This window comes from Phocoena sinus, chromosome 21 (genome assembly GCF_008692025.1).
Source record: "Phocoena sinus isolate mPhoSin1 chromosome 21, mPhoSin1.pri, whole genome shotgun sequence".
Classification (NCBI taxonomy): domain Eukaryota; kingdom Metazoa; phylum Chordata; class Mammalia; order Artiodactyla; family Phocoenidae; genus Phocoena; species Phocoena sinus.
Window position 1 is genome coordinate 50654 of NC_045783.1, and position 70908 is coordinate 121561.

The window sequence follows — 70908 nt, forward strand, 5'->3', positions numbered from 1 at the left end:
GTAAGTACTCAAGAAATTCTTCTCTTTCATCTTTAAGATATTATGAAAATTTCCCAACTATTAAGTGTTTTTTCAAAGGTAGTATTCTGTCTGGTTGTTTAGTATTCCATAGTATTTGTGAACTCTATGTCCATCCCTTTTTGATGAGAGCACAATGTAGAAACTAGGACAGCATAGCACAGTGGCAGGCTCCAGAGTCAAACAAAATGCCTGGGTTTGACTCCTGGTTTCACCACTTACTACCTGTGTGACTTTGGAAGAGTTACTTAACTTCTATAATCTCAGTTTTCTAATCTGTGAAATGGGTATCATTTTATTTCTCCCGAGTTGTTACGGTAATTAACTGATGTAATACACATGAATGCTCAGTAAATCTTAGCGGCAATGATGATGATAGCGATGATGATGTTGGTGTTTCCAAACATTTAAGACATTTCCAGAGTATGCCAATTGCATTGCTAGTTTTATAATTTCTAGAAAGTGAGGTTAACCGAGAAGAGTAGCTCTGGTTGGACAGAATATTCTTCAAGATTCTGAAAAGCACAAGTTAAATAAAACTTGTGCAGTGACAACTAATACATCATATTTTTTTAAGTAAGACGAATGAAAGAAACAGATCAACCATCTCAAGAGGACATGCAATTTGATTATAAAGTAATGAGACAGACTCCACGACAGTCAATCGTATTATTTTGAGTTACAGCTAGAATGCTTACTCTCTCCTGGAGATAGGAAGCTTTGGTGAGCCTAGTGATTATGTCACTGGATATCAGTTTATGATAAATAAAAGTACACACATACCTATTAATATTCTCTCTGGCTTCAAGCCTTGATACTAAAAATATGACTTAGCACATGTTGTACTGGCTTTCATGTGATCACTAAACTTATTATTTTCCCCAGGTATAATCCTCTATTTGATGACTCACGTACTAATGAATTCCATGCAATATTTGTTATTGTCGGAGAAAAATCCTGGTAGATTTTCAGTTATTATCTCAGTTGATGATACAGGTCTGAATTCAAAAAAGTAATTCAAATTCTTTTGAAGCTGTGTGAGATCTGTTTGCTTCATCTTCTACTCCACACATGAAGCAATTAACTTGGGTTATATTCATATAATACTTTCCCATACTAAAAGAAAAATTATTCCAACTTTTTTCAAACGAAGCTTTTTCTTAATATTAAAATCATAGCCTTGAGAGTATCAAAAATAACGGAAGGTAGAACCTGCAAGAGCAATACAACAAAAATATTGAAAATTGCTGCCTGCCAGCCAGACACTGTTGCCAAATTAGAGGGAGGAATGTGGGTCGTGACCCCTTCTCACCCTTCCTTTGATCGGTCTTTTGACGGAAACATTGATGGAAAGGATTTGTGCCTAATGATAAAGGCTGTGTCTACAAGAGGCAGGAAGTTGGACTGGCTTTTTCATGTTCTGTAGACGATGGTCTATAAGAATCTAGAGTAGTGAAAATGTCATCTGTAGTGATAGATTACAAAATGACGCTACAACAGCTAAGTTGAGATCAATTACATTCACTGAAGTTAATTTAACTGAAGTACGTTTCCAGGCGGTAGGAGTAGAAAACATAATGAGAGGACTGTGATTATTGGAAGAGCAGCTACTGGCCACAGGATGGAGCCTAAAGAGGTCCAGGGCCCCGGGACCAGTATTTCTACGGGGGCGCCTGGGGAGCCCCTCCCTCGTGACCGTGATTCCTGCATAAGTATGTTTTGTTGACCCTTGGGTCTTTGATTTTCACCTGTGAGTTATTTTTTTCCTGTTTTTCTCTTTTAAAAACATCTCAGTTGTTCCATATTTCTTGGCTTCACCTATTTCTTGTATTGTCACATCCAGAGGCAACTTTACTCCCCTGGTGTGTGGTCTATGGATAGTGCCTTGAATCTGTATAAATATTTGACAGATGTTTGCACATAAAACCCATGGCAGGCCATTTTGTGGGTGTTCAATAACCATATACGGTGCCTCGTGCTTTTCTAGGCACTGTCACATCTTATCTGAGCCTTACAAGAGCCCTGCGAAGAAAGCAGGGCAAGCGTTAAGGCCATTTTGCAAGTGAGAAACTTGGAAAAGAAATTAAGAAATGGGAACAGGTTCCCATAGTTGTTAGGAATAGAACCAGAATTTGACCCTTGTTGAGCTTCTCACTCTGAGGCATTCAAAACAGATCAGCAAATATTTGGAGCACAAGACCCTCTCCCAAAATCCTCCAGTGTCTTACATGCTTCTGAAATGAAATTCATACCGAGCGTGGGCTTTGAGTCTCCACAGCCAGAGGTCCTTAATCGAGAACCCATGGATCCCTGTGAGATTTATGGATGGGTGACTGAGAACTTCCCAAAACTGTGTTCAAACTATGTTTTTGCACCTTTCCAGAGATGCTTCAAGGCTACCAGAAGATTCTCAAAGTGTCCATCACTTGGGTCAATCTTACACCTAAATCTCTTAAGGATTTCCAAACCGCTAGTCTTTTCTTCAGTAGGAGATACAGATTATTAGTCACGTTTCAACTTCATGAGAGGTTTCTTTACACCAGAACCTTATTAAAATAAATACAGAAGAAATTCCTAGTCAACAGGAATTTGGAGATAAACAAAGCCAATGCTTGGTTTCATAGAAGTACAGTGGGAGGATAATGAATCAGAGCTACCTGGGACAGACTCAGGTCAGTCAATATCAGTGATTCCAAACTTTGGCTTGTGTAAGATACTCCTTGAGAGCCCATAATGCTTCAGGTCCTGACCCACTGACTTAGCACCTCTGAGGGAGGCATCCTGTCATTTGCATTTTAAATGATGACTTCGGGTAATCCCGATGCTGGCCAGTCGTCTACACTAGGAGAAAAAGTGCCTTTTCCATTTCCGGCATCTCTTTTCTTATGCATAAAAGAGTTTCATTTTAAAAAAATGTTATTGAAGTAAAAACTGCATACAGAAAAGCACACGGCGTAAATGAACAGCTCCGTGAATTCTCACGTGGGAACACACTTGTGTGATCACCTTCCAGGTTAGCAGACAGAATGTTTTCAGCTTCCCAGGAGCCTCAGTCCCCACCCTCATCCCATCCTCCCAATGATTCCTCTCCCTTCTCTCTAAAGGTGCCAATATTTTACCTGTTTCTGGACTTTATACAAATGCAATCATACAGTATTATTTTGTGTTTGGTAGCATCAGGTTACAGAAGCCACACCAGTCCCTTTAACAGAGACAATTGAATTGAATAGAATGAATTATTAACTGTGTATTGGAGAGCCGAGAAGGCGAAAAGAGACACTAGAGTCGAATCAGGAAGTAGCAATGTCAGGATGCAAAAGGGGAGACGCTGGAATTATTAAAATTGAGGAGACCAACTTTGGGGGGTTCTGTGGAGCTGAAGCTCAGACCTCTGAGGGGATGTAACGACGTTTTTTCTGTGAAGAAGGAAAAACCGAAAATAAGAAATAATTGATGCTACAGGAAGGAGCAGGTCCATTTTCCTCTCCCAGCCTTGCAGTCCCTAGTGCCCCCTATTGGCAGAACCTCTCAGGGAGGCAGCTAACAAAGCAGGAATGTGCTTCACAGAGTCCCAGCCTCAGCGCTGCAAAGCGCAGACTGGAAGGCTGGGCTTGCAGGCGGAAGACAGCAGCTAAATAACTCGCAGAGTTTCTTTAGCTCAATACGTTTGCGAGATTCATCCATGTTAGGTGTGGCAGTAGTTCAGTTTTTTTATTGCGGCATAATATTCGGTTGTATGAATATACTGCAGTTTACCGTTTTACTGTTGATGGGCGTTTGGGATGTTTCCTTCTTTTACTATTATGAATCATAATGAAAATAAATATCCTTAGATATGTTTCTTGGTGCACATGTGTATATTTTCTACAGTATATGCCTAGAAATGTAATTGCTGGGCCATAGGGTTGCATATATTCAGTTGTAGATAAGGCCAAACAGTTGTCCAAAGTGGTTCTACCAATGGACACTCCCACCGGCCAGTGTATGAGAGCTGCCAGTTCCTACGCATTCCAGTCAACTCTTGATGTTGTCAAACTTTTAAGTTTTAGCCAATCTGGCACGAGGATGATGGCATGTCATTACAGTTTTAATTTTCATTTCCCTGAAGACCAACGGCATTGAGCTCGTCTTACGTATATCTATCAGCTATTTCTATATTCTCTTCTGTGAAATGTCTGTTCAAAAAGTCCCTTGTACATTTTTCTATTGGACTATCTTTTTCTTATCGATCTGTAGGAATTCTTTTTTTTGTTTGTCTGTTTGTTTGTTTGTTTTTTGCGGTACGCGGGCCTCTCACTGTTGTGGCCTCTCCCTTTGCGGAGCACAGGCTCCGGACGCGCAGGCCCAGCGGCCATGGCTCACGGGCCCAGCCGCTCCGCGGCACGTGGGATCTTCCCGGACCGGGGCACGAACCCGTGTCCCCTGCATCGGCGGGCGGACTCCCAACCACTGCGCCACCAGGGAAGCCCTGTAGGAATTCTTTGTATATACCAAATGTAAATCTTCTATCAGTTATATAATGTGCTTTTTTCTTAGCTGTAACTTACCTTTTCCACTCTTTTAATGAAGAACAGAAGTTACCAATTTTTTAATTATAGTAAAAAACACATAACATAAGATTTACTATCTTAACTATTTTAAGTGTGTGGTACAGTTGTACAGTTGTAATCTGTTGTGCCACAGATTTCTAGAATCTTTTCATGCTGTAAAACTGAAACTCTGTACCCATTAAACAATCATTTCCCCTGCCCTATGTCCCCAGCCTTTGGCAACCACGTGTCTACTGTCTGTTTTTATGGTTTTGACCACTTTAGATACTTCATATGAGTGGAATTGTAAAGTATTTGTCCTTTTGGGACTGTGACTTATTTCACTTAGCATAATGTCCCAGAAGTTCTGAATTTTCATTAAGTACTCTTCGACGTCTGATTTAAGAAATTTTTTCCTACCACATGGCCGTGAAAGTATTATCTTGAATTATCTTCTAGATCTGTGCCAATACAATAGTAGCCACTGGCCATATATGACTATTTAAGTTTAAATTAACTAAAATTAAATTTAATTTAAGATACAGTTTCTCAGTTGCAGTAGCCACATTTCAAGTGCTCAATAACCACATGAAACTAGTGGCTAATGTATTGGACCGTGCAGAATTATAGAACATTCTACCATCATAGAGATTTCTATTGGACAGCACTGATCTACAGGGTTTATTGTTTACTTCTCACAATTGGATCAGCAGTCCACCTGGAATTAACTTCCATGTACATGTTTGGTAGTGGTCAAGTTTAATTTTGTCCATACGGACCTTCAACTAATCCAGCACTATTTATTTTTTTCCCCACTGCTCTGCAGTTGCTAACTTGGTAATTTATAAAGTTTCCATTCACAAGTAAGCTTGTTTGTAGATTCTCTTTCTGTTCCATTAATCCGTTTCTCTACCTTTGTGCTCACACGTATGATTGGCTTTTACTTAGTTATTTTCAGTATGATTTTAAACCTGAAAAGACCAAGTCTACATTTCTTTTGCTAGACAGCATTAGAGCACAAAGTAAAAGTTAATCTAAATTCTAGAAAGGTAAGAAAATTTACTTTTTTCTTTTTCGTACCTGGGTTTTGTGGCTTGAAATTGTTCAGACTACTTAATGCCTGACACTTTTGGAAGCAGGAAACTTGGGCTCCCTGGAGGTCTGTCTCCTAGAAGCACCTATTGTTATGTGTATTTCCCTCCCACTAAAGGTGATTGGATAGACACACGCAAGTTTTAAAATGTGTGTTGCCATGATTTTCTAATGTGTTCCTTTTATGATACCAAGTGTTTTAAATTCAGGAACTGTGCCTTCCATCTGATTTGGAAACTTCCAAATAACGTCTTATATGGTGGTCTTCCAGGAAGGGCACTGTGCATATTTCTTTTTTTTTTTATTTATTTACTTTATTTATTTATTATTTTGGCTATGTTGGGTCTTTGTTGCTGCACGCCAACTTTCTCTAGTTGCGGCGAGCAGGGGCTACTCTTCGTTGTGGTGTACAGGCTTCTCATTGTGTTGGCTTCTCTTGTTGTGGAGCATGGGCTCTAGGCATGCGGGCTTCAGTAGTTGTGGCTTGCTGGCTCAGTAGTTGTGGCTCACGGACTCTAGAGCGCAGGCTCAGTAGTTGAGGTGCACAGGCTTAATTGCTCTGTGGCATGTGGGATCTTCCCGGACCAGGAATCAAACCCGTGCCCCTGAATTGGCAGGTGGATTCTTAACCACTGCCACCAAGGAAGTCCCTGTGCATATTTCTTAATGCTTAAGTGGCTGCCTTCAATGCTTTTTTTCTTCTTTTCTCTGTCTTTGTCTTGGCTCTTCCTGGAGAAGTTCTCTTTTGAATTTTCTCTTTCTTAAGAAGCAAACACCAAATTTACTCTGGTGCTGATGGCAGGAGGGAGAGGAGGACTGATGTTCTAGAAATGGAGGCGTGACCCACGACACCTAACTCAGCCTGGACCACAGTCAGGCCGGCTTGACTGCTGATGCCACCGCTCTCAGACCTGTGGACTGAGAGTCAGTTTTCTTATCACAGGACTCAGCAAACCCTGGCTGGTGGCCAGTACAGCCACTGCTTCTGTGCGGCTTGGTTACCTATTTTTGTATGGCCCGTGAGATAAGAATGATTTTTACATTTTGAAATGGCTGAAACAAAACCAAAAGAAAAGTATCTTGAGACATGTGAAAATTACATGAATTCCACTTTTCAGTGTCTGTGAGTAAAGTCTTATTGGGATACAGCCACTCCCATTTGTTTACCTATTGTCCTTGACTACGTTCACAGTGTAACCGCAGAGTTGAGTGAATACAGAGATGTGACAGAGGCTGGATGGCCCTCAAAGCCTAAAATATTTACTCTCTGGCCTTTATGGGAAAAGTTTGCCAACCTCTGCCTTATTTGGAAAAAAAAATCCAGATAATGATTCCTCCATCAGAGGCTTTTTCGTGAGGATTAAATGAATACTTGAGATAAAATATGGGGCTGTGCTTGGAATACACAGGTAGTTGAGGAATGATTCCCCTCAGCCAAGCCTAACCCTAACCTTATCACATTCCCTAAACAGTGACTTACGCTTACGCTGCTTTGAAGCACAGTACAGAGCATTCGCACGGACAGATAGACGGTAAAGCTAAAGGTACTCTGTATTCTATTTAGATATAACTTTCACTAATGAACCTCCTACAGATGCACAAGGATTCATTTAAACCTGAACGCTTTCATTGGCAAAGGCAAATTTGCTCATAAAACATTCCCACGGATCCAGGAGATGCCAATTGCGCTAGACAGCATCTCTACCTTGCCTTTCCGAGACATCTAGTTTTGAATCATCCCCGACGTGCTTCCAAGCATCAGATAATTTTATGTTCCTCTGGCCACTAGAGAGCACTTTGAGACTAGCAAACGTGGGTCTGGGCACCCAGGCCTCCGTTTGAACCCTGCTCTCCCCAGGATCATGGGACTGTGCAGTTAGTCACTGCGCCATCTAGCTACCAGCGGCGGCTTGCAAATGGCTAGCAAGGCTGATGGATGCATTTTGTGAAGCTTAGTGACCTGTGGTAGTGATAATGAAGTATTCTGAAGCCCAGATCACATTTTATTCCGTCACTCTGGTTTGCTGCCTGTGGTGACATCACCTCATTTGGACTGCTTTACAGCGTATTTCTAAGGCAAGCATTTTAGCCAGGGTCTGTTTCCTTATGGCTCCTTCTCTTTTCTGTCAGATTGAATTTCTCTCAAAGAGAAAATATCGCTTGATATTGATTCCAGTGCACGAGATAATTCCAGCTTCTCACTCTGCAGTTCAGCCAAAGCCCTGTTTAAAATCTTGAAGAGGTTTTCCGAGGCTAAGAGGCACAGTTCAAAAGAACAGTTCTTAAGTGTGTTTAAAAGACCCTTGGCTACATTTTCTGATGTTTCATCAGCAGTTTGCACTGATACACTTTCCATTGTTATTACAACTGAACCACATCATAGGGAGTTGTACCAGCAAGACCATCAAGTTTTCTAAAAAGCTATAAAGCTTTGATGTTTTCTGGCCTATTTCTTACTGTGCTCTTAAAAATGTTTCGCTTCTGCTGAGCCAAATGTGTACCTCTAAAGGCATATGCAGTGAAAAACTCTCCAAGTGTCTCCGTTACCGCTGCAATCTCTGTATATACAGCGGGAGGATGCGATTCTCTTTGGATGAAGCAAGGGGGGGAGTTCTTTGTGGTATGCACTGTAAATGAATAATACCCACCATCAGCTGGGCTTCAGCCCATCGGCACTGGGGTCTGGCTGTGAGTATAGAAGAATCCACTTTCCCAACCACTGCTTACGAGCATTTCCCAAAGCTATTCCATTCTGTATTATTGTTTGCATCAAAGAGAAATCAAAGGCATCAGTTCTGGCCCTGATTTCTGAACGGATTGAGGCATTTATGAGGATGGTTTGCAGGGGATTTCTTTGATGTTTTCAGAAATCCTAAATAATTTCTCCCTCTTTTGAATGACACTTGACTTTCAAGTAAAGAGTGTGCCTGCATGTGAAATGTCAGTTCTGTCTAATAATAACCGGCTTAATGTGCCACTAAAATCACTAACAGAATTTGCCACCATTTTTAGAAAATGAAGTTCGTTCCTCTGTCCCAGAGCCTGGCGTACAGAATCTGGCTGGAACAAGGGCAGAGGCCGTTACAAACAAACGGATTGCTCCATAAGGAAATTACACTCTAAAATGTAAACTTGCTATCTCACCTCCTGCCAACACGTAGCATTTGCGATATGTGACACGAGTACAGCGAGGGAGTGAATAGGCTATTAACAAAGACTCTCAAGAAAGGGACTCCTCTGGGTTTCACAGGGAGCCATGAATACGAAAACATAAAGGAATGGAAGGCAAAGACAAGGAGTTTACATGGGGGTCTATGCATTACTGTGGAGATATTATCGGTTCCCAGCAGCCAGACTTAGTTTTTAGCTATCGGTCTCTAAGCCAGATCCAGGCATCTTCTCCAGTCCCGAGAGGGTGGACTCCCTGCACACTCTTGATTGATTGATTGATTGATTGATTTCATGTGATGCTTTTTGTGTGAGTGCAAAGATAGTAGATCTCTATCTGAAAGGTAATGTTATCCCTGGGATTTCAACACGCATTGAGTTAAAAGTACAAAGCAGAAAGACCCCATAAGTGTGCGTTATATATTTATTTGCCCGAAACTCCATGGTTCTCAGGGGGCTCTGATTATGTCAAGGACATAGTAACATTTAATATTCAGCGAATACAAAAAGAGGGCACGCACTCCTCCTCGTGTGAGCTTAAGCACAGCTCTAGAGACACAATCCGATTTCTTCAGATGGGATCTTTTCCCCAGGTTATGAAGGGCTACGGTTAGAGCAGCTTCTAATGCTCAAGGTTGAAATGCGTATGATCCTGTATGTCTGTGCAGGCTTTTGTTCTTTGCATCTTGTATATCTTGCACTTCTTCCAAAACAGAAACTGGGTTACAAACAGAATATTGCACTTAATGGCAGCAGTGACAAAGGGAGCAGGGGACCCCTGTGTCTGTAAGCTACCTCCTCGGTGGGCAGAGAGGACTAGTTTTCGGTAGAAGACACACACAACAAATCATGTTCTACGTTGGACAGCTCTTTTAAGTTGATTGTTTTTTTGGTTTTTTGGTTTTTTGGGGTTTTTTTGGCCACGCCGTGTGGCATGCAGGATCCTAGTTTCCCTGACCAGGGATCGAAGCCATGCCCCCCTGCATTGGGAGCGCAGAGTCTTAACCACTGGAGCACCAGGGAATTCCCCTGGACAGCTCTTTTATTGTCATCTTACACCGCGACTTAACTCTTGAGTCAAACTCTTAGGTAGTTTTCTCTCTGGCACAGAACTGGAGGAAGCTGATTCAGCTTTCTTTACGCTCCTGGAAGGCTCCGCAAAGTGCCTTCCATAGAGGCTCCGAATAAACAGTTGTGATTGACTCTAAGACTCGGGATGGGCAGTGTGGTGCCTGGAGGAGATCTCACCAGATCAGCTGTGTGAATGGGAGCAAAGCCAACTCATCTTTCTGGGCCTCTATTTCCTCATCTGTAAAAAGAAGGGGCTGGACTCAGTGATTGCTAAGGTCACTTCCAGCTTTGTAAATTCTGTGCTTTTAAAATATACTTGGATCCTGAAAGAAGAGCATCTTCTTGGGTATCGGACAAAAGAGCCCAGGTTGTATTTGTGCTTCACCTGCCACTACATCCTGACTTGCTGCTCTAATGAATCCGAGTTTGTTCTTCAGTGACATGGCTCAGCTCCAGGACCCCTTGGTGTGATTCTAACACTGTAGAGATACTGATTTTTCTTGCAGGATAGTGGCTACGGGAACCACCAAACTACTAAATCTCTCCCGTTCTCATAAGGATGCTTTCACAGGTATCCTTCCACTCCTTTTCGTTGATATTTAACTCAATCCAGGGCTAATTCGAAGACAGCATTACTAGCTCTGCGGTTGACACCTGGCACCATCTCCGGGTTGTCAGTCAAACACTGCAGCAGACAGAGGTTGGTCCAAAAGGGGCCTTTTGAAGACTTTGACCTTGTCACTGCCATGTTGTTCTCCATCACCTCCTGCATCAAAGCTTAGAATTCCTTACTGTGAACAGTGACAGTAGTTACTCAAATAGGATAGGCTTCCTTCCGTATTTGGTTTGTTTGTGCCTGTAGAAGCTGACTTTTCACCTCACGGCATTGACTGTTGTTGTCATAGCGAGACCACAGATGTTACCCTCAATACACACATACGTAGTGGGCAGCCGTACTAAAATATTCATTTGATTCTTGCTTTCTCATTTTAGACGTTTACCCGCAGTGAGCGCTCCAGTGAGCTGACGGAAGGTACAACATGTCAAGCAGATTATGATAGCCATTAACTTCCCGGTACAGCTTACACAGGGGCTTTCATTTACAGTGGTTCTTGGGCGCTCACCTTGTTACATCAGTGAAAATACACACTACAAAATGAGTGGGGACTTTGATGTCAATAAAGAATTCTCTATCCAGAACCGTAATACCTTGTTCATTACCTTTCCATGGTGACCCCAGAGTAGAGGGGGTAACTTAATGAGATCGTTAATATTTCTATAAAACCAGCAATCTGCTAAATTCTCTTTTGGTAGGCACGTTTGCAGAACTAACGTAAGTGACTGTTCCGCACGAAGCATTATCTTTTCTTGTACAACACTGAAGCCTACGTGCTGCTTGACAAATCTGAATTTTAAAAAGTAAGAATGATTGGCGCGCGGTAACTTACACAGAAATATAAAGTGGTACAAGAAAATTGCCCGTTTCTTTTAGATTTACATTTTATAATTTTTTTTTCTTTTAAGAAGTGATAAGACATGTAATTTCCATCAGCTTCAACCAGTTATGTATGAAAGAGGCTGCGAGTTCAGCCCTGTAGCGGAAAAGCAAACCATGGGGAGAACTGACATACCGCAGACGCCTCCCAGCTGCCTTCCGTTCCGGTCCTGGAGACGGTCGGTTACTTTAGGCCAAGACTCAAATCCAAGGACTGAGATACCGCATGTCTTGAAAACGGCTTAGCTCACCCTCGGCTCCCAACCCAACCAGCTCCAGTGTCTTACTCAAATGTCTTTCCAGGTCCATCAAGTGCAAGGAGAAAAAGGAAGCAGATAGAGAGGTATGATAGAGTTTACACGTGGGATGCTCCAAAAAATTGGGCGTAAAGCAATTATTGCCTATTAATTCTTTTATTTAGTCAGCAACATTTATTGATATACCACTGCAAAGCAGCCAGCTCTGCGCACACGCCGAGTTAACACTTCCTCACTGATCTTCGTTATCATTTTGAAGCTGTGTCACAATAAAGATAATTGGGGGCCTCAACTCATAACCAAAATCCTGTTTAGGAATCCTGACGTTTCCGGGATAGGAATGTTCTGTCAGTCCGCAGTCTGTCTGACTTTCATTAAACATGAATAACTGACTCCTTGCTCTAATACACGTATAAAAATGTATCTATTGACAAGACCATCTTTTTTTTTCTAGAATTTACATTGACTTCTTTTCTGGTCCACTCATCCCCTTACTTAAGGTTTAAACAGTCTAGTTGGGACTGCTGCATGGAAACATAAACAAAGATTTCTTTTTAAAAAAGTGAAAGTGAAAATAAAATAAAATAAAATAAAAATAAAAAAGTGAAAGCGGTCCTTTGCCTCTAAGGGCAGCTGTTGAGCTATGGAAAGAAGGTTTTGGTCTTGACAATCACGGGATTAAGAACAAAGATATTCCAACAGGCGAGTTATCTTATGACAGCATTTATTGCGTCAACTAAGCCAGCAATGAGGCTCTTTGATTCAGCATTTATTTGGGGCGGGGCAGCGGTGGTGCTAAGCTCTAGGAGGGCAAGAACACGGGTTTATCTTGTTCGTCGCTGGGATTCACAGCACGTAGCGCATAGAGAATTGATAAAAAACGATCGAATGCGTGAATGTTGTTGATTTTACAAATGAGGAAACAAAAGACTCTGAAGGTCATTTGGGTAGTAAGAAGTGGACCTGGAGATCAAGATCTGGTTAGACCCCGAGGCCTGTGCCCTTTTTCACATGACAAATTAGATACCCACAGATTGGTGACTTTCCAGACTTCCTGCCTCTGTTTCTGGGTTGCAAATCACATCCTTTCCTGGGTAACAGAGGTGATGGGAGAGGTGGTGAGTGGTATCTTGATAGAGCAGACATCTATGAATACCATCAAAGCCCCATGTGAGGTCACCCTAGAAGACTCTTACTTTGACTTCTGTCTTTTTAACCTGGATCTGCCACCTTCAAGGCACTGAATATATTCCAGGTTGTGCTACAGACCAGACGCAGATAACCTGCGGGCTGGTAAGTAGAGGAGCCGAGCCCAAGCCTGTGGCGTAAATCCTTCACACAGCTGATCGTCTTCACCCCCTGTGAAGTCCCCTCTGCTCACAACTGATGTGGCTGAAAACATAGCAAGCTTCTGTATCTGTGGTGGGTGGAGAAAGATCTTTCATTATAAACCAGAATATGAGGTGTTAACAGGAGGGCTTTAACACCCACAGTTACACTTGGAGTTCCGAGGAAGGCGTTTTTTTCCCCTCCTGGGCTGCCTGGGTTCGCTGTGGGTGCAGAACAATTGAAACCTCAAGTTGTGAGACCATGAATCAGGGGGGTTTCCTGTATTATGAATGATGTCATCTAATAAGATGAGAGACTTTCAGTGAAACGCAGGAACATTCAGGGTAATGTGTTTGCAGCAAGCAGGACCCTGACTTTATGGCAGACGGGAGTGTATGAGTTGACCAAAGTGGAGAATGATGAGAAGTAACTAAATTATGTATGGCAGTCTTTACAGAGCAGAGGAAGGAAGAAAGCTTAACGATGTTGTGCTTGAAGCACCAGCAGCAACTGGTAACGTATAGGTTGGAGGCTGGTAAGAAGAGAAACGGATCTATGAAGGCTCAAAGACCATACATGAGTGTGACCCGGACCAAGCAGTGGATTTGGGAGGGGGAGAGGAACCAGGGGCTCAGCATATAATAAACTTTAGTGGCAACGAGACAGCCAAGTTAACTTGACATTAAAAATCACCATCTTAATCTATGTAGCTCTTTCCAGCCTGAGTCTTATCAAGGCAAAAAAAAGAAAAGAAAAGAAAAGAAAAAATCTATAGTTAATGATGAAGAATTTTTCCGCTTTGCTTTCCCGGCATCCACTGAAGGCAGTGCATAATTTAATTATTGAATCTACAGTATGGACCATGGAGATGAAGAATGATGTACGTGCTGTAGTGAGAAATTAGATAGAACCAACTGTTGATCCTGATCATTCTTCCTCTGTTAGGCTAAAGGAATACAGTTAACAAGCTTTTGTTTGGATTCGAGGCTCAGATCTGGGATGTGCTGATCGGAACTCAGGATTGCTACAGTAGCTATTATTTATGGAGTCCTGACAGTATCCTCAAGCCCCACGTGTGAAACAGAAAGGGGTCCATTCCTCATTCTCTGCCGTGTAACCAATGTTCCAGCGACTGCGGGGCTAGACGTCTAAAGAGAATAAGAAAGTTCAAGAAAATCAGATTTCGTTCCTTGGAGCAGCTGCCTTCAGAAATGTCACCCCAGGTCTTCCCTATTGACCTGCACCCAGTTTCTCGGATCTTTCTAACAATCGTTAACAAAATATGCACAATTGTATAGCCGGGAAGCGTTACGGGGAGCACCAGGAAGGCGTGTGCAGTGGTGGGGCTGGGAAGGGGGAGCAGGCTTCCGTTCAGCACGCGTCTCAGGCTCTTCCCCACGCCTGGCGTAGGAAACGAAGCCGGCCAAGCCCAGCGCTTATGCAAATGCAGCTTCGAGGCATTTGTGCCTCGAGGGCAGCGCCTCCCCGCCCGACCCAGTTCGCTGCCTGCCAACAAACCCCTCCCGCGAGGAACAGTGAACCTGCTCCGGCGACGTCGCAGGCCCGTTCCAGGGGCCCAAGCCGCTTCCCCTTAGTCCTGCCCCGAAAAAAGTGAGAAGGAAAAACCCCAAACCCTCGCCAGCAACCGCTGAAACGACCCTCAGATCCCGAGATCTGAAACTGCAGCGGTTACGAAGAAGTCGGAGGCCTGGGCGCGGCCACGAGCCGTGCCGTCCGAGGACCCGGAGCGGCGGGGCGACCGTGCAGGTGCCCGGCGGCCTCGGCGCGCGTTCGCGGGCGCCAAATGGAAGGCCAAGGGCGAAACCCAAGCGCCGCTACGGCACACTGGGCGGGCGGCCCGGGTGCGGCCGCTCGTGCGCCGGCCCGGAAGGTCGCCGGCCGGCCGGGACAAGGAAGCGCCGGCGACCTGGGCGTGGAGTCCCGCCACCTTCCGGCCACGCGGCGGCCCCGCCTCCTCTGCCGACTTCCTTCCCGGGCGGGACGGCGGGACAGCGGCGGCGGCGGGGACGGGCGCCGGCCTGCAGGTCGCGGGCGGGGAGCGGAGGGGCGGCCGGGGCAGCGGGCGGCCGCGGGGACGCCCCTTCCCGGTCCAACGTGCTGCCGGGGAAGCGGCGCGGGGCCGGCGGCGCTTGGTCAACCTCGCGGGGCGCGCGGCGGCCTCCGGGGCGTCCGAGAGGAGCTGCCACGTGGGCGGCGGGGCCGGTGGCTGCGTCCCGGGGTTGGCCTCGAGGGGCGGGAGGAGCGTGGCTTGCGGCCGGGCCGGTGACCAGCCGTGTCTCCCTGGGTCCGTTCTGCAGCGGGGCTGCAGGGCACCAGCGAGCGCTAATCCTAAGCCGGTAGTAAGTTCCCTTCCCTCGGCTCTCCTTCCTCGCTCTCCTTCCTCGCCTGGCCTCCTGCCTAGCCAGCACCCCTCCGGGCCCCCAGCAGCGGTTTTGGATGCTGCCCCTTAAACCGCGTGGTAAACCAGTTCCGTCCAGCGTCGCTTCGCGTTAAGAGGGTTTACAGGACCCTTAGGATCGGGGAAGCGTACCTAGTGGGTAACCAGGTTCCCAGCAGGCACCGACGTGCTGCACGGTCGCGTCAGCTTCACAGCTAGGTCCCGAAGCCCAGCTGTTGGGAAAGCCTCCCCATCCTTCAGCCCTTGACATTAAAAATCAGACTTTTCCCTGAGAGCCACCGGGTTTCTGCGTTGTTGCCCTCCTTCCTTGCCCTTGATTCATCTCCCTCGAAAGGATCCCCCCACCCGCTTACTGGAAGCGTTAGGTCCCTTCAGGGCTCTCTCCCTGTTGGAGAGACTGCTTGTGCCTGCCCGGGAGTAGAGCGCAGTGTTACCGAAATCTTGCCTTACTCACACGACACTTGGCAGTCTTCATCGTTTCTCCTCTTTTGGTTCAGTACTCACAGTGGATAACGTCTGTCCCACCTGGGGAAACTAAGCGAAAGGGAAGGCACACATGAATATCACAGTTGGGACAGCTCCAAATGGAATCCAACTGGCATGGAGAATAATCCAGTGTGGTTTAGGGAGAGTTACTTATATTCTCTGAGCCTCTCTCTAAGAAGGATGTTAGTTACCTTTAGCTCAGAACGAGGCTTCAGTGAGATAATGTGTATAACCTTCAACAGTGTCTGAAATATATTAGATGATCAATAAGTGTTCTACCTTCCCTTGCCCTCTTTTGCTGGCTCCATTTGATAAGGGAGAGAGGTAAAGGATGACAGTGATTTGTAGGGCAGGCATGTGTAGTCACTGGCAAAAAAATCCTATGATAAAGCAGTAAATAGATGTAGTATCTGGGAATGCGCAGCCATACAAGCCGAATCCAAACTTCCGAAATAGTAACTTAATTTCTTATTTTTTTTTTTCTGAAGACCAGAGACCGTCTGGGGTTCATGTGCTGTGATTTCTGATTGATAAATGTAAATTGAAATTGTCTGAGTTTGGAGATCCAAAGTTGAAATGTGCTTTGGGTTGAACCAGAAAGCAGATTGACCAAAATGTGTTTGTCCACTGCTATTTTGTTGTGTTTTTCTTCTAGACCCAGCATGAGTGAATTTCCCTGTAAAAAACGTGATGACTATTTGGAATGGCCTGAGTATTTCATGGCAGTGGCCTTCTTATCGGCACAGAGGAGCAAAGATCCAAACTCCCAGGTAAGTGAGTTGTTTTTGTTTTTTTTTTTTTGTTTTTTTTTTTGCGGTACACGAGCCTCTCACTGTTGTGGCCTCTCCGTTGCGGAGCACGTCCATGCAGGCTCCGGACGTGCAGGGTCAGCGGCCATGGCTCACGGGCCCAGCCGCTCCGCGGCACGTGGGATCTTCCCGGACCGGGGCACGAACCCGTGTCCGCTGCATCGGCAGGCGGACTCTCAACCACTGCGCCACCGGGGAGGCCCGGTAAGTGAGTTTTACAGGAGAATGTTTGGACACTCACAGACACGGAGGTACCTACAAGTGAGCAAATTACAAGAGGAAGAGGCTCAGTGGACACCTGCCAACTTACAAAAAGCAGAGGAAATCTGCTGTCTTTTGTGCTGCATTCCTGCCTGCTTACCTCTTCCTGTGAGAGAGTAAATTGTCACATGCCATCGTTCACTGCCTCTCGTACCCCAAGGAGACAGAGCTCTTAGCCCCTCCAGAAGTAGCATGCCCATCTTGGAGCTCTGCAGGCCTCTGGTCTCCCTTACTGCCTCTCCACTGGCAGACCAGCCACCCAAAGTCACCAAGCCTTTGGGCATGTCTTCCTGTAGGTCGGAGCCTGCATCGTGAATGCAGAAAACAAGATTGTGGGCATTGGGTACAATGGAATGCCAAATGGATGCAGCGATGACCTCTTGCCTTGGAGGAGGACAGCGGAGAGTATACTGGATACCAAATACCCTTACGGTAGGGCATGTTGTGTGTTCCGTTCTGCTTGTGTCATAGCCTCGGTGAGTGCTTAAATACGGTAGATGGTCAGAAAGCATCATCTTCCTTTTCAGTTGTTACCGACAGCTGGAAAGAAAAAAAGATCCTATTGAAGTACCCCAATTTCCCCTAAGTGCCAAAGGGAGCCAAGAAGTGGAGGCGTGGTAGTGGTCACACAGCCTGGCCCTGGGGCCAGGGCTCTGTCATGGGCCTCGCGTGTTTCACTGGTGGTGGGCTTCTCTGCAGAGTGCTACAGCCCCCGGGGGAGGTGGCTGTGAAGTGGGCACGGTGGCCCTGCCATTTGTTTCCTGGCTGCTTGGGAGCGGGGCCAGCTAACCAAGTACTGGCCAGGGCTTTGCTCTGGTGAGAAGCAGCGTGCATTTCCATCTACTGAGGAAATCTGGCTCAAGCTCGTCTCTGGGAAGCAGGACACAAGCTGTGAGCTGGACGCCCAGAGAGGGATGATGCTGTCGCTTGCTCCTGTTTCCCCGGGCGCTGCATTCCCAGAGTGGCCGCTGGCCAGACCGCGAGCCAGATGCGCACGCGAGACCTTTGGCCTGGCCGACTCTGGTTTTCATCTTTAAATTAGGAGAGTAATCTGTTGGCTATCTGAGCCCCAGGGGGACTCACTTCAGAGATTATCTGGGAGTGACCAGCCAAGCCTCCCTTTTCCTTTAACTCCCTGGAGAATATGCAACTCATGCTGTAAAGAGGCGCATCGGGCCGCAAATGCTGGTTGCTGAATTTTCTTAACGTTTGGGCCTGAATTTATGTCTGGAAATCAACAGACTGCCTCTGCTGGAAGTAACGTAGATGCAGGCCATCCGAATGGGAAAGCTGTGCCCTCAGGAAATAAGGGTCAGGTGTCGTGTGAGCCCTTTCTGTTTCATTGGCTCTTCCCTGCTAGGTTTTCCTCTGGAGTTTTTCTCACGAAGAGCTCCAAGTCTACATGTAGCCTACGTTATATATTTTTACTAATGTTCCTGGGCCTTAATCAGGTTAAATAAGCCCCATAAATTTCTTTCTAAGCTGCTTCAGGGCAACTGCTTTGTTTTTGAAAGAAAAAGAAAAAAAGTGCCTGGAGGTGGAGAAGGAATTGAAGAATGAGACTGGGGAGAGCTACAAAGCACTCAGGGTTCTCAGGGAATAGAACAGTTCCGTGATTAAGGGGATTTCATCGTCGGGTTAGTCCATTTAACTCGCCTCCTTGTCAGAGAAGGAAGAGTCGGATCCCGGGGAAAAGAGGGTAAAACTGCCTTCTCAGCCTCAGCTTTATAGCCGAGTGGAGCGCGGGAAAGATGTGCCAGTGTATTTGAGAAACTCGTGGTCACCCTGCTTTTGGTTCTGTATGCTTTCAGTGATGAGAAAGAAGGGAAATGATTCGTTCATTGTAGGCACACGCAAAGGTGCTTTTTCACAGGACAGTTCAGGGTCCCACATAAAGATGAAAGGGTTGATGAATTCAAGGTCCACGGTGATGTGTTTAAGGACCGCACCCCGTATTCACTGAGTCAGGATAGTGGGCTGTGGGTCCCGGCGCTGAGCTTCCCTGTAGAGGAGGCTGTGACGCTGAGGCTGGTGGCAAAACGATGCCAGTGGTCTGCACGGCGTAGAGGGGTCCTCACTGGTTACCGGGCGGCTCTCCCGTAGGACCTGTGCCTCCTTCAATCACCATGAGCCCCAGGCACATTTCTGGCAGTGACCTAGAAGCCCAAGGCTTTGCAGCATATTTACCATCCCCCGACTTCCCACTTCCAGAACCTCTCCAGTAGCTAATTGTGTTTGTTCTGAGACACTTGCCTTTTGTCCAAGTTGGAGAGTACCTTTCAGAGCTCCTTTCCAGAAGGAATTAAAAAAAAAAAAACCCACACAGGCATTTGTCCAGCTCCACTGATTGTTTTCTATTGAATGGTTGCTGAGTTTCAGGGCACTGGTTGTCTGTGTGCATTATTTTTTACTATCCATGTGATACCTCTAGGTTTTCAAAGCTCTTTGCCCCTTACTTATCAATTATTCATTTTACATGTAGCTGTGTTAGAATGTAGACAGTTTTCTTTCACGAGAGTAAGCCTATAATTTGATGTACCGTAAAAGTCGGAGAACGTATTAAGTGGTTTTTAAAAGGCATTTAGTATCACTACCATCATAATACATGTAAAGATGGGCTTTAAGTCTGAATAACTATGACTGGCTGTAAAGTATCCACTCGGTCTTGTCTTTTGAAGGGATTTTGGGTCACAGAGAAGTAAATGTTTAGGTAGCCTTGGATGTAATAGAAATGTTTGGTGCTAATTGACTAAATGCAAATTCTTTTTTTCTGTTTTAAGACTTAAAGAAAATTAATTTAAAAAAATAAGTGATGGGGCTTCCCTGGTGGCGCAGTGGTGGAGAGTCCGCCTGCCGATGCAGGGGACGCGGGTTCGTGCCCCGGTCCGGGAAGATCCCACATGCCGCGGAGCGGCTGGGCCCGTGAGCCATGGCCGCTGAGCCTGCGCGTCCGGAGCCTGTGCTCCGCAACGGGAGAGGCCGCAGCAGTGAGAGGCCCGCGTACCGCAAAAAAAAAAAAAAAAAAAAAAAAGAAGTCAAAAAAAATAAGTGATAATGTCTGGACTTGGGTGGGCGTTAACGGTGGCTGGGCTGCTGTCTCAGGGATGACTCTGTGTCCATCCCTGTAGAGGAGCTTTAGAGGTTATCTAGATTCCAGACCACTGGCTTCCTAATTCTTCCGAGTATATGGGGACCCTCTTTTAAATGTCAAAAAAACCTTCCAAGACCCCTATATAATGCTAGTTAAACTAGTAGTATCTTTTTAAAAGAACTGAGGTATGATTGACATACAAAGTTACACTAGTTACAGGTAGAGGACATGATGGTTCGTATGTATCAGTATTTGATATGTTTACAAAGTTTTTTTTCTTACCATGAAGATTTGCAAGACCTACTCTCTTAGCAACCTTCAAGTGTCAGTACTGTTTTATTATTAACTACAGTCACCATGCTGAACATCACAGGACTTCATTTCATAACTGGAAGTTTGTACCTCCCACCCACCTCCCCCCTCTGGCAACCACCCATCTGGTCTGTGTATCTGTGAGCTTGTTTTTGTTTTTTAGATTCCACACAAAAGTGAGATCATACCTTTTATGACTATCTTTTGAGTAAGAAGATCCGTGATGACAAAAAGCTATTTGATATCAGTAACACTTTGCATTAATCTGAACTTTCCTGATGTTTGGAAAAAAGTGTATGTAAGTGCTAGACATATGTTTGCCAGTCTGTGGACCGTCCCTGTAGCCCTGGCAGAACCTCAGTGGTACCTTGGGGTTTGTGCCCACGGGGTCTCAGCTACCCACTTCATTCATGGATGGGAACCGGAAGGCCCAGAAACGTTAAGTAACTAACACAATGCCACACAGGCAGGGTGACATCTTCTAATGCCGAGGCCAGCGCTCTGTGCTTCCTTGGGGGGGCAGTGGGGCACGGGAATTCGGCTTTTCTGAAGCGGGTACATGGCAGCACGGTGGGCCACCCATTTTCTTCTCGCCGTGCACTTGAGCAAACAGAGGTTTCAATGAAATGACCCCCCCAGAGGTCGAGAGCTCAGGTGGTGGTGGCCTGCGCCTAGGATGAAGCAGGAAGCCCTTTGCACCTGGCTTCCCTTCACATTTCTCCCAAGGGGAGCTTGGGAACTGTGTAAGTTTAAGTTTACTGGTTAACATATATAGCTTAATTCTCCTTATTAATTCTGTAAGTTTGGAAGTCATTAGTCTTGATTGACACTCTGTGGAAGGGGAGGTAAACACAGAATACGTGTAACAGAGTAGGAAGATGATGTTTTTTCTGGGCTGTGTCTCTAGAGAGGCATTTTTAAAGGGTGTTTTTGTTCTTCCAGGCTTAGGATCAAAACTTCACTGAAACGATTTGATTATAATGTGGTATTAATATGGAAAATGAAAATTCCCCCTGCCAAGGAAACTGCCTTTTATCTCATCTTTTTCCTGAGAAATCCAAAAGATAGTATGATGTCAGTAAGAGTAAGTGGCAGGAGGAAGCCAGCGCTATTATAGTGACGCCTTTTCACATGAATGACAATGAAAAAAAAACGGGAAAGGAGCAGATATATCTAATTTACCTTGTAAAAAACTTCGGAAGACTTTAATTTTTATGAGGGGTGGTTGCTAACCCCAGAATGAAGCACTCAGCTGACACTTTCCGCTCCTTTCTCTTTGCGGGATTCATCAGAGTGAAGCACATTTAATCAAAATACCAATTTTATAAAATGGAGGCGAAATACTTGTGGTAATTCAGAGATCACTCTTTCCTCAGGTTTTCATAACCAATTTTGATGACGTGGTTTACAGACCAGAGTGCTGGCATAGAATCAACTTCTTTCTTCCTTGAGAGCCGTTGTTAAACTTCATGTTTTTTTTTTAAATTTATCTATCTATTTATTTATTTATTTATTTATTTATTTTTGGCTGTGTTGGGTCTTCGTTTCTGTGCGAGGGCTTTCTCTAGTTGCGGAGAGCGGGGGCCACTCTTCATCGCGGTGCGCGGGCCTCTCACTGTCGCGGCCTTCTCTTGTTGCAGAGCACAGGCTCCAGTCGCGCAGGCTCAGTAGCTGTGGCGCACGGGCTTAGTTGCTCCGCGGCATGTGGGATCTTCCCAGACCAGGGCTCGAACACGTGTCCCCTGCATTGGCAGGCAGATTCTCAACCACTGCGCCACCAGGGAAGTCCAAACTTCATGTTTTTAACAGAGCTCCCACGCCCATCAAACTTGAATGCATTTTCCTGCCATGCTGGTTCCCATTGGGGAAGGGATTTGTGGGGAAGCAGGCCTCTTCGCTTGGCCTCCTCTTCCATCCCAGTCAATCAAGAAGCCAGGATGGCTTTGGCTGTTGCATCGCACTCGTGGAGGGGACCATAGTCTTGATGTCCCAAGGTGGGGGGTAGCCCCGCACTCTGATGCATCAGGCAGACATGGAGGCATGAGACTTTTTCCAGAGTCAGTTCATATTTATGCAGGAAAACTCTCACTGGTTAAGAATCTGTGCTTCCACTGCAGGGGCCGTGGGTTCGATCCCTGGTCGGGGGACTAAGAAATCCCACATGCCGTGCAGCGTGGTCAAAAAAAAAAGTATAATGCTGGGAAGGAAAATGCTGGAAATTAATTAAGGCAAGAGTTCAGCGTGGCAGCTTGAAACAGTTTTGCCGGCGTGTGGCTTCTTTACATTTTCTGTTTAAATGTAGTCTTTATTTTTCAGATGTAGCGTGTTGTTAAGCGTGCATAGATGTCGTCTTAGGGATTACTTAGCCGTTTACCTTTTACCCCTTTGAACACTGACATTTTCCCGACTGCCATGCATGTGATGTATTTCTCTGGCGTCCGAAAGGTTAGTCTTGAGAAACTAATTTATCAGGAAGTTAGGAGGCTGACCCTTCTTAAGCTGCAACTTCCTCACAACGTAAGAGCTTCTTAGTAATTAAGATCAAAGTTATTCCCTCAGCCGGTTGAAATTGAATGCCCTCTGGTTTTGTTAGGCAGATCCATGGATTTGATGACTTGCTGTTTCTTTTCCTGCAGAATTCTAATTTCACTGGTGGCGACCCAACATCCCTCCCCTGCCTAGCCATCCGGTACTTGTGGCCTGACAGTGGGCCTAATTAGGGACTTTTGTACAAAATAACCAGTGTAATCAATGGAAAACCTTGGAGCAAGTTTACAGTAAAAAAATAAAGTATATTGTTTTTATGAAAAGAGGGGCAAACTCGGGTTTCACCGTGCGGTGTTTTAGACAAACAGGGAAACACAACGGCTTATGAATGAGGCTCCCCCCAGCTTAACATAAGTGTATTTCACATTCAGGTGTAAGTGTTTATAAACAGCCTTCAGAAAAGAATAAATCATGATTTTGTTCATTTATTTGATTTTTATCTATACGTTTTAATCTGTAAATTCAGGGCTAGTTATTTTCTAAGAGCTAGAGATTACTGTTTCACCATGAATGTCTACAAGGGATGTATAGTAACAATGTATTGTAACTACCTGTCCTGAAGAGCAGATGTAGGAAAAGCTCAAATGCTTATCTATAGGATCAAACCTACCCATGAAAGTACACATATCGGTCTTTGTCTATAAAAAGTCAGTTTACTTCATGGACGTTTATAATAAAACTTAAAAATCATTCAAGGTTAGTGATTTCCAAATTGATGACCAGGAAGGGGGCTGAAGTTTGTCTTTGTACAATCTCTCTAAATAAAAGGTTTGTTGAGAGATTAATAGCGTCAACAAAATTTCAGGGCCGCATTCAACCTATTTTAGGTTGTATTAAGTATGTGAGCTCATTAATTATCTGAATGATAAATATAAGTTCTTTAATTCTCTATGTTGATAAGCCTTTGCTTAGAAACTCAGGGTTGCCATCATCGTGGTTCCAGGGAGCACCTGACACTCCTTGAACCTTGGAGTCTTTATTCTGTTGGTCTATTCTGTCAGTTATGTGGGTTTTGATTGATCTGTTCTGAAATTGGCCTGAATTATTAAGGTTTTGTTTTGAGTTTTTTTCATCAAGACTCCATCTTTCATAAGCTTTGTTAATACTGGTATTAAAGTAGAATATATATGTATATAGTTTGCTCCCAGAAATAGGCAATAAAATCTGGTTCCCAGAGATTTTTGCAACTATTTATATTGTTTATTACTTTTACTTCTTAGGACCTTTGTTTTATATTTGCGTGGTACCATAGAAACCTTTAACATGCATGTTGGCTAAGAAAAGCTCCACAGTGCTTAAAATGACAGTTACCAGGTTCAAGTGAGAGAGTCCTAGACTGACTGTCCAGAGCCAGGGCTCCAGGGGTGGTGTATGTACATAAACCCAGGGATTGTGGGGTTGTCAGATACACGACCATACTTCTCAATATCTTTTTGAAATAAATGATCACTGAGGACTCCTCCAGTTCTAGAGTTTTTGGGAAAAATTAAACAATATAGCTTTGATTTTATTTGATTAGGGCGCTGTTTCTCTGCTTAAGGGGTTTTAAGGGGGTTCGGGGAGCATCCTGGGGTGAAAGCTGCAGTAAACAGCTGTTGATGGCAGCGACACAGAGGGACTGTGCATCTGTACGTGTGGACAAATTAACAGAGAGAAACAGGCTCTGTTCCCCTGCAACTCCGTCTAGTGATTCAGATCTGCGCCAGTTCTGAGATGAATATAAACCGATGGAGATGGTCAGGCTCTGTTCCCCTGCAACTCCGTCTAGTGATTCAGGTCTGCGCCAGTTCTGAGATGAATATAAACCGATGGAGATGGTACACAGAGTGTAGGTTACCCCACAACCATGGATGAAAAAAGGTTGGAGGACAGCAATGAAGAAAAGGACCCCGTGCATAAATACAAGAAAATATATATGAAGAGAGGAGAGACACTTAGAACTCTTTGGAGACAGGAGGTTATTCTAAGACCAAATAGAAAGAAAGGACTTGAGAAATCCTTTTGTGAATCAGTCCGTGTGGTGATGTTTATTGAAACATGGGTACTGGCCTGGCTTCAGGAAATCCCTTGATAAATGGAGAATATTGGTGAAAGAAGGTGGTTGGAATGTGCCCGTCTTCTCTCTGCTCGTGACATCTGACGCGCAGGTCCTAGCCAGTGCATGGCGGTGTAAATTTCATCCCTGTGCCTTCAAGTGATAGATGCCATAGTAAATTTAAAATATTGAATATGATAAGTGAGCATGAATTTTTAAATTCTACAATTAAAAGACTTTGTTCAAAACGCCATTAATTTTGAGCTTAGGTGGAAAAGGGAAGCAGAATTCCTCGTGTCCTTTTTCCTTCTGCGAGTGAGTTATAACTTCTAACTTGAGTTAGAAATTGAAATAAATACAAATGAGTCATCTACTCATATCAGTTTGAGTTGTCTGTTGGTGAGTTCTTAAAGCGTCTTGCTTTTTAAAAATTGTAACTATATTTTATAATACGTGACATTTCCCGAGTATGCTCACCTGTAGTTGTTCATTTACTCAGCAGATACTTACAGGTTCATCTATTTTATGTATTCTGTGCCAGGCGCTCTACAGCAATAAATAATGTCCATGTTCTCTGTGTTCAAGGAGCTTGCAGACTGATGGTGGAGCAGGTAGACATGAATGGGATAAACAGATGGTATTGAATGTTTCTTTCTGAGGAAGTGACTGTTACACAGAGATCTGAAGGATTTGATGGGCCCCCGTCAGGTAAAGATGGCGTAATGGGTGTTTGGGGATGAGAACCGCGTTCCACAGAGAGAGATGCTTGGGTGAAGGCGCTGGAGGAGGAAGGCTCTAGATCACTGTGCAGCAAGGAGACCGTCTGGCCCAGGCCTAGCGGGTGAAGAGGCCGGAGTAACACGGCAGGGCTGGGGGCCCGCAGGGTCAGGAGTTTGGAGGGTGTGAGAAGTGGGTTGTTCGGGGGCAGGTGGAAACAGGGACACAGCTGGGGGCAGTTGCAGGAGGCGGGGCGAGAGGGCAGTGGGGAGAGGGGTGCTTTGGAGGTAGCATGATGAGGGCTGGTGGTGCGGGGTTGGGGAGGGAGAACCGCTCCTTGCAAAGGTTCTGGTCGAGCTGCCTACATTTGGGGGAGGGGAGGGGAGGAGATCCGGGCCTCTGGGGTTGAAGGTGTGTGTAAGAGCTCCCAGGGAGGGTGTGAGGTCAGCGGGTTGGGTGTGCGAGCAGACATCCGAGTCAGCGTGGCGTGCCAGCACTGGGTGGCATCACAGGTGTAGGCGAGGTGATGCAGGGAGAGGGTGCAGAGGCCGGGCCCTGGCCAGATCCCTGAGTGGCGGCTGGGGGAGTGGAAGGGCCCACAGAGAAGAGCTGTGGTATCAGGAAGCACACAGGGCAGCGCTTCCAGAAGGCGGGAGGCCACGCCAGAGGCTGCCGAGAGGTCCAGGAAGGTGGGAATACGCCTGTGGGGTTAAGCATCGCGCAAGTGCTGGCAGTGCAGAGGGCAGCTCCGTGGGGCGGGCCCGCTGGAAGGCAAACTGGAGCAGCTGAAGGAAGAGCGGAAGGCGAGGAAATGGGCAGGGCGGACGCAGATCTGGTTTTGAGATGTCTGGGAAGAGAGCAGAATGGCAGAAGCAGCCAGAAGGGAGGGGCCAAGGCAGAGGTGAGCGCCGTCTGTCCGAGGGGAGGGTCCGGGTGTGTTTGTCTGTCGTTACAGCACGCATTTGCTTGCAGCTGAGGATGGTCCAGGAGAGGGAGATGCATGAGGATGTGAGGGGGATGGCCCCCAAGCTCATGGATCAGCAACGAGGGGAGGACGCCAGGCGAGGGCAGAGGGGCAGGTGACAGCCAACCTGCCACCTTCGGTTCACGGAATCACAGGTGGAGACGTGATCCACTGCAGCATTCCAGTGGAGGATGAGGACGGTCACGAGCTGTAAGGGGACGGAGGCAGACGAGAGGTGGCTGTGTGGGGCAGGGAGCCGGGCCGCCCTGGAAACGTAGGGCAGGGTCGCAAGTGTGGCCTCTCCTGGGAGTCCTGAGTTAGATCCGGTAAGCCCCGTCTTCTCCACCCCAGACCGGGATCTGCGCGTCACCCGAGGTGTGCCTTGCAGAGCTGGGATCGATTACAACACAGGTCCTGACTGCTGTTCCAGTGCCCATCGGTCGGTCCCGGTTCACCTTTAAAAGCTGTTAACCCGAGAGGGAAGCTTTGAAGCTTGACAGTGGGTCTTTCCGTCACAACGCTGTCCAGCAGTGGTGAGTGTTCTGCTGCTATCTGTGCTTCCTCAGGACGTATTAGACGTCAAACAATGTATGTATCGCGCGTAGACAGTGGAAAGGGAGGTGGGCTCAGCTCACACTGTCTCCACTCCCTCCTCCTTCTGACCTGGTTGTGTGTCCTTAGCACACAGGGAAGCAAAGTAATTAGAGTTCTGGGGGCTTTATTGTCAATAATGGAAACACCGCAGCCAGGAGTCTCTTAAGCCCTAAGCACTACCACTGGGGCTAAGTGGATCCCCTGGGTGCCCTGAGTTGCTGCCAGCAGCCTTAGCAAGAGGCAGTGAGGAGAAGGGGGCAGGGGAGGGAGGGAGGAAAAACGCCTGTCCTCCTGTCTGCCCAGCCGAGCAGCCTGGGAGGAGAGGTCAGGCGGCACCGACATTTACCAGGTCCATCTTCGGTGCTGTGCGCATCACAGATTCTAGTCCTGGTGGCGGGGCTCAGAGGCAGGTCTTTGTGTGTGATCTTTATTGGAATATAGAACTACCATACGACCCAGCAATCCCACTACTGGGCATATACCCTGAGAAAACCATCATTCAAAAAGAGTCATGTACCACAGTGTTCATTGCAGCTCTATTTACAATAGCCCGGAGATGGAAACAACCTAAGTGTCCATCATCGGATGAATGGATAAAGAAGATGTGGCACATATATACAATGGAATATTACTCAGCCATAAGAAGAAACGAAATTGAGTTATTTGTAGTGAGGTGGATGGACCTAGAGTCTGTCATACAGAGTGAAGTAGGTCTTTTTCTTTCGGGTTCATAGGCCAGGAGGCTGAGGCTTCACCGGATGCAAAGGGTCATTCACACAACTAGCAGCTGGGGGCAGGGGCAGAGTCTGAGGAGATGGCTGGGGTACATGCAGGAGGAAGCGGGGCTCTGGGGCGTCTCTGGACCAGCCCAAAGCCTTGTTCCAGGAGTGGCCTGGGCCACAGGCAGCTGAGCCTGAGGCTTCATGCAGAGCCTGGAGGATTTAACTGCCGTTTTGAATTTTTTTTACATTATTTTTATTTTATTTTTTTAACATCCTTATTAGAGTATAATTGCTTTACAACGGTGTGTTAGTTTCTGCTTTATAACAAAGTGAATCAGCTATACGTATACATATATCCCCATCTCTCTTCCCTCTTGCATCTCCCACCCTCCCTATCCCACCCCTCTAGGTAGTCACAGAGCACGGAGCTGGTCTCCCTGTGCCATGCGGCTGCTTCCCACTAGCTATCTGTTTTACATTTGGTAGCGTATATATGTCCCTGCCGACTGCCTTTTGAGGGAGCTCATCCTCTTCAGATCCCAGATCTGGCCAGAATTCCCTTCTGCTGTCATTTTCTCCCAGCAGAGACCTCCTCTCTGGGCACAGGGTGGTAACAGAACAGACTCCAGATGTTCTCCAGGGGCAGGGCTGGGATCCTGCATTATCACTACTCCTTGTTTTTATTTTCACTTACAACCCTAGACTGTAATAATGGACGACTCTCCACTGGAACTATGCGCCCTCAATGCCAGAAGCTAGGAGGGCACAGTTGCTTTATCTTCTGAACAGAAAAGCCACTAACTGTACAGGGGGTGGGGTTGGCGGGGCAGTCGTATCCAGTTCTTAGCAGAGGGGTTCCCACTGTTAGGGGTGTGGCCGGGTGAGGCCCAAGTGCTGTCACCTGTCGCCTCTGCTTAGGAGGGCCCTGCTCCTGGCTCCCACAGGTCTTCATCATAGCAAGACCCAGCTGGATTGGACGCCGCTGTTCTCAGAAAACACTTGCAGTTCTGACTTGGTAACAGTGGCTTCACCGGCAGAATTCTCTCTGGTTCACAAAGCGATTTTCTGCCGTGCTCGGCATTGTAACCTTGCGAGTTAGGAAGGGAAGGTCCTCGTGTTCCTGTTCATCGTTGAGTGAGGCTGGGCTTTTGAACCCTGGTGCCCCGGTGCAGGCAGATGCCAGGTTTTAGCCCCCTTGGTTCTGAAAGCCATCTGTAATCCAGATACATTTTTCTGCAGGAGCAATACTGCCTGCGGATTCAGCTCCCCTGTCTACAAACGGTGCATTTAAGCCCTTGTTTCCTGGGGTTTTGCCACACTTCCCGCCTTCCGTGGCCTTTCTTCTGTGGTGCCTGCAGCCCTGGCTCTGGTTTGTCCGTGCTTGGGCGTCTCCTGCCTGGCGGGGCATGGGCTCTGCAGGGGGGACCTGCCAGCTCCTGCAGTGCCAGCGCCCAGGCCTGTAGGCGCTCTGCCGGCAACCAAGACTTAGAACGACACGCATCTGGGAGTCGTCTACAGTTGGAAACCACTTTCCCTCCCTGCTGCAGCCCAGTGCCAAGGGAGGCTCCTCTGGTGGGGGTAAGGGGGGACGGGGATGGGCAGAGAAGCCCATGTGAGATGTGAGAAGCCGTGGGAGGGAAGTAGGCTTTGGAGCGTTAGCAGCTGTCAGAGAGGAAGACCGTGGCGGGGGCTCGGGGCAGAGGCTGAGAAGCGCGGGCGGGGTCCACCAGGCCTGTGCCGCTGGGTTTGTCTCGGAGAAGTAATGTCCCTTCCTGAGCCGGTTCTCCCTCTCCCCTACCCACCGTAGCCTCAGATCCTTTGACAACTCGATAGCGAGTCCAGTCGCTGCCTTACCAATATGGAAACTTCATGGAGCGGAGGTGAGGCAGAGGGGTGACGTCGTTTGGGGCCAGATTCTGGCTTTGGATTGGGGGTAGCCGTGACAGTGAACCCTTTGCGACCTTTGTGGGGTGCTGGGGGTGGGAGGCTGGGGAAGGGTTAAATCTGGAGGCTACTCTCTTGTTTAGTTCTTGACTTGAAGGATGGGTCCTTTGCAGGCTGGTGGTGATAGATGAGGCCGTCAGGACATCTTTCAATAATTAAGAAATAAGTAGTTGAAATTCCGTCCCAACTCCTGAAGCAGGGAAGCGCTTCCCTAAATGGATCTGTTAGAGGAGTGGGTGCACATCCCACCCCTCAGTGGAAGCCTCCATCGGGCACCTGAGGGGCACCCAGAGCAGGGGGGCACCCGTGCTCTGAGAGAGACGGGTCCGATTCAGCCACTCTGATCCCTGTATGACGCCAGAAGCCAAAACACTTGGACCCTGATTTCAAGAAGTAATGACCAAGAGCTGTGTCATCAGAAGTGGGAGTATCGTGTAAAAATTAACGTTGCGTTATTTTTTTAAATGCACAGGTCAACCTTGAACTCGGGTACCCCGTTTTGTGTCAGTTATTAATTGCAGGCTGGAGCGTCCCACCTTTTCACGGCCCTGAGCGCACCCTTCTTGGCTCTCGAGTCTGGACCCTCCCTCTTGGCAGCAAGCTGAAGTGTCCGTGCTCAGAACGCTGGTGGCCGCCTGGCCCCGAGAACCGTCACAGCCATCGTTCAAGGGCACGGAGGCACTCCCCAGGGACGCCGAGCACGCTTGTACAGACCAGCCTGGAGAGTGTTGGCAGAAGGCAGGGCAGGTCGGGCTAAGTTCCAACAGGTGCTCTGTGTCTGGACCTTTTTCCTGCTCCTAACCCAGCTGTGTCACCAGGCTGCCCCACTTTCCAGGTCAGCCTTGGTGGAATAGCCCTCAGGCCCCAGGAAGTCATTTTCTTCAAGTAAAAATCCTGTACTACTAAAAATGAGGAATTTTAAACAACCTCTAGGCTTTCTCTAACTGGAATAGAAACAGTTTTCCTGACCCCAAATTTCATCAGGCCCCAGTATCTCCCATCACGTCCTGGTAGCCACATGGCGATCAGTTTGGGGTAAAATCACGCTGTTAAATGATTTGTGCAGCAGTTAGCAATTGTTTAGCCTTATTCTGAGGTTTCTTTTTTCTTTTTTTTAACCTATTTAAGTAACCTTAACAATGCTGCTGTCTGAAATAGATGTTGTATTAGTCTTACATGAAACGAGATGAAAGTTAAATCTATAAAATGTTGAATCTCTTAAATCTAACCAAGGATGGAATATATCCTGTTAATTTGTCAAACTTCTAGAGAAACACCTACATGAGACAGTAAGGATTAATCAAGCCCTAGTAAGAGGGAATTTGAAAAATACAGTTTTCTAATTATGCAGTCTCTTCTCAGCGGGCCAAGGTTAATGCAGTTCTGAATTCTGACAGTTAGTAATACGAAAGAAAAAAAAAAAAAGACCAAAGCATGTGAATTGTCTTATAGTTACCTGAAACAGAGGTTCTCCTTCTAGCCATCAAGAACTTCATACGCGTTAATCTGATATTTTCAGCATTTGATCCTTTTCCTTTTAAACAATGTGGAGAATCATTGAAGCTTCTTGTGTCACTCTTTGTGCTTAACAGATACACATGTAGTGTTTGGAGATTTCTTTGGCTTATTGCTCAGCCATAGATGAGTAATTCTAGGTAAATGGAAAATTTGTCTTCTTGTGTGTATATAACAATTTAGCTTCTTTTGAATACTTTCTAGACACTGTGTATCTTTGGAATACTTGGTCCTGATTCCTGCTCTGAATGTAGAAACTAGGCTTATCTCGAGGTCAGTAGTACAGCCATCCTCCTTGGTTGGTTTTTGTACTCAGCCCTATTTGTAGTTCTTGCTGCAGCTCTTCCGAAGCCACATCATAAAAACGCTAGCACTCAAAAAAGATAAATGTATTCTTTAATTTAGTGCCATCAGATATCTACGGAGTGTTTCTATCATAGTGAGAAAAGTTGCAGAGAAGACTCAGCCCACCCAGAGAAGAGGCCTGCAGAGAAGGTGGGAAAAATTGGGGTTAGAAATGTAGATTTCAGGGTTTTACAAGTAGATCTGTTCTCTGAGAATCTACGGATGGATGAATCCTTAAAGTCCAGGACTACGGGAGGAAAACGAAAGACCAGGGTTGAGCCTTGGGAAACGCCCAGAAATGTGAGAGCAGCACAGGGACCCACAGAGAGGTGGTCTGGTGATGCTGAGCGGGTTAGAGCGGCGGGGTGTGGGGTGGTCACGCATCGAGGGCCAGCAGAGCAGGGAGCCCAGAGACTGCAGCCAGAAAAGGACTGCGTTTAGGTAACTATGAGGCCGCCCGGCAGGGTGTGAGGATAGCCTCCTGTCGGCTCACGGAGCAGATCCGACACATCACGTCTCTCCCCAGCTATGCACCACACGTTGGGGGCTTGGAATTAGCCCTGCAGGAGTATTTCCACCACAGAGATCGGCAGAGGCTATAAATTAGGGCTTAGTTTTTTGTTTGTGTGTTTATAGTAGTTGGTTGTGTGCGTGTAGTAGCACGTCACAGAGGCCAACAGGTTTCCACAGACTGGTATCTCTTAAGCTTTTTACATGGCGACGCAGCAAACATAGTTTACACCCGAAACAGTTTTCAGGAACCTCCTTAACCTTGCCACGTGGGATGCATTCGGATCTCTCTCCTTCTCTTTCCACCTGTTTCCTTAAGAAGGAGGAAAAAATGCTGTTTATAACTCACTAAACTGATTTCAGGACCTACTGCTAAGCCTTGTTTTACAGAAAACTAGAGGTTCTGTTGTGCATCGTAACGCCAAGAGGTGATTATTTTAAAAATAGAGTAGCAGCTGTAGATAAGACAGTCTCATCTCGAAAGGAAGAAGAAAAGAGACGCAAAGTGCTGAAAAGGCAGCCTCTTCAGAATGGGGGCTAAGCGTATGTGTGTAAAGAAGAAGAAAAATGGGGCAGCGGGAGCCTGCATCATAGGAGATGCCTGGTGAGAGGCTGCCGAGAGCGCGGCCCAGCCCTTGGCGACAACAGTAGAGAAGCCTCATGTTTTGTTGCGACAGCCTGTCTTGGAAAAGGTCAGCTGTTCTAGAGGTTGAGGGAAGGAAACTGGACACATGGGGAAAAGCTAAAAACCAGATCCCCTTGGGATTGTAAAAACTGCTTTTATTTAGTTAGTTGGAGCCACTGTTACTCTTGCAAACCAAAGAGCACAGCTTTAAGTGGCAAGCCTGGGCCTTGAACCGCGGGCTGACTCCTGTCGCAAAGCTGTTTCTCCAGACTTGCCTGAGAGGACGCGAATACAGGGAAGGACGCTCGGCCTTGTGGTCAGGCCAGCCAGGGCCCTGGAGCAAGCCCGTCGCAGGCAGGCCCTGCTGCTGGGTGCTCCTTGGGCCTGGAGCGGCCTCCTCCAGGCGGCTACCTGTTAAGTGACCAGTGGAGATGCCAGGCCAGGTGAATGAATCCCCAGCCTCCGCCCTGACTGGCCCACGTTAAACAAGCCGAATGGACAGTCGTCAGTCACGTTGGTCTGCCCAGAGGACAGTCTGGGGCCCGAGGCCTGTCTGCCGGGTGCCGCCTGGGCGGATCAGCCCCAGAGAGAAACACAGGGCGGTCTTGGAGGGTCAGGGCCGCAGAGACTGGAGGCCGTGGTGCCGAAAGGCCAGCCAGGCCAGAAACGCACAGCCTTTCAGACTTGAAGATCTGGACCCACAGCGCAGGGGGTCACGAGGTGGGAGGGGCCCGGCTCAGTGTCAGGGGCTTCGCGGGCCAGGGGTTCCTCCCCTTGGCCCTCAGGTGCAGGCTGGGGAAGCAGGTGCCCGGTGGCTGGGGTGGATGTTCGCCACGTCTGAGTTTGGGGTGTGCGGTGGTGAACGAGGGCAGCGAGGTGTGGAGGGGACGCCTGAGTTTCGCTCTCGTCATTGTCTGCTTTTGAACGTGTGGGATTGTGGGTTGTGGCCTGTTCCCTTTACAGAGCCTCACGTGCGCCTGGCACTCAGCTGCTCTAAATGCCCAGGAGACCTCTTGTTTCTCTAACAAGAAGCTTTGTGTTTTCCGTCCTGTGATCTTGTGGTTAAGAGAAAGGAAGTCTGTTTATAGTCCAGCGTGTTACTTCTATAAACCACCCTTTACACAGGGGTGTCGGATGCTGCACGCGAGAATCTGTTTCATCTGATAGTTTTCGTTAATGAATCCAGACGTAATACATTTTGCCCCAGACTGCCTGGGATGAATTAGAGGAAGACAGTTGTAGTCAGTGTGACAATTTTTAGAGATTCATAAGAGGACGATATCATAGAGTTTCCTAACAGATTCAGAAACTCTGGTCCTGAATATTAATACCAGCACCATCAAAAAATAGTTATTAGGTGGGAAAGCATACTTTTGATATTTGAATTTAAGAGGACTTTCTGTATTTCCCAACGTTGCCATCAAGAATTGGAATCTGAATTTCCTCCTTTATTCATTCAGTAAATATTTAACACCCGTGTGTTCATGGCATAGCATTAGGCTCAGGGAGTCACACAGAACCTAGAAGCCTGGGCTGTGTCCTCAAGGGGGAGATAAAAGCAACAAGTTCCTCTAATTGGTTTTACACGGAGCAGTGTTGATACCAGCTTGGGAACATCTCGGTCACCAGGGAAGGAAATGGGGCCGGGGGGCCCCTCCGAGGCCAGTGCCCTGACAGCCCTGAGGGTCCCGCCACCCCTTGGGGTTTACGGGACAAGGTACAAGGAGCCAGGCTCGGGTCCCTCTGCAGCCGGTGAGGATCGTTCTCTGATGGGCTGTGATGTGATTAAGCACGGCTGCTCTTTTTCCCTTTAGATTTTCTTAACAATGCCAGAGACTGTCATTTCTACACACAACTAAGTCGTGGTGTTCGTAGGCCAAGGTGTGCACTCGCCAGCATCTCCTGAGAAGGCTCCAGCTCAGCCTTCTGCCTGCAGGATTGCAGAGCTGCTGCAGGACTCACAGGGACACTTACAACGTCCCCTGAAGACGGGAGGCCTGGGGAGGACGGTGGACCAGGGTCTGTATCCTGTCTGAGCCAGAGTGGGCCCCCAGTAAAAGTTTATTGACTGAGTGAGGACATCCGAGCTAAAGTATACAAGAGCCGTGAGTTGAGGCCACTCTTCTTTTAAGGCCTTGTCGACTAAAAGAAAAACGCAGAACGTAAGAGCCGGGAGTTGAGTTTTATTCAGGGTCCTACTGAGGACCAGAGCCAGGAGACAGCCTCTCCGAGACCCTCTGAGAGACGGCTCTGAAGACGTAGCGAGGGAGGTCCACGTATATACGGCCTCGGCTAAGGGGCTTGTGCAGTCAGCGTACAGTATAACCAGTCACGAGGAGGAGATATCTCAGTTGATGAATTCAGTGCTTTCCTGAGTATGGGAAGATGCAAGAATCTGGGTTCATAAAAAGATTTTCTTGGAATTGATCCCTAATTTGTCCTGAAATGTGTATCTAACTAAGGGCCTGTCGTGCCTGTTTTCCCAAAGCACAGAGTGCGTCTTCCCGTTCTTTGCCCTGAATTCCTTTCAGGGCGCACGGTAGGTCAGCGGCTGCCGTGGCCGGTGACTTGATCTTGTAGAACTGGGTGGTGGGCAAGATTCTTTGTTTTACAACCTCAGTGCTCCTGGACGAAGGTGCTCGGGGTAGGAGGGTGATAAGTTGGAGACAGAGGGGGAGACCTTCGAAGGCCCCCATGTTTATAATTAGAAGTTTTGTATGATTTGGACCAGAGCCAGATGGTAATTCATTCAGTAAACATTTATCTAGCACTCGTGTGCCTAGAGTTCTACACGGCAGTGTTTTCTAAACGTGTCTGCAGCTTAGAATCATGAGGGAGAATCTCTGAAAAATTCCGAAGCCTAGGCCACACCCCAGACCATCACGGTCTCTAGGTGGGGGACACAGACGTGGCGGTTTCCTCCTTGGGGGGTTCCACCAGGCAGACAAGTCTGCGAATCACCACCACAAGGAGAACGGTTTTAGAGAATGCACCCAGAAAAGTAAGTAATGATATTAGAAGTCAGTAGCAGCTCACAAACAGGTCGGGGGTTCCGGAGTAGATCCGAGAGGCAAATACTACGAGCCCCCTCAAAGGAGCACCTGTGGATTAGGTGGTGGGAACACCTAGCCTAGCAGCCTGGGAAAATGGGTGGGCGTCAGCAGGTGCGGGACAGGAGAGGAGGGAGCCTCCCCAACCTTGAACCCAGGCAAGGCTGGGGATGACCTTGGATCACCATTTGGGGATCACTGACCAGTCTGGCGAGAACTTGACTTTCCACGGCCATTAAGTGGATGGATGGTTTTCGTAGGGAAGACAAACGGCTGGTTATCCGCTGGCATTTTTCTTTGGTGTGTGCGGGCTGAGGGCCATGCGGTGCAGCATATCCCTGGGGACAGAAATGCTCAGCTTCACTTCCTGACTCTCTTGCTCTCAGAATTGCCCTTTGCCCGCTTAGTGGCCCTGGCAAATATCCCCGCGTGAGCGTTATCGGCACACAGTGAGCCGTTTTATGCTGGTGGTTCCGTCCCCGCCTTGTGGGTCTTGGGGAGCCGTGAGCCATCGCTCTGCTTGGGGTGGATGGGGACAATTGACCTTGGCCCCTCCTGGCTGCTGTAGGTGCTAACAGGCCCAGGGCTGCTGCGGTCCACGCTGCTCATCACCAACCTGTCAGACCACGTGGCCTGCATTTCTCGGTACTTTCCGTCTCTCATCAGTTTTTTAAAAATTGAGCCTGTTATCTGTGTTATTTCATAGGGGCAAACGGAATGCCTCAACACTCTTAGCGAATTCTTCATGAGCTTGCAATCAAAGTTTTTCTTTCTTTCTCCTTCAAACCCACAGTGTGCCACGCCGAGCTGAATGCCATTATGAACAAAAACTCAGCAGATGTGAAAGGCTGTACCATGTATGTCGCCTTGTTCCCGTGTAATGAATGTGCTAAGCTCATCATCCAGGCAGGTAGGACCCGGGCCGTTCCCGTTCGTCACATTTGCATTGCCGCCTGCTCGCTGTAGATGTGTTTGATCTCAAATCCCTATTGTTTAGATCTAAATTAACTGCGCTATCAGCTTTGCAAGGTATTTCCTGGGTTTTGTTTTTGAATGGTGCCAGGTATTCTAAGACTAATTGCATCCTCTGTGATTCTTAGCGTGTTTTTAATTTAGTTTGCAACTTCCTAAACTGCAAGCTGCCAAAAAACACCACCAGCATTGCATATAATTACTGACAATTTACTATTCTCTGACGTATTGTGCATAGATTAGGGAGGAGGGAGAGAAATGAACTTCTGTCAGAAACAAGGTCAGCTGGGAGTCTGTAAATGAAATTTTAATTTGTATCTAATATATGGTAGATATATGAGGACCTAAACATCTCTTTGCATATAAATGTCATAAGACTCAAATGGTACAACTTGAAGTTTTTCTTACATTACGGTTACCATAAATCTGCACCATTGTGTTCGGAATCTTTCACCTTTTTCAAACTGTCGCATCTAAGATTCAGCTACACTTTACCTCCATAAAGCTCTCGGCTTGAGATTTAAAGACTTACCACGTTGGCCAGATGTGTGCTTTAACGGGGCTGTTTATCCCGAGCCCTGGATCTCTGAGCAGAAGCGGTCTGGTGGAATCAGGATCAAAGATCTCAGTTAAGGAGTCTCGTGGGCTCCCTCCCTGGGGGTGTACGACCCTTCGCGAGTTTTCCTCGCCATCCTTAGCACAGTGGCGGCGGCAGGTGCATGGGAAGAGCAGCCTCCTGTGGTCCCTTTTGTTTTTTTGCGGTACGCGGGCCTCTCACTGCTGTGGCCTCTCCCGTTGCGGAGCACAGGCTCCGGACGCGCAGGCTCAGCGGCCATGGCTCACGGGCCCAGCCGCTCCGCGGCATGTGGGATCTTCCCGGACCGGGGCACGAAGCCGCGTCCCCTGCATCGGCAGGCGGACTCCCAACCACTGCACCACCAGGGAAGCCCCTGTGGTCCCTTCTGAGGCTCGTGGAGGAGCGAGTGATTGTCAAGTGCCCTCCAGATTCTTGGCCCTCAAGTTAGAACTGCCTGGTGAGACAGGGGTAGGAAACAGATCTGCCCTCTGTCAAGCTGGCTTGAACTGGTCTGCAGAGCCATTCCTGGCAGCACGGTGGTCCTCATCTCTGATTCTGCCAGTGTTCTCCACCACCCCCGTTAGCCTCTTGAGTTAGGAGTCGTTGCCTTGCGAATAAAGAATATTTGATTGCCTGCAGTAAAGAAAATTTGTTAATCGGATCAAGGCTTGACTATTTGACATGTTTTCACTTTGCATTTATTTAAAAAAAATCCATAAAGACTGGAGGGCAGATTAAACAGAATCCATGTGCTGCTGTATTTGAGAGCAGCAGATACATATTTCAGTCGCTGGACATTGTGTGCTCGCACCCTCAGGAAAGTTGATTAATCAGACTCCCCCAGGGCTTCCGTCCGCATGCCTCTTGTTGTATCTCTGTGTGCACATAATGAGGTTTCTTTCATTGTTGCCTTTTAAGGGATAAAAGAAGTCATTTTCATGTCTGATAAATACCACGACAGCAATGAGACAAGAGCCGCGAGGCTCATGTTGGAAATGGCCGGGGTTTCCTTCAGGTGAGTGGGAGGCGTGTGGAGGAGAAGGCGCTGGAAGGCCTGATGAAGAAAACACACTTGACCTTGTCTGATGTTTAATTTCTACGTGGGATGCCTGACCTCCACACTTGGAAGCATCTTTTTATTTATTTTATTTATTTTAAAAATTTATTTCTTAATTGAAGTATAGTTGATTTACAATGTTGTGCTAATTTCTGCCGTACGGCAAAGTGATTCAGTTATATATATGTATACATTCTTTTCCATTATGGTTTATCACAGGATACTGAATATAGTTCCCTGTGCTCTACAGTAGGACCTTGTTGTTTATGCATCCTGTATATAAAAGCTCACATCTGCTGACCCCAACCTCACACTCCATCCCTCCCCCAACCCCTCCCCCTTGGCAACCACAAATCTGTTCTCTATGTCCACGAGTCTGTTTCTGTTTCCTAGATAGGTTCATTTGTATCATATTCTAGGTTCCACATACAAGTGATATCATATGGTATTTGTCTTTCTCTTTCTGACTTCACTTAGTTTGATAATCTCTCGTTGCATCCATGTTGCTGCAAATGGCGTTATTTCGTTCTTTTTCATGGTTGAGTAATATTCCATTGTGTGTGTGTGTGTGTGTGTGTGTGTGTGTGTGTACACACACACATACACATAACATCTTTCTTATCCATTCATCTGTCAATGGACATTCAGGTTGTTTCCATGTCTTGACTATTGTGAATAGTGCTGCTATGAATATAGGGGTGCATGGATCTTTTTTGGATTAGAGTTTTGTCTGGATATAGGAAGCATCTTTTTAAATGGGATGGGCTAAGACTCTAAAGATTATTCTAAGGGTAGATTTTTATGGGCAGTGACAGAAGTAACTGAAGACAATCTGTGTAATGATTGCACTTTACTTTTAGTAGATTTCCAGGGCTTGAACTAATTATTCTGGTAGTGAGAAATTTTTAAATTCACAAGTTTTATAATATTAACATTAAATCTTTTTGCAGATGTAACAACTCTGGCATAAAATATTTAAGGTGAAAATAACCTGCCAGGTTGGAACACTGGGAATTCTTTTTACAGTCGTAGTTTAAATTGAGATTTTAAGTCATTGATATTTATATGCTTTACCTTTGGTAGGCACAGATTGGGAGGTATGTGTTACTTACAAGTCAGTTCAACCACCTTTGGTTTCTGGTAGAAACTTCTTTTCGACTGAAAACTTTTGAAGAAGTTCCTTTATATATAGTCTTTGTGTCAGCAGTTGGGGTCCTTGTAATTGGTAACATACCTCACCTTTTGGGTTACTCTTTAGGGATATAGGTTATACGTAATGAATCTCTTGCACTATTGTGCGTTCTGAGACACAATTTATTTACATAACGCTAATTAGATATTTACTGTATACTGACTTTTTTTAAGGAATATGTTTAGTCCCCATGTATGTTCTTTTCACCTGCTTGAGAAGGTATATTAATGAGTAAAAAATGTCATGGGTTTATTTTACTTCTGCATTTATAGAACATGGTTTTAAAAATGACTCCACTAGAGCTGGTTGTTTTGTATTGAGAGCAAAAGAAATTTTGCTCTTTTTTTTTGCTTTAGAGCAATTCCAAGTTGGCTGCAAAAATATCCTAGACAATAAGATAAATCTGGTGGGGAAACTAGTCATTGGATGTCATGTCATGCAGCTAACTTGTTAGAAATCCTCTGACTTCCCGATAATTCATGAACTCAGCTAGCTGACGAACACACAAACCAAGCCGCCCCATGCATCTTTTTTTGTCTTAGTCTTTTCCGGTCCGTGTTTCTCTCGGTATGGTGCACTGTAATTGGCTCCTATAGAGACAAAATATCAAGCGAATACCGGGAAATTTTCTTCCTCCCCGCAGAAAATGTAGGTTAAGCCAAAGTAAACAAATGGCTCTAACTACTCACTAGATAATATCTTTATATGTTTTGTTTCTTACCTTTAGGAAATTCACACCAAAGTGCAGCCAGATTGTCATTGACTTTGATTCAATTAACAGCAGACCGAGTCAGACGCTCCAGTGACTTACATCTCATTAAATCTCCAGAAGATTGGATTATCCTCTTCTAAGAAGCTGCTAATGCCTTTCATCTTGAAGTTACACATAACTTTTTAATAGCCGGGACGGCAAAAGTCGACATCTGAAGAATGTAAAAGCTCAAATCTTCCTGACTCGCTCTCCTGTCACGTGGAATCTGCATCTGTTGAAACTATCGATTTAGGGTGTAAAATAAAGGAGCTGTGGGTGCGCACGGGGCTGGAGCGGGCACCTCCCCTCCTGTCCCCTGATTCGCTGGGACGCTGGTGGCTGCGCAGAAGGGCATCAGCCGTGCGTCGTCCACTGCGTTTCACAGCCGTTCTTCAACGCCACGTGTGCTGGGAGGACAAACAAATAACTGTGGCTGTGTGCCTACCGGGATGAGCAGACACGCTGATCTGAACATCGGGCCCGAATGAAGCATCACATGTAATGCCCTTGGGGAAAGGAAAGGAGCCGCAAGACAGTAGCATTTAAGTGTTTGCTTTCGAGAGTTGAGGGAGCCCCCAGCCGCCCAGCCACCCGCCCAAAAGTCCTGGACGGGGTGCGCCTTCGTCCTGGCAGATGATGAGTGCAACTGAGCGGGCGTTCTTTCCCCCGCTCTGCTGTCCTGCCTCCCACAGGGCGGTGCCGCGGTGTGCCTCTGCACGGTGGGGACGTCTGTTGTTCGTGCTTCTTATTCTGGCTTTGTGGGTTACACAGAGCTCTTACATTAGTTTATTTGAGTAATGAGTCGTTCCCCGGGGAAGGCAGCCCGTCGTCGCCCTGCGTCACCCCCAGGTCCACACCCTGCCCGGGGGCGGAGCCCCGCACCGCTGCTGCACGTGCCAGCACGGTTCATTCCCAGGGCTGCTGTCTCCCGTCCTGTAAGTGAAATGAACGTGAGGAGGTGTCAGTTCCGTCCAGATCTCTTGGTGACAGGAGCTCACTTGCGCTCCTGGTGCCCTGCCTTCATTGACACACATCTCACCTTCCTAATCACTTCGATTTGGGGGATGGGTGGCAGTGCACCTTGTCTTTAATCTCATTTCATTTTTATTAAATGTGCTCAGTACCTTCGTTGAGAAAATGGTTCCTTTATCCTAAAGATCATGACCATTTTAAAGTGCTCTTACATCTTTATGAGTTTTTATATTGTTTCTGAGGTTTTGGATTCCGTATTCTGGGGCACGTCATTTCTGTGTTGTCTGTGAAGCACACTTGCACATGTTTTAATGCTCAGAGAACAGTTTGAGGCACGGATGCCATGTGCCTTCCCCAGGAGATTGAAGATGTCCGGGAAGGCTCTCTTCCCTCTCTCTCTCCATCGTGCCCTGCTCCTGTCTCGGGTGTGGCCATCTGATCTGACAGGTCATCTCCACCACCCAATAGGTCCCAGGCCTCCTCCCTCCCATAATCCTCCAGTCTCCAGTGCTGGCTTGTCTGCTGCTTTCCTACCGTATTCTTTCTCTAAATCTCCTTTTCTCGCCTCAAATTTTTTCTCTCTTATCTCCTCCAAACCCCCTGCCCTCTGCTCTAAAATGCATAAAACAAAAACAAAAAGTATATAGACGCAAGAAATCAGTAAAGATATTTAAAGATAGAAAATACGTTAGATTTTTGTGTTGCTGTGAATGAGTTGTGAGCCCTTTCAGCAAGGAATGTGTCATTGTTTATGTCACATTCGTAAATATGTCTAGGGGCTACTGCCCTGCACAGTCAGCCTTCTGTGTTTACGGATTTCTGCATCTGCGGATTCAACCAACCTCACATGGAAAATGTTCAGGAAAAAGTTCCAGAAAGTTCCGAAAAGCAAAACTCGGGTTTGCCGTGCACCTCACAGGCAGATACTGCGTGTTTTACGTATTGGAGGTCAGTTGCAGCCCTTCTTGAAGCAAGTCTCCCAGCGCCATTTTTTCAGCAGCATTTGCACACTTCACGTCTCTGCGTCACATTTTGATAATTCTCACGATATTTTAAACTTTTTCTTTACTAACGTTTATTATGGTGATCAGTGATCTTTGAGGTTTTACCGTTGCAAAAAGATTATACGACTCCCTGAAGGTTCTGATGATGGTTCGCATTTTTTAGCAATAAAGTATTTCTTGATTAAGGTATGTGCATTTTTTAGACATAATGCTGTTACGCACTTAATACACTACCGTAAACGTAACTTCTGTATGCACTTGGAAACCAAAAAATGTGTGTGACTTGATTTATTGTGATACTTGCTTTATTGCAGTGGTCTGGAACCGAGCCAGCAGTATCTCCAAGGTCTGCCTGTATATAGTGTTTATATTGTGTACAACTATTGACATAGCATTTACATTGTATTAGGTAGTATAAGTAATATAGAGACGATTTAAACTATACAGGAGGATATCCGTAGGTTATATGCAAATACTACGCCATTTTATTTAAGGTACTTGAGCGTCGGCGGGTTTGGGTATCCACGGGGGTCCTGGAACCAGTCCTCCAGGACACCAAGGGTCGACTACAGTGCATCTAATTTATTTAACTTTGATACTGTCTTATATTTTGTCCCTTCTTGTTACATTGAGTTTTAGTGAAAAACATTTTTTTTCTTTTCCTTACTGGGAGGAGGTGAACAGGGGGGATCCTTGCTAAGCAGGAAGCACGTCTTTTGACGGTCCGGGGGGCTGTGTACGTGGTGCTCGTCCCCCCAGTGTGGGTATATAAGGCTTCCACGTATAGACCATGTTGCTGAACTTGACTTCCTGGTGACTGGAGTGTGCGTAATTACGTGTTAGTTTCCCATATCACTATAGGAGGAGTGGAATCTTCTGGCCAGAGAACTCTGTAGATATCAACGTTCCAGTCAATAGAGGTTTGCTTTGAACTGTTGCCTTTGGGAACAGTATTCCAGAAGAAAGGCGGTTTGAGCCTTCTTTTGCCTTGCAGACTCTGTTAGATAATTGTGGTGGATGGCGGTTGTATCCGAGGCAGTGTTGCTGCCTGTCATGGGTAATAAATGACAATAAGGAAACCATCTTTCGCTGAACTGTTGGTGGGAGAACTGCATTTAAAAGGCAAAATTTCTGAGGGAAATGATGGGAATTCCATTTCCCTGACACATTTTATGCTTTTTCTTCTTTTTCAAAGAATCCATCCTTAAAGACTTCTGAAGCCCAACAAGATACAGCAGTGGAAGTGATCTAAGATATTGACCATTTCCTCCTAAATTAAAAATGAAGCAAAATAAGGGAACAAGCATAAAAAGAAAAATTGAGAAGAGCTTGAATAACAATTTAGGCCTATACAACCAGTGATCTAAACTTCCTCTATTCCAGGCCTAAGTTTTGATCTTCCGACGTCTACATCCACTTGAGGATTACGAATATTTAGGTTGGCGAATCGACTGTTGCAGAAAGAGAGCGCGAGAGTGCAGGGCAGGTAGTTTTCCTGTGAGTGACACGGGTGAGAAGTTCTCACACGCACAGTTCACTTGGTTTTGCTTTTTAAAGTGAGGCTACGCTGAACATGGTGGATTCCACAAGTCATCAGTCAGGAGGGCTGCCTTGAGCTCCGTGGGAGGACTCGGCTCTCCCCACTTAACCTCCTGCCAGGGAACCATGGTGATGAGGGATTAGCATCGGCAGAAGCCAGCAAAATAACCCTGGGCCCAGGACTTTTTGGAATCGGGATCACATTTAGAGGGAAAGGCTTATCCCATTTAGATGAGAGGTGCCCAAGGATTCTGGAAAGATGTAGAGCTAGGCCGATTTTTCAGGACTGTTGGAGAGGTGGAAAGCCATTAATTCAAAAACTGCATTTAAAAACAGAGAAAGACTAGCTGCTGGCAGCTGAAGATACGGACCGGACTCGAAGAGGGAGCGCAGGGCTGGAAGGAAGAGGTCTACTTGGCAGCTGGCCTCCGAAAAGAAGGGCAGCATCGGGCTGTACGAGTCTCCAAATGGTTGCCGAGCGCCTCGCCAAGTACAAAGTGGGTTCTCCAATGCTCCCTCGCTTAGAGTCGGAAGACAGAATCGTTAGATGAAGCCCAGCTTTGCCAGTCTCACTCTCCACCTGCCAGGGCCTGCCGACGCGGCCTGCAGTTTATTTTCCCTGGGATTGAGTTGTCTGCAGTGTCCATATCCACTGAGTGAGGCCAGAGGGGAGAGGGCAGGGGTCAGAAGTGGGTGTGCGCAGATGCCTGGCTCTTACTCCATTTCCAAGGTGACTTATTTTAAAAGATTGTAAAGGTTTTTCACTAAATTAAATTGAGCTCAGTATTTCCAAAGAAAACTGGGGAAGAGTTCTGTACGCCACCTGCCCACCACTCAGTAGCAGAGTTGCTCGGTGAAGCCCACGGATCTCACAGGCCTGGAGCCTGAAAATGATGCCGCCCTTCTTTCCGGAGGCCAGCTGCCAAGTAGATCTCTTCCTTCCAGCCCTGCGCTCCCTCTTCAAGTCCGGTCCATATCTTCAGCTGCCAGCGGCTGGTCTTTCTCTGTTTTTAAATACATTTTTTAAATGTAAAATATACATAGCAAAATTTACCATCTTAACCATTTTCAAATATACCGTTGAGTGATAACTACATTGACATTTTTTGTGCCCCCATCACCACTATCCAGCTCCAGAAGTCTTTTCACTTACAAAACTGAAACTCTGTGCCTGTCAAACAGTAACTCCCCATTCCCCTCTCCGGCCAGCCCCTGGCAACCAGCATTCCACTTTCTGTCTCTGACTGATCCAGCTACCTCCCATAGTGGAATCATACAGAATTGTTTCTTTGTGACTCTGGCTGATTTCACCTAGCACAGTGTCCGGTGTTTGTCCATGTTGCAGCACGTGTCAGACCTTCCTTCCTTTTGAAAGCCGAATAATACTCCATTGTACGCCACATTTTGTTTCTCCATGTGTCTGTTGATGGACTCTTGGATTGTTTCCACCTTTCGGCTGCCATTTTCTTTTTGTTTGTTTGTTTTTTGCGGTACGCGGGCCTCTCACTGTTGTGGCCTCTCCCGTTGCGGAGCACAGGCTCCGGACACGCAGGCTCAGCAGCCATGGCTCACGGGCCCAGCCGCTCCGCGGCATGTGGGATCTTCCCGGACCGGGGCACGAACCCGTGTCCCCTGCATCTGTGTGTGTGTGTAAACCAGCCTTTCTGAGAGGCTCGTAATGTGCTTCCCTTGCTCGCGCACAGCTTTCTATGTCTCTTTCAAGACTGAGCTGGGATCCTGCCTTCTCTGTAAAGTCTCCCCAGGTCTTCCTCAGCTGGAACTGATCTATTTCTTCTCTGAAATCCTACAGCGGTTATTGTCAGCAACCATCTTTTCGGCAGTGAATCGTGCACAGTTTTATGACAACTCTCCCACCATCTAGAACTGTTACTGAGACATTTCACTTAACTTTTCACAATGATCTCTTCCTGCTGTAACAGGATGATTAACTCCATGAGAGCATGTGTGTCTCGTGTATCTTTGTACCCACCGCCTTCCATTCCACCCACATCTTTGCATCGTACCTTACACAGATGTGTTTAATATTTCCATTTGAAAATTATGGACCTGATTGCACTTTAATTCAGTGAAGCGGCTGATCAGGAGCCAACTTCCTAGATCATTTTTTCCCGATTTCCTCCTGAACAGCCTGAAGAAATATGGTCAAACAGAATGCAAGAGAAAGAAGTCTTCCTGTTAGCATCCAGGGTTAACGGGCACATTTATCTTTGAGAGAGAAGGGAGATTATTATTTAAATGTCTTATTTTTGGCTTCTGTGTTTCAGTTAAAGCATGCTTACATATGGTTTTGGATTAGAAGGTTGGCAATAATATACACACTTGCCAAGACCCTAGAGATGATGTTTCCATTTAGACCCTTCTGATTAGAGGATGGCTTGACCTTTACAGGTCTTAAATCACTATAGACTGCTCACTGTTGCAGGGATGCTTTATTTTAACTTTTGTTAATGAAAATTGTTACATCTTTGGTATTGTTAAAAATGCCATTTGGTCCAGGTTTTAGATGGGCATTTTGGGATTGCTTCCCCTGGCACAGCAGTGCATGGCATGCAGCCTTTTGTGTTCATTCTCCTGCCCTTCCCCTGTTTTTCTTGAAGAAGCAGTCATCAGCAATATATGCAGCTATAAGTAACAGACACCTGACTCTCAGCGGCTTAAACAAAAAATATATTTTTCTTACATAATAACTGCATTTGCTGGAGTTAGTTCAGCTACTCGATGATGTCGGCAAAGATGTAGGCTTTTTTTTTTTATTTTAACTTGGCTTTCTTTAGCATTATGTCTTAAAGCTCGTTTTGTCAAGCTCCAAGTGTCCCCTTAAGTACAAGAAGGGGGAGATGGGAGGTGGGGCAAGCAAGAGACTTCTCCCCTCTTGCCTGTCCTTTTTATCAGGAAAGCAGAAGCTTTCCCAGAAGCTCCCAGCTAATATTCCCTTATGTCTCATTGGCCACAAGTGGGTCAGTTGTCCCCTTAGCTGCAAGGGAGGCTGTCAGGGTGCTTGCATTCCAAGTTCTGTAGTGGAGTCTGCAAGGGAGAAGGAGGTTAGTAGCAGAAGCTACGAATGATTTGGGCCTTACTTGAGAAATTGCATAATGGTCTAATTATGTACTTTCTACTCAACTGCTGTTCACATACTAGGTGTTAAAGTATTAATTGAGTTGAAAAGTGATACCTCCTTCACAGGAAGTTTGTGAACTTTTGTAGAAAAGGGAGGAGTATTTTAATAGCCATTTCAGAAAATTGTAAACACTCTTCTTTGATAACACACCAGAAGTTGGTAAGTGATAGTTTCTTAAAGCATAGCTGCTATGTAAAGTATGAAACCACATCAGAAATGAACATTTCCTGTTAACTTACATGGAAACCCACTGGTCTGTCTTGTACTTTGAATTGATGTTTTACCTGTGCGTGCTGTTATAACATGCCTTGGTCATTTGGAAAATCCCGGTTCACTGAGTTATGTAGATCTTCCACATGTTGACTCCTCTCATGGTACAGTATCCAAAAATCACTTTTATAAATATCACAACTGATCTCATTCGAAAGATCCTTTAAGTATTGGGAAGCTGTCAAACTCATGGCGCCAGACAAGTTTACCGAAACTCTACTTTTATCTTAAAAGCTTGACCTTTAGCATTTCTTCTTCCTTGATGCCCTGAGTTCTAATGAAGACTGGGACCGCTTTCTGGGGCCTGCTTGTTCCTTGCTTCCTTTTCATTGAGTGGGAACAGTGGTGTTTCTGTCTAAGCCCCACGAGGCTGATTGGCCCTCTTCTTGGTAGAGTTAGAGATTTTAATTACCCGCGGCAGCCCTCGAAGAGGTGATAAGCGACAGGGCATCACCACTTGGACAACACAGGTCGGCACTGATTAGCGCGGCTGGTTAGAGCCACGACTAATGAGGCCGAGGTCACGGACTCGGCCCTGAAGCCCAGGCAGCCCGGCCACCCTCCAAATCGCCGCCCCGCCGCGTCAGCTGCCTCCGCAGATGCCCGCTGCCTTCTGGAAGGGGGCCAGGGAGGCACGAGCCAGCAGCCAGCAAGGGCTCCTTTCGTTTAAAACCAAACAAAATAAGAACAGGGTCTCTAATGCGCCACCCCCGGCGATCCCTCTCTAGGAATATCAGACTTAATTACTTACATTTAATTTGTTAGCCATTGGCTGGTGAATTTTTTAAAAACCCGATGATTAATTAGCATTCTTATAATAAGCACCATTAAGATCTATTAATGAGAGTTGCGATGGATCAACGATTTAATTTTCTTAATAAAATGAATCGGGAAAGTATTGTTTAGGAGGAACTCCATACTGCGAGCATATGCTCTCTGCCTGTTTTGTGACCTTGATTTGTTTTGCGAGCCAGAAATGGAGCGGAGGATAAGCTGATTGCGGTACGTCCGCCAGCAGCTCTGACTTCCCAGAGCGAAGCCGGGCTGCGCGCGAGGACAGCGGAGTGTTCACGCAGCTCGCAAGCACCACAAGCTAAGGAGGGCGAAGCCCGCTGCAGCCTGTCCTGTCCCTTTCCTGCTGCATCCCCGGTGACGCTCACCGAGACAGGCTGACCGCAGCCTGTGACCCACGTCACACCCAGGACAAGTGGGAGGAGGGTGCAAACTGGCTTCAGAAACGTGCCCGGCCAAAGCGCACCTGTCGGTAAATCCAGCGCTTTGCTGCCGGGTATGAACGTCCGTCTTCATGGCACGTCTTGATCAAGCAGCCACCCGGGAGGGAAGGCTCCAAAGGGCAGGAGGTACAGAGCAGCACCGTGACACGTGCCTGCCCCGAGCCCCCAAACAGCAACAGCGCCCGGCTGGCTTTCAAAGCGTCGCGGCGCGTTCTCCCGGGGCGACAGGTGCGCGGCTCGGATGCGATTCAGCGAGGGGCTCCTTGCCCGTCACCGACCGTCGGGCTGTAGAGGGCCGGCTGGGCGGGACGCGGAGGTGGCGGCCCGGGCCGGGGCCCAGAGCTCCGGGCTCTGCAGCCTGGACGCGGGACCCGGAGCCCGCGCAGGTCCCGAGAGCCCGGCCCCCGCCCCCGCCCTGCTGCCTGGGGAGCCCAGTCTGAGTGAGTAGCGGATCGGCTGCCTCAGCCCCCGAGGGTGGCGCCCGTGAACGTGGCGCGCGCGGGCGCTGGCTGCGCTTTGGCCCAGCTGGGAAGTCGGCCGGGCCCGGCGCAGGCAGCCCGGGTCCCCGCGGGCCGATGCTTTTCCCACGTGCTTTCGTGCGGTCCCTCCGCGGGGCGGGGATGATGCTTCAATTCAGACTCGCTCAGCCAGGGCTCTTCAGAGCCTCACTGTGGGGGGACGGGCGCCCTGCCTGTGACGGCTCCCTCCTCCTGCCTGTCCTCTCTTCCACACGGCCGTGCCGTTGCTCGCCGGCCGAGTGAGTTGTTAGTGTCCCCCGGCTGCGGTCGGCAGGCTTCCACTCCGGCGGGGGCGGCAGCGGCCCTGCAGGGAAGATGCGAGGCTCCTGGAATGCCCGCGTGGTGCCCGTGCGCTTGGAGCCTTGGAGCTCCGTGTGAATCTGCGGCCGTGGTGCGCAGCCTCGCACAGCGGTTGCTGAAGAACGTCAGAGTTGACAGTCTTCTTCTGTTCTTCAACTGTCCACTTACCCAGCCTTCTGCAGCCTCAGAGCTAGAACCGGGATGAAAATGCAGGCTTCCCGACTCCGAAGGCCTCGCCAGGATCCTGGGCCGAGTCACACTGAGCTAAGGCAGGCACGCGGGACTCTGCGGACCTCACGCGCCGCTGGGTTTCCAGCCTCCCTCCGAACCTCCTGTTCCTGGTGCTCTGACCTTGCTGTGGCCTCTGTTTTGTTTCTCGGACATTCCTTCCCAGGTCAAGGCTGCCGCACTTGCTATTTTTCCTTCCTGGGTGGGAGCTTCCTCCCCCAGCCCTTGCCATCGCTGAACGCAGCTCAAGCCTTGCTCTTCAGAGACGCCAACCCTGACTACCTGCTCCCCCGTGGCCTCAGCCTCCAGTTACCGTTACCCCAGCCTGGCAGGGGTCGTGTTGTGTCACTCCTGGAAGCCCCATCCTCTGGGTTCTCTGTGAATGACGTCCCTACAGTCGTGCCAAAGAGTGGTCCTTGGAAGCTTTCCTATCTTGGGGTAGGGCTGATCATGGCCAGGCCAGCTGCAGCGGAGGCAGACTGCCCAGTTCCAGACCCTGGACTCAGATCCTTTGCTGGGGTGCGGCAGGTGCTGGGGGGACAGGCCAGCCACAGCTTTGGAGACACAGTGCGGACTCACAGTTGCGCCGTAATTGGGGCAGGTGGTGATGGGAGGGAGGGAAGGCCACAGGTTTTCCAAGAGGCAGTGAGCAAGCGAGGGGACCAGCCCACGGTGGGGACCACGGGAGGCTCAGAGGAGCCAGGGAGGGGCGCCAGGAGCGGGGGTCTAAGTGAGCAGCAGGGAGAGACTGTGGGCAGGTGACAGAGCCCCAGTCCCCCGGGCAGGACCGCAAGAGGGGAACCGCCGGAGCACGGCAGGCAGGCCCCCTGTCCTCAAGGGGCTGGGCTGTCGGGCAGTGACCTCCTCGCCAGAACTGGGACCCGACCTCAGTCACCGGGACGAGCCAGGGGCTCAAGCTCCCGAGTCCCTGTCTTAAGGACCATCCTTCCTCCAGTATGTCAAGAAGCTCTGCTCAGGGGTAGGAAGCCAGGAGGACGTGGACTCGACACAGTCCCGGGAAGGCGCCGGGAAGAGCTTATTACAACTGAGAACCATATATGGAGAAAAAAATAAATCTGATCGTTTGATGCATTAAATACAGTCATTTTTCCCCTGAACATTTACTTGCATTACATCCTCCTGGAACGGTGTGTCAGAAGAATACATAACCCCACCCCCCTTTTTCTTTTCAAATAACAATTTTTCCCAATGACACAGAAGAAAGGATTCCCGAGTTGGCTCAGGGCTCCCATGGCCTGGTGTACGGCCTCTCACACAGAAACCTCATCAGGAAAACCAGAGTTCACTCCGTCCTACTGACACCCCCTCCCTCTCTTGAGATTTAAACAAGGACGTGTGAGGCAAACAGAGATTCTCGGTAGAAAAGTCTCACGAAAATTGGTGCAAAGTGTGATTTTAAATATCTGGTGCCCAGGGGTGAGGCGGGAGGGAGGGATGAACACGTGGATTTTTAGGGCAGTGGAACTACTCTTAATGATAAAGCTGGATACTTCTGTCAAACCCACAGAATGTACAGCACAAAGAGTGACCCCAAGTACAAACCATAGGCCTTAGTTCATAATCACGTATCAGCATTAGATTATCAGTTGTGACAAATGTGCCGCGCTAATGCAAGATATTAATAACAGGAGAATTTGTGTGCATGGCTTCTATGGGGAGAGAACTGAGGGATAATATGGGAACTCTACTTCTCGCTCAATTTTTCTGCACATCTAAAACTGCTTTAGTGGCTTCCCTGGCGGTCCAGTGGTTGAGACTCCGCGCTTCCACTGCAGGGGACGCAGGTTCCATCCCTGGTCGGGGAACTAAGATCCCACATGCTGTGCAGTGCAGCCAAAAAAAAAAAACGTCTTAAAAATAAGATCTGACATTTAAAAAAATCTAAACTTCCAGCTATAAGATAAATAAATACTAGGGATGTATATGATATGGTTCAATAAGATAAATAGAATTGATATTGCTGCTGTACATTGCGTACGTAAGTTGTCAAGAGAGAAAATCCTGAGTTCTCATCACAAGGAAAAACATTTTTTTCTTTCTGTTTAATGTTGTCTCTCTAGGAGATGATGGATGTTCACTAAACGTATTGTGGGCATCATTTCATGTTGTGTGTAAGTCACATAATTCTGCTGTACACCTTACACTTACACAGTGCTGTATGTCAATTATATCTCGAAACTGGAAGAAAAGAAACCTAAAAAAAGGTGGCCAGGTCACAATGAACAATTTGAGTGAGAAGCCACTCAGAAAAGTACAAAAGGGCCAGAAAGAAAGGGCACATGCACCCCGTTTCCTTTGCTACTTTCTACACCATAAGGATGGACGTACTCGGATGAGAAACCCTTGTTGCGTTTGCACGACGATGATAGTAATGAATTATGAGTTTTCTGAGGCGGATAGGTGTACAGATATCCAAACAAAGGAACAAAAATCACCAAAGTTAGGTATCAGGATCTCCTTCACGTTCTATGGTCTTTTTGTCTGCTGGGATCTCTTTCTCCCTAGGTGTGAAATAGAGACAAGTTAGATGAGTTTCCCCTTCTAGTATATTTAAAAGAGGATCTTGGAGTCAAGCAAAATTGGAAGAAAAAAGTTGGAACTAGAAAGGATAGTGCTGGGTGAAATTCAGCAGAGGGGCTCCATAGTGAAACAGACTAAGGGTGGTGAGGAGTGTGAAGGTTGAGGGAAAAATGGAGAAAAAAATAGTTATTCTTGAAGGCCTGAAATAGGCAAAAGTGGAGACATTTAAAGGGATAGGAGCCCCGGGGAGAAATAAGTCAAGGACAGCACGGAGGAGAGGGTACAGCTTCTTAGGAGAATAGAGAGTGGTCAGTCCTTTCAGGAGGAGCCAGATGGGGTTCCGGGGTAGGTGGACCGGCCCCAGTGCTGCTATCATGTCTGAAATGACCCCTTCACGAAACACCGCCCACAGCCATGTGCACGGCGGCACTGGTCACGGTAGCCAAGAGGTGGAAGCAGCCCAGGAGTCCGTTGATGGATGGGTGGATAAACAAGCTGTGGCATCTCATTGCAATGGAATATTATCCAGCCTTAAAAAGGAAGGAAATCCTGACACCTGCTACAACACGGATGAACCTTGAGGATATTATGCTAAGTGAAGTAATCCAGTAACAAAAAGGCAAATACTGCATGATTGCACTTATACAAGCTACCCCGGGTAGTTAAAAATACATAGAGACAGAAAGTCGCAGGGTGGTTACCAGGAGCCCAGGGCAGTGGCGATGGGGAGGTCGTTTAATGGATACAGAGTCTCAGTTTTGCAAGACGAGAAAACTCTGGAGGATACACTTCACACCACTGAACTGTGCACTTAGACCTGATTAAGATGGTCAATTTTACGGTACTCGTGCTTTACCACAATGAGAAATAAAACCAAAACAGCTGCCCCACCCCTGGAGTGGTCACCAGGGGCCACATCGTGAATTTTCTCATCATTTTGGAGGATCTTCTGAGCTGCGCTCCTGACTTGGCCCTGTCCCCAGCTCTGTCCCTCTCTACAGTCCCTCGGTCCCCAGCCATCCTTGCTCTCAACTCAAGGATCCAAGGAAGCACATGCTCAGCTTCCTGGTTATGCCTTGTTTTCTCTGCCCGAGGGTCTCGGGCTGTCTCAGGAGGACGGCCCTGCATTGCCCCGTTCCCTAGGACCCCGCAGTACAGACTGCCCCCCACCGTGAGTGCCCCTTAGCTCCCTGGGCCTCTCACCCCGCCCTCGTTGGCATACGTACAATTGTAACACGACTGTGCAGGGAGCAGGGCTTGCTCTGGACCCCGTGCTCCCGGGAATTCGAGGCACAGCCGAATTTCTATTATCACTTAGTAACTGGAGTTTTGCAGGCTTGGGATTACTGCTAACGGAAAGCAAATGGGCTACGAATCAAGAGATAAGCCCTTCAACAGCCAGCACCACTCGGTAAAGCAGAGAGGCTATCGTGGCACTTTACGTGCCTAGAGATCATCGTTTGTCGAAAGATTTGCAAACTCCTCACTAGCCCAGAAACACGATGCCCCGCTAGGCTGTCCAGCGGCCCGGACCGGCCCTGCCTGGTGGGAGCAGCTAAGTGCCTGCCCAGCAGGGAAGCACGGCTGGCTGCCCGAGGCCCAGGCGCACCTCCTTGGCAGGGGAGAGATTTAATTTTGTCTTCACTCTCTGTCTGGCACCCAAACCTCAGAGAAGCCCTCAGAGCCCAAAGCCCTTCCGTATGCCCCTCCCTAGACTCCCTCAGCCTTGTCGCCCACCGCAGCCCAGAGAACAGGCGGTGACAGGCCTGGGACAAGGCTGCTGCAGGCGAGGGGCCCTGCACAGTGGCTCTTGACTCTGGGAGAGAGAAGTGGCTGTAAAGACTGACGTTTCCCGGGGTTTGCTGACCTCTGGTCTCCGGGCTCGTCTTGCCCTTTCTCCTCCGGGGAGAGTGTCAGCCCATCATACATTTACATGAGGGGCCTTTTCTCCACAGATCACATCACCCCCTCTCCAGTTGCTAAAAGGCAATTTAATATGCAGAAGCTCTGCTAGAACAGCATTAGGTTATGACATGAGGAAATGGAAAAAAAAAACAACAACACAACAACCTAAGCCCACTCTCCGCCCTTCAGTCGTCCTCTGAGAGTGACGTGGCCATTGCTCAAGGACGGAGCAGGTGTGCTGTGCTCCTGGGCTCAGCCAACGGGAGGGAAACAGAGGCAAGTTCAGCTGTTGGCCAAAGGCTGTCAGGACTCACGTGAGTTCTCAAGTTCAAGTCGCTCCCGGGGCTGCAGGGGCTCGTGTTTCCGCTCCCTCGGGTGCAGTTGCTGAGACATTTGCAGACCCCCTCCTGGAGGCGCCCCTCAGCCCCGCCCCTCAGCGGTAACTTCCTCACTCAGCCATTAAATGTCACTGCAGCCCTTTGCACAGGGGACAGAATCTACATCTAGCCGTAAAGAAGGTGGTGAAATGAAAGATGTTGTGAAATGACATTGTTTTCCAGCAGGTTTGTCATATCTCCTGCATGGAGGAAAATTGCTTTCTGTAAATCTTGGTCCAACAGAACAAAAACACCTATTTCTTTCCAGTTGGGGAGACAGCCATCCTCATGGGCATAATGAAGGTATTGTACGCTGTGACTTTTACAAAGTCTGAGGGAACCAATCTGAAATCTTGACAGATATGATCTTTCCAGGATGCACTGTTCGGTGATGGTGGCGAAAGACCTCAATTAGTTTATGAGCGAGGACAGTGGGGTGTGACCCCTTGTGCAGAGTCTAGGTGGAGCTGTCCCTGTCTGCATTTATGTTCTGGTAATTTAAAAAGATTTATATTAAGCTTTTCTTTCATTTTGAGAGTAGATTAAAATTCTAATGGAAACCATTTGTATGCATTTGTTGAATTGAATAGTATTTATGGCTGTGTTAAAAAAAACGTTGCAAAATTCTGCTGATAATGAAGTCAGTGAAGCAAGAATAAGTGTAAAAACAGGAAGAGAAGCTGAATGGAAACCGCACTGTATTAAACAAGTGTAATGAGGGAGCCGAGCCGGGTAGCGCGAGACTGGGATGAGGCCCCGGAGTGGGATAGGTTTCCTTATTTAGTGTAAGGTTTTTATAGCTCTTTTATAACTTAAAACCAAATTTACATTTCGAAATAGGCCAGATCGGGCCTCACAAACCCCATGGCCATGTCACCCTTTCCCATCATTCTTGAACCTGTGCCAGTGTCCAGGACACACGGGAAGGAAGAAAAATCTAAGCAGCGAGCCGGAGAAAAGATGCTGATCCCAGGAAAAGCAGACACTGCGCGTAAGAGGCCAGAGGTTGGCAAGTAAGGGGCAAATCTGAGCTTAGGAGCGTCAGGCAGGTAGCAGGGAGGTTGCCCCCAGCACCTTCTGGGTGGGACCAGGGACATCCCGGTACTCGGATCTGTCCGTGCACCCCTGGTGTCCACGTTCGTTGCCGTGGCCACTTGACCGGTACCTGGACTTGGAGACCGCAGTCACCTCTGTGGTGAAGGGCAGGGAGCGCTCAGCGGCCTTTGGCCAGCCGCGAAACGAGTGCCAATGACGTGACGACCTGCGAACACAAGCAAGCACAAGGCTTTCCCTCTGTCACCTTCTCCAGGGGACAGAAGCTCAGGCCTCCCATCTTGCTGGGAAGGCAGAGAAAGCTGACGTCCTGTCAACATCCATCTCAGAGCCGACAGCGGGCATTTCACCAGGAAACTCACATTTTTCTCAGAAACAGCATCTTAGAGTCAGGGAAACACCAAGCATGATGGTTAACAGCTCTAAGCGAGAAGATGGAAATTTCCTGAGAGCCCACACTGCTCTGCTCCTGGGCTGTTGTTCTTTCCTCCCAGTTGTAAGCATATTCTTTAACAGAGTTACACGGATGTCATAAAATGCCTTACAATGCATCAGAGCGGAATTGTGCGTTAGCGAATTTCACAGATGTAAAGCTGTGTTGCTGTCAACAAAAGCCTGCGTGGAAAATCAGGGGTATCTTAAGAAAGAACCGTCTTCTCTCAAAATTACACCACAGCCGGAAATGCGGATGTCCCCACACCGCCCAAAGCACAGCCCTGCGAGTCTCACCGGCCTCAGAGTCTGGGCACTTCTCCTCTATTTAGTTCACGTTGCCTCTGTGAGGCTAAAAAATGGGTCTCTCGGGTCACTGTGTACCCCCGGCACCCAGCACAGTTCCTGGCACACAGAAGGTGCTCAACACATCTTTGCCGAGCTAAACATATATGTTCTAGGGCCCAGGGGAGATGCAACATGAGTGAAACAAGCAAGGTTCCTGCTGGTCCCAGGCTAGAAACCTCAGCCCGGGGGGGTGGTGTCTGCACCTTAGGAGGCATCCAGCTCAGGTCCTCAGCCTAAGTTTGTTACTAGTGACAAGTTTTCAACATTTACTTTTCTATTAACTGCCCTTCACCCCCAATGTCAGAACACAACTTTATATAATTGAATAGAAACCCAGGGCTTCCCTGGTGGCGCAGTGGTTAAGAATCCGCCTGCCAATGCAGGGGACACAGGGCCGAGCCCTGGTCCGTGAAGATCCCACATGCCGCAGAGCAGCTAAGCCCGTGCCCCACAACTACTGAGCCTGCGCTCTAGAGCCCTCGAGCCACAACTACTGAGCCCACGTGACACAACTACTGAAGCCTGCCCACCTAGAGCTCCGCAACAAGAGAAGCCCGTGCACCGCCACGAAGAGTAGGCCCCGCTCGCCACAACTAGAGAAAAGCCTGCACGCAGCAACGAGGACCCAACACAGCCAAACATAAAAGTTAATTAATTAATTAAAAAAATAGAAACCCACAAGCCAGTTGCTAGAAGTTTTACATACTTTTGTCCTCTTTGGATTCCCGAATTAATCCTGGAAAGCAGGTGACATTATTATTATCATCATCTCGTTCACAAATGAGAAAAGAGTCGTGGGGAGATTTAATAGCTCACCTATTGTCGTATAACTACTATGCAGGAGAGGAGAATTTGATTTCATGTTTGATTCCAAGCCCAGTTAGCAAGTATTGGCTGGACATCGGTGCCTGGCACCGTGCTCGGCAGGGTTGGGGGTGTCACAGTACATTGTCCCTGCCCTCAAGAAGCTCAGAAACCGATAAGGAAAGCCCTTCATAAGCAAAAAAGAAAAGAAAAGGTTGCATAGGATGCCAAGCATTATCCTAGTGGGATGTGTGGAAACTCGCTTGGCCACACCAACTCAACAGGGGAGGTAGTGGATGGCATCAGGTTTTCCACCGGAAGGGAACTTGAACTCGTTCTTGGAAGATGAATATTTTTGCCAGGACCGCTACAGGAATACCAAGGCAGGTAAAGTCTGTGCTCAAAAGTCACCTTATCTGTGAGGGTGTCCCTGACTCCCCCATATAAAGAGCAAACTCACACCCATTCGGCCACAGCACCCTGAGCCTGTTTTGCTTCTTTTCGCCCGGCACTCAACATATACAACACGCCCCATGTATTAGGCTGAATGGTGGCCCCCCCAAATGTCCATGCTCTCATCCTCAGAGGCTGTGTATATGTTAGCTTACACGGCAAAATGAACTTGACAGATATGGCTACGTTAAGGATCTTGAGATGGGGAGATTACCCTGCATCATCCAGGAGCACCTGACGGAATCGAGTCCTTATAAAAGGGAGGTGGGAGTTCAGAAGAGAGAAGATGCTCTTCAGCTTGTCTTGAAGATGGAGGAAGCTTCTAGAATGTGGGAGGCCATGAGTCACTATTAGATGCTGAAAAAGACAAGGATGTGGATTCTGCCCTGCGTTTTACTTCTCTCTTCTCTTTCCTAAGTCTGAGGTCCTTCCATCTCTGGAGGCTGGAGGTCCACCCTCCTCTGGATTCTAGGGTTTTCCCGCCTCTGGAGTCTGGGGTCCTCCTGTCCTCTTGTGCCCCTCGCCTGTGAATCGCCTGTAGTGGCCCCTACCTTTTTGCTTTTTTGCCTGTTTAGCCCCTAAAACAATTTTGAAACAGTGTGTATCTCTTCACACATTTTTAGGTAAATAGCTCAAATTTTTAATTATATGTTTAAATCATTTTAAAAGATTTATTTTCCTGCATATTTTATATCGTCTACCTGCTTTAAACACATATTGTATTAAAATCTTGGAGCAGCAGATTTTAGCTCATCCAATTCATGAAACCAAAATGACAAAGCCAGTCTTTGCTCTCACATCAATCAGCGAAATCAGACATCATTTGGTAGAAGATGTATCAGTCCCCATGACGACCACCTCAGCTCTGCATTTGAATCTTGGCCTCAGCTGGAGAGAGGCAGCCGGTGGGCAGAGATGGATGCAGGCAGAGGGATGGGACGCTGCCTGGGATCCTTGTACAGGTGAACTGGGTGTCCGTCAAAGCGTCTAGAGATCTCCTTGCCTCGCCCTCAGGGCGTCCTCAGGAATAGTGCATTCTGGCATTGTCCCTTTTTTGGTGTCCTAGAAATGTTGACACTCCAGAGCGATTCAGGATGAGTGACGGGAAGGTTTTCTTTTTTCCCCCCCCCCAGTTTTATTGAGATATAATGGACACACAGCACTGTATAAGTTTAAGGTGTCCAGCATAATGATTTGACTTCCATACATCATGAAATGGATGGATCAGTTTCAGGAAGTTGAGAACCTGGAAGTGGATTCCCCGAAATCTGTGTGGGCTTTGGTTTCCCTGAAGACTCATGAAATAACGAAAGGGGCTTATTATTCCCTCCCTGATTAACCTCTTGATATCAGTCACGCCGCCAGCACTTTTCAGTTCTCCAGTCACCAGAGAGTCCCTGAGAACCTACCACACGCCAATACCGTGCCAGCTGTCAGGGACAGCCAAGCCATGGTTCCTGCTCCGTCTGCAGAAGCAGCAAAAGGGGACAAAGGCAGGATCGTGAAAGAGACAGGGAGCCCAGAGGGGAGAGCCCAGCTCAGCGGGGTGGTGGGCGTGCCCAGGGGGCCCAGGCGGGCTTCCCAGGGAGATGTGTCCTCTGAGGCTGGAGGGGCGGGCCCGAGAGACCACAAGAGAAGGGGAGGGACGTGTGAGAGTGGGGAAGGGCTCTGCGGGCCCAGGAACCAGCATGGGCAGGGGCTCGGCAGCTAGAGCGGGAACACGGAGGAATACAACGGTCCATCCATCCGACAAAGAGCAGGCAGTAATAAGGCCCTTTCAGTCCACTGCCTGCAGCGCACAGAGACAGAAATATCGAGGCCACACACTAAAACTAGTGACTGGCATTGAATTATGATTCCAGCGTCTCAGCAGGAAGGCCGGAGCCGTGACCTCTCTTCATGAGACGTGCTGTCTATTCTAGCAGTTTTTGATTTCAAAGCATTTAATCGCTGTCAATTAATTAAGCCTCTAAAGGTGCAAAAGTGCAAAGTGGACTTATCTCCATTTCAGAAAGGCAGAGCGTCAGTCCAACGAAACCCTACGGTCTGCCTGAGACTGGCTCCAGCCCGGCATCAGGGGCCCACGGTGGCGACAATGGCCACACTGCCCCGCTCGCCCCTCGGGCCCTGACTAATAGAGTCACCAGGTGCGCCCGTGAAGAGGGGGCCCGGCCCTGCCCAGCCGGCCACCTGCCCGTCGGGGGGTGGCGGCAGCCTGGAGCTCCTGTTCTTGCCTTTGCTTTTCTTTGCACAGCAATGCCAGTCCCAGGAGAAGACTGCTTTCCCAAGAGGAGCTTAAGCTTTTTGGCTTTCGTTTTAAATACGCCTTGCTTTACTTTTTTTTTTTTTCTTTTCACTTCACAGAGATAAGTGAAAATCCCACAGGTGGTGGTCCTCACCAAAAGGACAGGAGAACCGAGGCCTTGCCGAGGACGCAGGGAGAGAGTTGACCAGGTGGCCCGTCGCACGCGCCCTCGGTCAAGGACACAGGTGTGCACGGGGCCACCTGCAGGTCGGTGGGAGGGGCCGGGAGGATGCCTGGAAAGCTGCGTATTTGAATGGAAGGTCTCCAGGGCACGGCAGCGGCAGTGGCTTTTGCCATTTTGTCTTGTAAGGGCTGTCAGCTGGCGTGCAGCAGGCACCTGCTTTAATTCGGGGTTTGCTGGAGCAGCTGCCTTTTGGACGAGGGAGTGGAGAGAAGTCCCCGACTCCCGGTGGCCGTGCTCGCCTGTGTGTGGCACTCAGGGCCGCGGTCTGCCAGAACGCTGTCGCTGGCACAGGGCCTAGGGAGGGGCGTCCCTTTAGCCAGAAAGATGCATTTTTCTTCTTTTGGCTTCCGAGCTGCAGGAGAGCAGCCTGACTTCTCAGCTTTAGCCAGCAGAGTTGGGCCACCTGCAGTGTCCTAAGGCAGGCGCAGCCACGGGGCTGTGGGAGGAGTGCGCCAGGCGTGGGGAAGAGGGATGGCGGGCAGCTCTGCCACCTCTCGCCTCCAGATGCCTAGTCACTGTGCGTGCACCAGGCCCTTCACCCAGGGCCCCCTGGGAGACCGGCAGGTCCTGAAATAAAACATACGTCAAGCTTCCTTTTACGCCGTTCTCTTTGCTGTTTTTCAAGGCTATGACTAAGCGTCTCACGGCACACAACGCAGAGTAGGTGCTCAATAATTCCTCGCGTGGGTTAGCAAATTATGATCAACACGCTGGCCTTGGACTCAGTGTCCCAGAAAATAAGGGCTGCGACGTTTCAATATGCTCTGTGAATCCCTGGCATCCTGGAATAGGGATTTGCTCATACTTTTGATAATGATTATTAATAGTGTATCTGTGTTCTCTGATCTAAAACAATAATGGAATAGAGAGCTTGCAAATTTAGAACCATGTGTATTTATAAGGAAATCAGAGAATCCTGGAAAACACACCAGCTCAACCTAGACCCCTCAATCTAAAGGGCTACTAGAGGACACGTGAGCTTTCTTTCTCTGCCCCAATGTGAGTGGGAATATCTATCAGTTTCCTAGGCGCCATAACAAATGCCGCAGATGGCGGTGGGGTGAGGTGAGGGTGGAAGTTAAACGACAGGAGCTTATTGGCTCACAGGTGTCAGTGGGTTGGGTTGCCCATTCCCCCAGCTGCGGGTGCTTTGCTGGCCATCTGGGCTGTTCCGCGGCTTGGGGAGGCGTCACCCCAGGCTTCGCCTTCATCTTCACAAGGTTTCTCCCTGTGCGCGTCTGTGTGTAAAATTCCCCCTTTTATAAGGACGGCAGCCACACTGGATTAGGGGCCCACCCTCCCCCCGGTCTGACCGTATCTCAGCTTAACTAATTCTATCTGTAATGACCCTATTTCCAAATCAGATCACATTCTGAGGTCCTGGGGGTTAGGAGTTCAACATGTAAATGGGCGGGGAGGCTCGGTTCTACCCACAGCAGAGCTTTCCCACAGCCTCCATAGAGGAAGAGAGAAGCGTCTAAGGGCCACTGTCCGAAAGGATCGAGGAGGGCGTGGAGGGAGATGGGGGGAGGGGGAGGGGAGAGGGAGGGGGAGGGGGGAGGGGAGGGGGGAGGGGGGAGGGGAGGGGACGGGAGGGGGAGGGGGAGGGAGGGGGAGGGGAGGGGAGGGGGAGGGGGAGGGGAGGGGAGGGGAGGGGGAGGGGAGGGGAGGGGAGGGGGAGGGGAGGGGGAGGGGGAGGGGGAGGGAGGGGGAGGGGAGGGGAAGGGAGGGGGAGGGAGGGAGAGGGGGAGGGGCGGCCCCGGGGCGAGAAGCAGGGCAGAGGCAGCAGCGTCAGCGAGGGCTGCGTCCACGTGCTCGCTGAACGGCGCGCCTTCCTTCCTGCACTCTTCCTTCCGTCCTCGGCCCCCGCTGCTTGCCGGGCCACATACTAGATGGTGAGCACGAGTCCATCTTCTCAACGGCCTTCTAATTGGTAGATCAGTTGATCAATGGCTATCAATAGCCACTGATATGGCTGTTGAAATTAAATGAAAAATTCAGTTCTTCAGCCTCAGTCGCTATATTGCAAGGGCGGCTTGTGGTTGCCATTTTGAGCATCGCAGCTACAGAACATTTCCAGTATCACAGAAAGTTGTATTGGACAGAGCCAGTCCAGAGGGTGGCACCTGGGACACGTGGTTGAGGAAGAAAGAAGCTGGACTGGAAGGAGTACGGAAATAGGTTGAAAGCGGGCGGAAGGGCCCCAGGTGGCCTTGAATTCCCACGGCACTCAAGTGAGTATGCAGGATTTAGAGATCCGTGAGGCAACCAATGGGCTGAGAGCCTGGGTGACAGGTCAGGTGACCTTGGAGTTGGCCTTTATCTCACAGCCCACTTCTGAGAAGTGTTCATTCATCATAGTGGGTGGCGCTCTGGAAATGTCCCCGGAACCTCCAGCTTGGGAAACACTGGCCCAAAGCAGAGCAGAGCAGAGGGAAGGGCGCCGACTGGCCGTTGCTCCCCTGAGGACCCAGAGAACTGCCGTCCAGGGCCCTCCATGAGGCTGGAGGAGGCAGTGAGGACCCGAGGCCCCTTCCTCGGGCTCCTGCAAATGTCTCCAAATTGGCCAAGTTCGGAAGACGGGAAGAGAAGTCCGGGCAACCTTGTTAAGTTAGACAGACGTTTGATGAATGATAAGGTGTCTTTCCGTAATAACATGGATAACATGCTTTTAAGGACTGAATACAAGATATTTTATGCACATCCAGGTGGGAGACAGCACAGCCGACAAAACCTCGGGGATTACTGGGTCTCCGCGCCGGTATTGACAGAGGGAGCGCGCGCCGGCCAGGAGGGACAGGGGGCGACACGGGGTCACCAGGGAGCCGTAGGGGCTGAGCACACACAGCGGAGGTCAGGCTCGGTGACAGGCCTCCACGGCGTACTTTGCTCTCTGAATTTTAAGAGCAATGAAGTAAAACTGCAGCAAATCAGAAGCAGAAATGAGCCAAGGTTACAGAGGAGTTTTAAGTTGTTTAACTTGTAAAAGAGAAACATAAAAAGCACATAGTACAGAGCCTTATTCTCAGGCGCCCGAGAAGCTATGACAAGGAGACCAGAGCCCCTTCTGGAAGAGGTCTGGGTGAGCTTCATGCCTGCGTGAGGAGGTCTGCGCGGGGAAGGACTGCCAACGTTTTCATGAATAACCATCTCCCGGGGGACGCAGGCTCCCCAGGGGCAGGGGCCTGGCCTGGCCAGCACGCGGTCTGGCAATAAGTCTTTGAGTCCACACGTGATCGGATGTCCTCCTGAGGTGCTCTCCATTTCTGTCATCAACACCTCGCCCTCACCCTCCATCGCCTCTCCCCTGGGTTGGCGGGAAGCCTTGCCTGTGCAGCCGATGTGTCCTTCCGCGTTGAGGAGTCTCCGTGCCTCTCTCCGCCCTCGACCCCCTGGACCGCAGCACTGGCTGATGGGCAGTTCCGGGAAGCATGGACTGGGCGCGTTCTTCAGCTTTGCTTTCCTCCTCTTGGGCGCGCGCTGCCGGCAGGGATGCTGGTGCTCCGGCGGCCGCAGGCTCTTCCTCTCCGTGGGGCTGGGGCACTGATCCGGGCGAGGGGTCAGTATCGGGAAGCCGTCTAGGCTCTTCTACCTAGCTTTACCAACGTTAAGGATAATAGTTTAGCCTCCGTCTGCTGCTCCACTGTTTACTGTCAAATGAGTCAGGACTCAGGCCAGAAAGAGGCGTAGCTGTTTGGGGGGCCCCTCCAAGACCCCAGCAGCCTGCCTGCAACAATATTACAATGATCCCTCCACTTTCGCTCCCCTGAAATTCATTCTCACTGCTCCTGAGAGCTTTTACAAAATACAAATCGGATATGTTGTTTCTTGCCTGAAATCCTGCACTGGTTTCCCGTCACAACTCGAAGAAAGCTCAACTCCTGTCCGTGAGTCCCGGATCTGGCCTTCTGCGGCCCGGCTCTCACTCCCCTTGAGCTCCGGTAGACTCTGCTGCGGGAAGAGAAGGCTGAATCGGACCTTAGGGACCTGGCAGTATAGACTGTTCTTCGTCCTCTTGCGTTCCACTTCTGACCTGCCCGGAGAGCCTGCTTTGAGCCCTGGGTCCACAGCAGTCCCTGTTCCCGCCCTTCCCCGGGATCCTTTTGTCCTTTTGATGGTACCCAACACCAGTGACGTCATCGTGTGCACTTGCTGACTCTCATTTATCCTCTGTCTCCACCACTGCCTGAGACGGAGAGCCTGCCCTTGAGAGCAGGGATCTGGTCCCCCTCCATTTGCTTTGCATCCTCAGTACCTGACAGAGCGGTCACCAGTCAGTATCTGAGCAGCGAATGCAGGAGGGAAGCGTCCGGGAGAAGCAGGGCGATCCACAGGACACACCCTGGACCAGGAACCAAGGGAAGCGGGGCTTCAGCCCCTGCTCACCGCTAATAACTGTGTGCTTGCTCCTTGCAAGAAGATTTTCCCCTTCTTTCATCTCCAAAGCAAGGAGGGTTCACCCTCTGCGTTGGGAGACTCTTGTAAAGGCCAGACGTCCTTTTGGAGGGGTCTCTTGCTTCTTAGGAAAAGTGTGTTTTCCCGGCCCGGTGCTGCTAATATCTCCCCCTCCCGGCCCCCCTCCTTTTCAGTACTTAATGCGGCAGCTCAATTATTTAACGTGTGAGTGTTCGGGGCCCGAGTTTGAAGGGCAAATAAGATAACAAGTGAAGCAGCGCTGCGGCGTCATTCTTTCTGCTGCTGGGGGTTCTGGAGCGTTTATTTTTCTTGGGCAACTTGACTTTCTCAACAGAAAGAGTAAAACAAATCACATACACAAATCACACGCTCAGCCCTGCCGGAGCCGCTGCGGCCGAACGGGAGCGATTTTAAATGAGAAGATTAGAGCCGCATAGAGAAGATTGGGCCAGGAGCGAGAAACACATGGCCTGGGCTGGCAGCACCAAATACCCCTTATCACCCCCCAAGAGCGTATTATTATAATGTTAAACACAGTAAATTGCAAACTAGTAAAGTCACATTCAGACTTGCCTCCCCTCTGTTTGTCCGGTGACCGGCACGTGCATTAATACGTTTTCCTTATTGTGAGGTTTCTCAACCTCCCGAGTCCCGTTCGGCAGCCTTTATCTCCTTTGGTACCTTCCATGGAACCTTGCAATAAAGTCTCCTTTTTAAAGTACAATGCGTTTCCCTCAACCCTATTCTTCTGGGGCTTTTATGACTCACAATTGACAAAGGCCTCGCTAATGGAAATGCAAATTTCCTACCTGTCAAAGACTGAGAATGCTTTCTTGAAAACACTGGCTGGCGGGGCAGAAAGTACATTAGCATTTGCATACTCGGGGGAGAAGCTGCTTCCCATGAATTTGTGGGATAAAAGTGTTTATTTGATGCTGGGATATAAATAAAATAGCAATGCTTAGATCTCCCATGCGGACAGGACAACTCCCTGGGAATTTCCAACTTTTTTACCCCTTTGGTTTCAGCACACGTACTATTCAGATTCACATCACCCAGTACTGCCTGTGTGAAGGCTTTGATTTGGGGACCAGGAAGGTTGGGTGCCCTGGATCTCTCCTGTTGCTTTACTGAGGGGGCCCAGCGGAAGTCAGTGCGGCTGGTGTCTGGCTGTCGTGGGGTTCCTCACTTCTGAAGCATCAACCCTCCGCCTTCTCTTCATCCTCTTCTCTTGTTGTTTTCATTTAACAGTTCACACGACAGTGAGCGAAGTATGGTCTTTGCCTGAAATTTTAGGGGATAGCAGGCTGTGGGGACGGTTTCTGAGAATCGGGGTGATTTCCTACACGAGTCTGCCAGGGCTTGTCGACTGGAAAAAACGCACAACTTAAACTTGAGAACTGTGTTTTGCTTGGCAGACTGAACTGAGGACTTAAGCCTGGGAGACAGGCTCTCACATGCTCTGAGGGACTGTCCGGAAGCGGTCAGGGAGGGGTCAGGATACATAGGAGTTTCTGCAAAACAAAACAAACGAAACAAAACAAAAAACCCAGGTAGTGGGAACATCAAAAGATTAGTGCTGATAAAGAAAACCAGACACCTCAAGGTCATGCGTTTACCGCTTTTCTGTGTACGGGAAGATGCAAGGGTCTGGGCTTACAGAAATTATCCCTTTGATATGCACCTTAACTATCGAGGGCTAGTATCCTGTTTTTCTCCACCCTGAATCCTTCAGGGTGAACCCGGTGGGCGGGAGAGGTGTGACTGCAGCGGTTGCTGGCTTGATGCCGGCAACACCCTTTGTTTACTGATAGGCAGGTGACATTCTTTGTCTACAGGTTGCTGTAACCAAGTACCCTAGACTGGGTGGCTCAAACAACAGAAATTCATTGTCTCACAGTTCTGGAGGCTGGAAGTGAAAAAAATCAAGGTACTGGTAGTGTTGATTCCTTCTGAGGGCTATGAGGAAAAGGTCTGTTCCAGACTTTTCTCTTTGGCTAGCAGCTGACCATCTTTTCCCTGTGTCTCTTCACATCGTCTTCCCTTTCTGCCCATCTCTGTGTCTAATTTTCCTCTTCTTATAAAGACACAGTCCTGCTGGACTAGAGTTCACCCTAATGACCCCATTTTAACTTGATTGCCTCTGTGAAAACCCTCTCTCCTAATAAGGTCACATTCTCCGGTACTGGGGGTTGGGACTTCAACACAGACATCTGGGGCTGTGGGGAAAACACCATTCCGCCCAGTAACACTGCCCATCTGGAAAGGTGCATGGGGCTCTGATCAGCCAAGCTCTCCTCTGAGGAGAGTTGGTCGAGATGAGAAATCCGCGGGCCACCCGTGCCCTCGAACGCCTGCCCCCTGTTACTGCCGCCTGCCACTCAAGTGACTGAAGCTTTCCAAGGACCCAATTATGGTTTCTCCTCGGTGGCCCGGCAGAGGTCCTAGCGTCCAACACACACTGTAATTACTTTTAAACGTGCCCTAATCGTGAGGACAGTGTGGCAGAGAGCCTGACCAGGTGACTTTGCCTGTGGAGGGCTGTCCTCTGTGAAAGCAGGCTGCTCTCAGGGAAGGAAGGGAGGCCAAGGGGAAATGAGGGCAGGAAATCCTCACCCTCGCAGTGCGCAGCAGCCCGTTTCGGATTTCTTCTCTTTGGCTTAAAGGTGGCGGAGACGTGGGACCTGGCTCTCTGTGACGCTGCGAACAGACGGCCTGGCTTTGGCCCAGGGCAGGCCAGGTGGTCTGACCCCAGCGCTCGTAGCATCCTCTGAGGCAGAGTGATTTGCCAAACATTTAGAACAATGGAACAACCTGATGGAAAAAAATGAACCGTATCGCCTTTACTTGGCTGTGTCCTTAGAAATGGGAAAGAGAGATCATCTCCTTTTGTCAGCTCTGGAAGAGTTATCAGATATCATTATAATCTTTGTTGTTATTATTGGCTTCAAACAACTGAAACCGATTGTCTTGTAGTTCTGCAGTCTAGAAGTCTGAAGTCAAGGCGTGGGCAGGGCCGTACTCTCTCTGAAGCCTGTAGGGGAGTCCTCTGCGGCTTCTGGCTAGCTTCTGATGGGTTGCTGGCGATCTCTAACGTTCCTTGGCTTGTAGGTGCATCACCGCAATCCCTCTGCTTTTCTAAGCTGCCCACCGTGTGATACTTTGTTATTACATCCCTAGGAAACCAATACAATCCCTGAGGACAGTGGGAAGCCAGGAGAGGATGTTTAGAAGGGGAGGGACCGGTTCTCTGACCTGGAAATTGCTACAGAGCTACCAGACGTGACTGGATACATCTACATATAGCAGTACGACTGCGACCCAAGCACCCCAGCACTAGCAAATGCCTCCATCATGTCACGTAACTATCGTTTCTTTTCTGTGGTGAGAACAATTAAGAATTATGCTCTTGGCAACTTTGAGGTTTATAACACAGCACGTTGTCTGTAATCTCTCCACTCTACATTCGATCTTCGGGTCTTATTTACCTACTGGTTGCAAGTTTGTGCCCCTAAACCACGTCTCCCCAGTTCCCCTGCTCCCTAGTCCCTGGTAACCACCATGCTACTCTCTGTTTTTATGAGTTTGGTTTCTAAGATTCCACGTATAAGTGACATTGTACACTCTTTGTCTTTCTCGGTCTGACTTATCGCACGTAGTGCAATTCCCTCGAGGTCCATCCACGCTGTCGCAAATGGCAACATGTCCTTCGTTCTCTCGGGAGAATATATGCCATTGCACGTGCATATCGCACCCTCCACATCCATTCAACCTCTCTGATTCTTGTTTCCCCAGGACAAGAATGGACAGCCCTTGACTTCAGTAAGATGTGGAGTTCGCACGGCTTCTAACTCCTAAAACTGAATCTTTCCGTTCTCCCCTCCAAATTCCCTTGCTCGCTCTTTCCATACTCGCTTTCCCTTTTCCTGCCCTTTCTTTTCTCCCTATTTCTCAGTCCTTACTCGATTAAAGGACTAAAGGACTGGATGGGTTTGGTCCCTGATCCTGGTCAGGTGCAGCCTTGCGAGAGAGAGGAAGGAGGGGACACGGGAAGGAGCAGGGCGTTGCCATGACTGCTGGGCTCATCGGTGTCTCCGGTGTCTCCTGTTGTGTGGATACCGATTTCAGTTTATAACTGTCACTCATGACGAATGTGCCTCTTGTGATGAGCACGTTTTCAAGGGGAAACAAACGGGATACAATTGGCTTGTTACTGAAAATTAATTAAAACTAGATTTCAGCAGAGAAAAGGAGAAAGATGGGAGAATAATTTAGCAGGATGGCAAAGGGAAATCAGAGAACACTCGATTTAGCAGCAGAAAGGAGAAGCAACAGTTCCCTGCTAGGAATTTTCAGACACAGCTGACTTGGGCTTCCAGGGCTTGGTGAGACCAGATTCTCCTGGGTTCCTAAGATCCTTGCGAAAGGATCCGCCAGAATCAGATTTACCTGCTTCACCAGGGGGTACGACTTTCCCCATCTTTTCCAAAATTAAAGAAGGAAAAGCATGTTTACTCTGTGGCACGTCCTCCCCCGCCCTCACCTGAGATCTTAGTGTAGATTAGTTTCGCCCAATCTCTCTATCCCATAAAAAAGTCTTTTTGAGGAAGAGCTGAAATGCAGTGTCATCTAAAACAAGATAAACATTTCTAGTTTGGACTTGTCCTCTTGAGGTGATCTTTCAGAAGGCTCCACGGCCTCTGCTAAATTAGTTCTCCAGCGCTAACTCCAGGAGTGATTGGAAGGGAGATTGAGAAAAAGTGTCGAGAGGAGAGGAATTTGGAGGAACTTTCCTTTGCCAAGGCCAAGATTCTCAGCCTTCCAGAGTGAGGGGCTGGTTTGCGCAGCCTGCCCTCTGGGAGTGCATCCCGGGTGGCAGCTGGGTGGGCAAGGCAGGGCCGGGGCCCTCCTTGGGAAGCACAGAGTTTCTCAAGTCACATGGGCCTGGGGTCATCGCTTCCACTTGACGACTTCTGTAGCGTCTGCCTCTGGCAGCTGGCTTCGTCTCTGAACCTTAGTTCCTTCGTTATAAAATGCGGGTAATCGTAGCATCTACTTCACAGGCTCATTAAGAGGTTTAGTATCCACGTGAGCAAATGAGCATCTAGAACGATCGTCCTCTTGCAATAAGTGCCAGATTAAAGGTATTTCCCTTCATGATCCACACAGTCTGAGCAAAGCATCACGCTCCCTACCTTAGAGGCAGGTATTTTATTTATTCCTTTACCGACCCATTCAAGCAAAGGTATTGAGGGCCTCCTACGTGCCCGGCACTGTTTTAGGTGTTGAGGCCGGAGCAGTGAAGCACACAGACGAGCCCCATCCATCACGGCCCGGACGTGCCAGCTGGGCAGCAGAGCAATGGAATAAACCCGCGGTTCACGTGGGGATGGATTAGTAACAAAGCACCACAAACTGCGTGGCCTAAGAAAATGGAATTTAGCGTCCCAGAGGCTCTGGAGGCTAGAAACCTGAACTCGAGGCGTCAGCAGAGCCGTGCCCTTGCTGAAGGCTCCAGGGAAGCCTCCTTCGTGGCCTCTCCGGCTTCTGCTGGTTGCCGGCGATCCTCGGTGTTCCTCGGCTGGTGGACGCATCACTCCAGTTCTCCCTCATCTTCGCTGGGCATTATCCCCTGTGTGTGTTGGGGGGGGGGGCTTAGAAGGACACTGGTCACTGGAGTGGGGCCCACCCTCATGCAGTATGATGTCATCTTAACTTGATTATATCTGCAAAGACCCTCTTTCCAAACAAGGGCATATTCACAGCTTCTGGGTGGACACGAATTCTGGCGTGGGGCACGCTTCGGCCCAGTATAGTGAGATATGCTCTGAGGACAAGAAAACTGAGCACGGTGGCGGTGAGCGGGGGTGGGCATGCTATTGCTGGGGAGGAAGTGGGATGGGCTCCGGGAGAGGCCCTCTGAGAGGATGACCTTCGAGCTCACACAGAAGGACAATAGGGTGACAGCTGCGGGAAGAGTACTCACTTCTCAGGGTAAATTCCTCTTTTTCTTTCTTTTTTTTAAAAACAATTCGAATTGTTTCTCTCTTTTTTAATTGACGTGTTACATCGTGTTCGTTTTAGGTGTACGACGTAATGACTCCATATGCTCATCACGCAGACTGGTCAGTTCAGGTCCGTCAGCACACACAGTTCCGAATGTTTTTTCTTGCGATGAGAGCGTGTAAGATCTACTCTCTTACCAACGTTTAAATCTACAGTGCGGTCTTATTAACCGTAGTCACCATGCTGTACATTATATCCTCAAGACTTTTATTTATCTTCCAACTGGAAGTTTGTACCTTTTGGCCCCTTCTACCCACTTCGCCCACCTCTCCACCCTCTGTAAACTCCTGGTCAGACAATAAGTTTTCATTCTAAGCCAGAACACCTCCACGTAGAAGACACACTAACATCAACTGGGAAGCTTC

General features: G+C 48.4%; 1 protein-coding gene across 7 annotated transcripts; it reads left to right on the forward strand.

Annotated features, from left to right (window-relative positions):
• Positions 1-14395: 14395 nt before the first annotated feature.
• Positions 14396-42615, forward strand: DCTD (dCMP deaminase). 7 transcript variants are annotated; one of them, XM_032618405.1, is made up of 6 exons: positions 14435-14570; positions 16520-16634; positions 17231-17366; positions 36699-36815; positions 38373-38469; positions 40431-42615. In XM_032618405.1, the coding sequence occupies exons 2-6, from the start codon at positions 16527-16529 to the stop codon at positions 40507-40509; spliced, it is 537 nt and encodes a 178-aa protein (XP_032474296.1). In that variant the 5' UTR covers positions 14435-14570; positions 16520-16526; the 3' UTR covers positions 40510-42615. The 7 variants fall into 7 exon arrangements, with proteins under 7 accessions (XP_032474300.1, XP_032474298.1, XP_032474296.1 ...); XM_032618411.1 differs by lacking the exon at positions 14435-14570 and adding an exon at positions 14636-14726; XM_032618412.1 differs by lacking the exon at positions 14435-14570 and adding an exon at positions 14936-15004.
• The last annotated feature ends 28293 nt before the right edge of the window (positions 42616-70908 follow it).

What these genes read in the sequence shown, in the direction of transcription:
- DCTD (XM_032618407.1), top strand. Translation starts at nt 14,404, where the DNA reads ATGCAGCTTCGAGGCATTTGTGCCTCGAGGGCAGCGCCTCCCCGCCCG. An exon ending in TTAGTCCTGCCCCGAAAAAA is followed by an intron (nt 14,571 to 16,519) that starts GTGAGAAGGAAA and finishes TTTTTCTTCTAG; the next exon opens with ACCCAGCATGAGTGAATTTC. An exon ending in ATGGCCGGGGTTTCCTTCAG is followed by an intron (nt 38,470 to 40,430) that starts GTGAGTGGGAGG and finishes TCTTACCTTTAG; the next exon opens with GAAATTCACACCAAAGTGCA.